This window comes from Lithobates pipiens, unplaced genomic scaffold (assembly GCF_037356315.1).
Source record: "Lithobates pipiens isolate NorthernLeopardFrog02 unplaced genomic scaffold, aLitPip1_a1.2 Scaffold_16, whole genome shotgun sequence".
NCBI lineage: Eukaryota > Metazoa > Chordata > Amphibia > Anura > Ranidae > Lithobates > Lithobates pipiens.
In genome coordinates this window covers 554,925,145-554,997,233 of record NW_027507748.1, presented here as the reverse complement: position 1 = coordinate 554,997,233, position 72,089 = coordinate 554,925,145, and the positions used below count along the sequence as shown (strand labels likewise).

General features: G+C 43.4%; 1 protein-coding gene across 1 annotated transcript; it reads left to right on the top strand.

Moving 5' to 3' along the window:
- Positions 1 to 18,039: 18,039 nt before the first annotated feature.
- Positions 18,040 to 60,825, top strand: LOC143983628 (retinol dehydrogenase 16-like). Its single transcript, XM_077483553.1, has 5 exons — positions 18,040 to 18,127; positions 31,090 to 31,423; positions 54,092 to 54,350; positions 58,394 to 58,557; positions 60,396 to 60,825. Exons 2-5 carry the CDS (start codon positions 31,108 to 31,110, stop codon positions 60,611 to 60,613), a joined length of 957 nt encoding a protein of 318 aa, XP_077339679.1. The 5' UTR covers positions 18,040 to 18,127; positions 31,090 to 31,107; the 3' UTR covers positions 60,614 to 60,825.
- The last annotated feature ends 11,264 nt before the right edge of the window (positions 60,826 to 72,089 follow it).

Here is a 72,089-nt window from a genome sequence, read left to right as displayed (position 1 = left end):
AATGGTAATTGGGGGCTTAGCACTGTCTTGCACAAAATGTACCAAAGAAATGGATTTTTTTTAAATGTGATTTGCCTGGGAGCAGTAAATGTAACCCCTTCATGATGAAGGTAAAACAAATCCTGACAGCTGAACATGATTTTGCAACTTTGAGCCCGGGTTCACGCGATTGCGGTGCGGGACACCATATATAATTCGCACAGGAATTACTACACGTTTCTGTGTGAATTACATGCGCTGTCTCTGGGGTGCGATTTGAGCTATGGATTTCTATGGGTCAAATCGCACGGAATTCGTAACAAACTGGTGCAGGATCCTTTTTTTTTGTCCACACCAGAATATGATTACATGGGTGTTCACACCCATGTAATACGGTTTTCTGCAAGTCCTGCTGCATTTTGCAAACCGATTGCAGGGTGTTGTCAACTTAACATACACTTCGCAATCGATTTGTATGGATGGGTTGCGATTTTAGATGTGGCACTGAATTTGCTGTGAATTCGCAGCACACCTAGTGTGAGCCCAGGCATAATTGTATGTTTATTGGTTTTGTTTTATTTTGTACTTGTAGCAAGGCCCAGAAACAATAGTGCGTGTTTTTGTTTTCCTTCCTAAAATACACTGACGTTAACTGATACTAATTTAAAAATGTTTTTTTTTTTTTTATTTTTTTTTTATATGATTGTACCTAAAAAAAAAAAAAACATTTACCCTGACCTAGACCAAATCCTGATATAGCTATTTTTTCTTTCTTCTTTTTTTTTTTTCTTTTTTTTACATGCGCTTTACATTTTTCTCCTCTAGCAAGGACACAGAGATAAAATGTATCTTTTTTTTCTCCATTCAAGAGGAGAAAAAAACAGAGGAGGGCTGTGCAGTGACTGATCAATGTGATATAGAAACAGAGGCTATCACAGAGGCTAGACAGCGGGTCTTGAGACCCATCACCCGATTAGCTAAAATAACAGGCGATCCTATTGGATGTCCAAGAGGAGGAGGGAGGAGACACACGGTGGAAGCCGACGTGGTGCAGAAGAGGAGGAGAGGTCACAGGAGCCACTGCCCCTGGCCTGCTGACACAGGAGTCGCTGCTCACTGTCTGCTGCCCACCCGTAACCTAGATGGGGGGAAGTGCTGGGCTGGATGACCCCAAAAAAAAAAAAAAACACCAGCCACCACAGATTTTAGTAGATGGTCATGCTAACTCCACTAGACGTCAAATCCTGTGAAACATAAATAGTTATAAAAAATTATGTACAAGTGGACCATATGAATCTCATATGTGTACAAAACACCACTGTGTACCAGTACTCACATACTTAAACTATTTCAATTAATAAACCAATGTCCATAAAAAAATCATATCCGATTTTTTTTCCAAAATTCTCCATCCAAAGGGTGAATATCAATGCTCTTGCACTTTCCTCAAGATGCTTACATCCAATTTCACTAATCCCGTGCTGAATCCTCCACCATCTAAATTTTTCACTCACCAAATTGATATATATTATGAGCTTAATCACCCAATCCACCCGGGATCCTGTATTTACTTATATGGGATGTCCCCTCTCGCTCAATTAGAAAATGAAAGAAATGCGCAACATGTTTATTCTTCAACACAAAACTCTGTTGGATATTAACCACTTCAATATTGGTCACTTTTACCCCCCTTCTTGTCCCGGACAATTTTCAACTTTTAGTGCTGTCGCACTTTGAATGACTATTGCGTGGTCATGCAAAACTGTACCCAAATCAAATTTTTATAATTTTTTTTGTTGATACAGATTGAGCTTTTTTTTGTGGTATTTAGTCACTACTGGGTATTTTTTTTTTTGCTAAACAAACAAAAAAAGACCAAAATTTTGGAAAAATAAATAAAAGTTTTTCTTGGTTTGTGTTATAAAAGTTTGCAAATACGTAATTTTTGTCCTTCCCTGATTTGCACTGATGAGGGTGCACCCATAGGCTCCACTGATGAGGAGGCACTAAAATGCAGCACTGATGGGCACTAATAGGCGGCATTGATATGTGGCACTGGTGGGCAATGACAGGCATTAGTGATGAGGCAGAACTCCTATGTGAGGAAAGCCGCTTATCAGATCTACAGTCCTCACACGTTGTCAGTGGGAGGAGAGGAATGCAGATAGCCGGCATTTTCTACTTACAGTGTGTGTGATCAGCTGTGATTGGACAAAGATAATCACATGGTAAAGAGCCTATGAGGTCTCTTTACGGAGATTGGTGTTGGTGTTGCTGTTGCGAGTGGCTGTTCTGAAGAAGGTCATATCACATCCACTCAGGACGGGAAAGGCCCCGCCCATCATTCTGCTATAGACCAGACGGAAAGGTGTTATAGCGGTTGTAAACTGCGGATCTTGTTAAAAAAAAAAAAACAGCTGCAAGCTAATAGCATAATGAAATACTCACCTTTGAACAAAGCCCTCCAGTGCTGTACTGTCGACGTTGAGAAGGCTGATATGTTACTCCGGTCTTTCTTCTGGTTTCTCACGCTCTGGTTATGTGATTGGCCGGAGCTGTGATGACGTCACTCCCGCGCATGAGCGCAAGAGCCCTTGGTTCCGGCACAAAGCTCTGATGTTCCAGCAAGGTATACCAAACCTTCAGAGCGCATGCGTCAGTGATTTCACTGACAATATGCAGGATGAATATCTCCTAAAGGTGCACATTTAGGAGATATTCATTTTACTTACGGGTAAGCCTTATTATAGGCTTACCTGTAGGTAAAAATGACCCAGCGGGGTTTACTACCACTTAAAAAATGTAAAGCAGCTAGCACATTACCATAATACATGGCATAATAAACATAGGAAAACAATAGTGCAGCGCTAAGATAATTAAAATAGTAAATGCAATACAATAGTGCAATGTAAATATATCAAACTATTATGGTGCTGCTGCATTGTAATAGATTGCTGTGCATATATCTATACTCAGTTGAACACAGTATTGTGAAAAGAAAAAAGGCACGCTCTCCATCGTGTAATCCTGATTAAAACACCAATTTAATGTGGTAAATGCACTTACAATTAAGCGATTACAACCAGGCACTTCATATCATATAAACAACTCATATTCCAGAATTCAACTTGGCCCTGGCAGGATCGCATATGCATAGTGGCGTGTGTTTGGTCTCTGCCCTACTGGTTTCGTCAAAGATAACATCATCAGGAGCACCTGCTTCTTTTAAAGTCACATAATGATTAATTTTTCTACTGTAATCCTGCCTGTGGTTGCTATAAGTATAATGACACGATTGCACAACATATGGTGACACTTTTAACCCCACCAAAGCTTATGTCAAGACCAAAACGGGTTAATTCATCTCTGACACATAGATTTATCACCTTTATCAAATCATGCTTAAAATACTATTGCATCTTATCAAAAATACTGATGAGTAAAGAAAACCTAAGAAATCAGTGAAAAAAAAATATTTACACAAATATACTGTAAGTATATTAGTGCAAACCCTTTAAAGACCTTGGGAAGATATGTATTTTCCTTTCAATTTCAAGGAATGTACCCTATAACATTTTCCTGAAATATGGTTAATGACTGCTTTCCTGTTCCAGGCTCATGCACTATTGTAGCATACTTTGCAAGTGTTCATCAGGATAACAAATAACTGTGCAGCCCATGGTCAAACTAAACAGACTTTCTCTTGTTTTTGAACTTTGCACATTAATTCTTTTTTTTTTTCCTCTAATGTTTCTTGGCAGCGCAGGAGAGGTAGGGATTTCCAAGTTTTAAATCTCCATGCCACGTATTTAACCCATTCCAGGGTTGTATTTGTAAATGCTTCTCTTATTTTGCAATGTGCATACTCTCTTAGCACTTATATAACACACCGATATAACACAACTCATACCAGCATACATGCTGCCACCCACCAGTTCTCTGTTTTGTAAGTGACTCAAACTAAGTGCAGAGATCAATGTTAATTTTATCCCTGTGGAAGGGTCACAACCTCTCTTTTAATGTTGTTTCAGTGTCCATATTAGAGAAAATTGCTGGCCATGTGACTTTTAATCATTTAAATCTCATTGGCTCCTACTGCTGTCAAATAAATCCTCTGAAGAAGGGGCGAAGGGGTAGACATTGGGGGACATTGGGGGCTGGTCTGAGATCTCTGACAAGGGGACCTCAGAAGAATGAGGCAAGCAGTGGCACTGTGCCAACCGTTGCAAAGAACAGGTAAGTATATACCATTTTATTTTAATAAAAAAAAAATTTGACTTTACAATAATTTTAAATTATTTTTAATAATTGTTTGGTTCTATCAAACATTGAGGTTGATGTAGTAAAACCAGAGAGTGAAAAATCTGGTGCAGCTGTGCATGGTAGCCAATCAGCTTATAACTTCAGCTTGTTCAATTAAAGAGGAGGGCCGGTTTAAAAAAAAATAATTAAAAGTCAGCAGCTGCAAACACTGTAGCTGCTGACTTTTAATAAGCACTTACCTGTCCAGGGCACCCGCGATGTCAGCCGCCCGAGGCCGACCCGTCCCTCGGCTCTCGGGTCCCGGCGCCGCCATTCTATGTAAGGGAAACAGGCAGTGGAGCCTTGCGCTTTGTGAATGGGATGCACTGTGTTCTGGGACACACAGTTCCCACAACACAGCGCGACCCATTACCCAGAAGACAACGCGGCGAGGAGAGAAGAAAGAAGATCTCCGCGGAGGAGGAAGAGGAAGATTAGGATGATGTGCCTAGCAACAGGCATTTCTGGTAAGTAAAAAAAAAAAAATTAATTAATTAATTTTTTTTGTTATGATTTTTTTCTAATTTTTCATTATTTTTTTTTCAGGGTGGCCCTCCACTTTAAGTTTTGACCAAAAAAAAACCCTGGAAGCTGGTTTCTATGCAAAGTTGTACCAGATTTTGCACTCTCTAGTTTTAGTGCATCAACCCCATATAGTGTTATATACTATATAGAATACAGCCGGGGCTAAAAGTTTTGAGAATGACACCAATAATAATTTTCACAGTCTGCTGCTTCAGTGTTTTTAAATATTTTTGTCAGATGTTACTATGGAATACTGAAATATAATTACAAGCATTTCAGAAGTGTCAAAGGCTTTTATTGACAATTACATTAAGTTTATGCAAAGAGTCAATATTTGCAGTGCTGATTTCTGCAAATCGCCCTGGCATGCTGTCAATCAACTTCTGGGCCACATCCTGACTGATGGCAGCCCATTCTTGCATAACCAATTCTTGGAGTTTGTCAGAATGTGTGGGTTTTTTTTTTCGTTAACCTGCCTCTTGAGGATTGACCACAAGTTCTTAAAGGGATTAAGGTCTGGGGAGTTTCCTGGCCATGGACCCAAAATTTTGATGTTTTGTTCCCCAAGCCACTTAGTTATCACTTTTGCATTATGGCAAGGTGCTCCATCCTGCTGAAAAAGGCATTGTTCCTCACCAAACTGTTCTTGGATGGCTGGGAGAAGTTGCTCTCGGAAGAAGTTTTTGTACCATTCTATTTTCATGGCTGTGGTCTTGGGCAAAATTGTGAGCGAGCCCACTCCCTTGGCTGAGAAGCAGCTCCACACATAAAAGGCTTCAGGATGCTTTACTGTTGGCATGACACAGGACTGATGGTAGCACTCATCTTTTCTTCTCCGGACAAGGTTTTTTCCGGATGCCCTAAACAACTGGAAAGAGGATCAGAGAAAATGACTTTACCCCAGTCCTTAGCAGTCCAATCCCTGTACCTTTTACAGAATATCTGTCTGTCCCTGATGTTTTTCCTGCAGATAAGTGGTTTCTTTGCTGCCCTTCTTGACATCAGGTTATCCTCCAAAAGTCTTCACCTCACTGTATGTGCAGATGCTCTCACACCTGTCTGCTGCCATTCCTGAGCAAGCCCTGCACTGATGGTGCCCCGATCCCACAGCTGAATCAACTATAGGAGACGGTCTCTGCTCTTGCTGGACTTTCTTGGGCGCCCTGAAGCCTTCTTCACAAATGCAGTGGAAAGGGTTTTTTTTTATGGGATTAAGATCATTTTCATGGCAAAGAGGGACTTTGCAATTCATCTGATCACTCTTCATAACATTCTGCCATCATAACAACTGAGGCAGCAGACTTTGTGAAAATTAATATTTGTGTCATTCTCAAAACTTTTGACCACAGCTGTACACTTCACATTTCTTTTTCTTCTTTTCCTTATATTTTCTGTCCCTGCAGCAACAAAAGACAATTGACAGAAAGTGTTAAATACTTATATCATAAGGATAACTAATAAATATACAGGTTTATTCAAAAGGTGGCTGCCGTATATTTTTTAATAGTTAATTTTAAGTAATAGAAGTATAATTCTTGCAGAACATTATAACTATAAATTACTTATTCTGAAGTTACTAGCATGGGCAATCATAAGCAGAAATAGGAAGTTTCCCCCTTTCCCGATGGTTAAAAAAAATTTGTATTGGCTGCATTGTCAGATATATGGATAGATATGGAAAACTGTTTTTCTCAAAATAAAGGCCTGTGTCATTGGGCTTTGGGCTTGTTTGACACCATTTAGAAACACTTTTGAGAATTCCTTAACTGGTCTGACCTCCTTCCAAATCATACTTACAGGATATGAGGGTGCAAAACCTAATAGAAGCTTACAAAGCTTGTCGACACAGGCCCTAAAGAGAAATGACCCGCCATATGTGCCCCATCTGGGTTTTCTTTGAAATGCTACAGGAATAGTGCCAGCAGTGCTTGGTATAATCAGGGAAAGGTAAATACATTGTATGAATGTTAGATATAAAAGGAAACCTGGCACAAATGTAACAAGAGGGCTTCCGCTGCTGACTCCAGCTTCTCAAATTGCTAGTTACCTGGCCTTTAAGGCTGATCCCTCTTTCCTTTTAATATTTTTTATTGCTGATCCAGAACAAGTATGCGGAAAAGGTCTGCTGATTTTCCCGTTTTCCATGCTTGTTCCAACTTAGAGGACAGTGGACCAGGATAATAACCAATCCACTAGCCTTTTAAGGAGGAGTTCTGTAATAGTAGTCTTTGTATTTTTTTTAAGACTTGTTAGCTTTAACAATGCAAGGACATGAAAGAATGAACAGCATCAAGACGTGCGGGCACTTGTTCTAGAGAAGACGGGTCTGAAATAGAAACGCAGATTTTAGTATAATTCTTAGATGACATAGAAATGCAGAAAAGTTAGTGAGCTAATCATGTGTAACTTAAGAAGAGGGTGGGGCCTAAAGCCCCGTGCACACGAGCAGAATGTCTGGAGACATTTGCTAGTACAAAAAATACCAGCTGACATTCTGTCCCTGTGTATGTCGGTCTGTCCAACAGAAGCCGATCGGCTTCTGTCGGACGCGCATGCTGAAAAAACAGCAGCTGACCAACATCCGATCAGCGCTTTCAGCTTTTAGTGTTCTGGCGGAGGGGGCTATTACCCTTTCAGAACACAACAGCTCAGTGGGGGAGATTGCTAGACTACCCTTGCATGGTTAGTACAGTGTCCCCGGCCAGAGCCATCAGTTTTTTTCATGCAACCCACGGGGTTGAACAAAAAGAAAACTGTAATGTGTACCCGGCTTTATGGTACATCAAAAGTTCAGGTGAGAAGTTGAATTTCAAGATAATGAAATTCTGGTCAAAGATCAAAAATGTCAAGAGTCAAGACACAAAGTTGATCAACGTTATTGGTCAAAACCAGACTTCAATGTATACTTACACCAAATATATACGGGTTAAGTTACTGCCACCTCAACTTTCCTCAAGATTACCTTGTTGATGTTGGTTTTTTTATTGCTATTTTTACCTTTTGTTTACAGTATCTCACAAAAGTGAGTACACCCATCACATTTTTGTAAATATTTTATTATATGTTTTCCTGTGACAACACTGAAGAAATTACATTTTGCTACAATGTAAAGTAGTGAGTGTACAGCTTGTATAACAGTGTACATTTGCTTCCCCTCAAAACAACTCAACACATAGCAATTAATGTCCTAAACCACTGGAAACAAAAGCGGGTACACCCTAAGTGAAAATGTCCAAACTGGGCCTAAAGTGTCAATATTTTGTGTGGCCACCATTATTTTCCAGCACTGCCTTAACCCTCTTGGGCATGGAGTCCACCAGAGCTTCACAGGTTGCCACTGGAGTCCTCTTCCACTCCTCCATGATGACATCACGGAGCTAGTGGATGTTAGAGACCTTGCACTCGTCCACCTTCCATTTGAGGATGCACCACAGATGCTTAATAGGGTTTAGGTCTGGAGACATGCTTGGCCAGTCCGTCACCTTTATGCTCAGCTTCTTTATCAAGGCAGTGGTCGTCTTGGAGATATGTTTGGGGTCGTTTTCATGTTGGAATACTGCCCTGTGGCCCAGTCTCCAAAGGGAGGGGATCATGCTCTGCTCCAGTATATCATAGTACATTTTGGCATTCATGGCTCCCTAAATGAACTGTAGCTCCCCAGTGCCGGAAGCACTCATGCAGCCAGAAACCATGACACATCCACCACCATGCTTGACTGTAGGCAAGACAAACTTTTCTTTGTACTCCTCACCTACTCCTGGTTGCCGCCACACACGCTTGACACCATCTGAACTGAATACGTTTATCTAAGTCTCATCAGACCACAGGACATGGTTTCAGTAATCCACGTCCTTAGTCTACTTGTCTTCAGCACACTGTTTGTGAGCTTTCACTTGCAGCATCACTCATATGTCTATTTCTTAAAGACAACCTCTGGATATGACGCTGAGCACGTGCACGCAACTTCTTTGGTTGACCATGGCGAGGCACATTCTGTGTAGTACCTGTCCTGTTAAACTGCTGTATGGGCTTGGCCACTGTGCTTCAGCTCAGTTTCAGGGTTTTGGCAATCTTCTTATAGCCTAGGCCATCTTTATGTAGAGCAACAGTTATTTTCAGATCCTCAGAGAGTTCTTTGCCATGAGGTGCCATGTTGAACTTCCAGTGACCAGTATAAGAGAGTGAGTGTCAGGTCACCTTGAGGCCAGGTGACAGGTGCACACCGTAGGGTTGGGGATGCACCGCAAGGCTGTGGACCCTACGGCTGACGGCTGCAGACGGGGGACAGATCCCACTGGGGTAAGAGCGTAAGATTCCCCGGGGCGCTGAGTCTAAGAGCCAGCTGGTGTTCACCAGAGCTTCGAGTGGTGAAGATGGTCTTGGCTGCAACTGGCTCCAGGTCGCGACCCCCAGGGTCCCCCAGCTCACACCCACAGTAGGTAACAGGAGGATAGGGATGGTGAGGGACAAAGCCAAGGTCGGGGCCACAAGCAGAACAGAATAGTCGGGTACACGCCAATAGGTCAGGGTCACAGGCAAGCAGGGATGGTCAGAACACGCCAAGGTCGGTAACGGAAATCAGAAGCAGAGCACACGACAGGAAACAGGAAGCTAATACACAAAGGTTGATCAGCAGGATAGGCTAGCAGTGCAAAGGTTAATATAGTGTAGTCTGATAGGGGCTAGGGTGGAGCCATTCCAGAGGAAGGAAATAAAAGCAGTCAGGTGAAGCTCGGCTGGTCTCTAGAAATGAACACATGCAGACAGGTAAGGAGAACAACTCTAATGCATAACCATGACAGTACCCCCCCCTCTTACGAGGCCTCCCCCTCCCCCGCCTGGGACCAGGTTTAGAGGGTTTAGAGGGGAACTTCAAATGAAACTTCCTCAACAGACGAGGTGCAAAGACCTCGGAAGCCGAAATCCACGACCTCTCCTCAGGACCAAAACCTTTCCAGTGCACGAGGTACTGGAGAATGCCTCTACAGAGTCGGGAATCCAAAATTTGGCTAACCTCGTACTCCTGATCATCTTCAGAGACCGGTGCTATGGTAGGGGAAGGACGAGAGAACTTATTGAGGACTAACGGCTTTAGAAGGGCAACATGGAAGGAGTTAGAGATTTTGAGGCTTTTGGGAATCTGGAGCTTGAAACAAACCGGATTCAGTTTAGAAATTATGGTGTATGGACCAATGAATCTTGGGGCAAATTTGAGGGAAGGAACCCGGAGTTTGATGTTCCTGGTGGAGAGCCAGACTTTGTCTCCTGGCTGAAAAGAGGGTGGCTTACGCCTGCGACGGTCAGCAAAACTCTTGAATTTGTTGGCAGCTTTCTGGAGGGAATCATGAACGTCAGCCCACATGGAATTGAATGATTCCTGAACAGTAGCCAAAGCTGGAATGTCAGAAGAACAAATCATAGGAAGGGGAAGCTGAGGATGTCTTCCATAAACAGTGAGGAAGGGTGTTTTCTGAGAACTGACGTTAACATGATTATTGTGGGAGAACTCAGCCCACGGTAATAGTGATGCCCAATCATCATGATGGGCAGAGACCAAGGTACGGAGAAAGACCTCTAACTCCTGATTAACTCTCTCAGTCTGGCCATTGGATTGGGGATGATAAGAAGAGGTAAAATCCAAGGTAATGTCGAGGGATTTGCAAAAGGCTCCCCAAAAACGAGAAGTAAATTGCACACCCCTGTCCGAGACGACATGCGAAGGAACACCATGAAGGCGGAAAATCTCTCGTACAAAAATGGGAACCAAGGCAGGGGCAGAAGGGAGACCAGGAAGAGGAACAAAATGAGCCATCTTGGAGAACCGATCGATTACTACCCAAATGGCCGTTTTATTCTCCGATAGTGGAAGATCAGTGATAAAATCCATGGCGATATGAGACCAGGGCTCCTTAGGAATGGGCAAGGGCATGAGAAGACCAGCAGGGGCTTGAGTGGAAGATTTAGACTGAGCACAGACGTGACAAGCCTTAACATAGTCTTTAACATCCGAGCGGAGATTAGGCCACCAGTAGTGACGACTGATAAGCAGGAAGGATCGGAGGAACCCAGCATGACCTGCCATCTTGGAATCCTGTCCCCAACGAAGGATCTTGGTTCTTAGCTCCGTGGGAACAAAGGTCTTACCAGGAGGAATCTTTGATTCCAGGGTGGTAGAATGGGCAACAATGCAAGAGGTAGGAATGATCGGCTCAGGATCAGGGTTGGACTCCTCGTCCAAGGTGTCAAATGACCTAGAGAGCGCATCAGCTCGACCGTTGCAGGAACCAGGTTTGTACGTAATCGTGAATTTAAAACGAGAAAAGAAGAGACTCCACCTGGCCTGTCTGGGGTTCAGACGTTTAGCATTCTGTAGGTACTGTAGATTCTTATGATCAGTAAAGATCGTTATGGAGTGAGGGGAACCTTCCAAGAGATGACGCCACTCCTCCAACGCCAATTTAATTGCGAGAAGTTCCCGATCACCAATGGCATAATTTCTCTCTGCCTGAGAATTTTTTTTGGAGAAGAACGCACATGGTTGACGTTTCTTCTCAGAGTCCTGAAGAAGCACAGCTCCCACCCCCATCGAAGAAGCGTCTACTTCAATAAAAAATGGGTCTTCAGGATTTGGTCTCGTCAAGAGGGGTCCAGAGACAAAGGCCTGTTTCAGATCGTGAAACGCAGAGACAGCCTCGGAAGACCAGTCTTTGGCATTAGCACCCTTCTTGGTCAAAGCGATAATAGGCGCAGCAATGGAAGAGTAATTCCTTATGAACTGCCTATAATAATTTGTGAAGCCAAGGAAGCGCTGTGTGGCCTTGAGGCTAGCAGGAAGGGGCCAGTTGGTAATGGCAGAGACCTTTCCGGGATCCATGCGAAGACCCTCACTAGAAACAAAACATCCCAGAAACAGAACCTCGGAACATTCAAAGGAACATTTCTCCATCTTGGCATAGAGATTGTTCTCTCTAAGGCGCTGAAGTACGGTGCGTACATGGTTTCTGTGAGCAGGCAGATTTTGGGAAAAGATGAGAATGTCATCCAGATAGATGACAACAAACTGGTACAGTAGATCCCTGAATATTTCGTTGACAAAGTTCTGGAACACAGCTGGAGCATTACACAAACCAAAAGGCATAACCAAGTACTCGTAATGCCCGTCCCTAGTGTTAAATGCGGTCTTCCATTCGTCACCTTCTCGTATTCGAATGAGATTGTATGCACCTCTGAGATCCAATTTAGTGAAAATGGAAGCCCCCTTCAACCTGTCAAATAGCTCAGATATTAGAGGTAAGGGGTAACGGTTTTTAATAGTCACAGCGTTTAAACCTCTATAGTCAATGCAGGGCCTGAGGGTGCCATCCTTTTTGGCAACGAAAAAGAACCCTGCTCCTGCAGGCGATGAAGATTTCCGGATGAAACCTCTCTCCAAATTCTCAGCGACATACTCAGACATGGCTTGGGTCTCTGGAATGGATAAAGGGTAGGTACGACCCCTGGGCAGGGTTGCTCCAGGGACAAGGTCAATAGCACAGTCAAAAGATCTGTGAGGAGGAAGTACCTCAGCAGACTTCTTACAGAACACATCCCGGAAATCGCTATAAGCCGCAGGAAGATCGGACGAGACAGATGTGGTAGCAATGGGAAGTTTCCTCTTGGGGGTCACTTTGGAAAGACAAGACGAGAAACACGAAGGACCCCAGGCCAGGATCTGCCCAGATACCCAGTCCACATGTGGCGAGTGGAGCTGCAGCCAAGGAAGACCCAATACAATGGGGGTAGAGGCCTTGGGTAGGATGAGGAAGGAGATCCACTCCTGGTGGAGTATCCCTACCGACATCCTAATAGGTAGCGTCTGGAAACGGATAGGACCCCCTGGGAGCACAGTGCCATCAATTGCCGAGACTACTAGTGGAGTAGCGAGGGGAGAAAGGGTAAGCTTCATAGAAGAGGCAGTTCTCCAGTCCATAGAATTGCCGGCAGCCCCGGAGTCCAGATATGCTAGGACTGATTGGGGAGAAGTGCCTACATGGAGGAACACCGGAAGAAGGAGACGAGAAGGTGATGTTTCTGGGTCCAATACTCCACCTTCCAAATGTATTAGACCCGAGCGTTTCCCGGACGGAGCGAGCAGGAGTCACGAAAATGACCCTTTCCCCCACAATAAAGACACAAGCCCAGAGTTCTGCGTCTAGCACGTTCTTCGGGGGTTAGCCTGGTCCGGCCCAGCTGCATGGGCTCCTCAGCAGACGGAGGATGCTCCACAGGGCGACGGGGAAAAAGCTCAGGCTGACTAGAACCTGGGGGGTGCTGGCGTCTTTTTTCTAAGGACCTCTCCTGGAAGCGAATGTCAATTTGATTACATAAGGAAATGACTTCGTCTAGACCGGCGGGGATAGCTCTTCCTGCTAATTCGTCCTTCACTCGGTCTGAGAGGCCATGTAAAAAGGTTGCGACCAGGGCCTCATTGTTCCAGCTCAATTCCGCTGTAAGGATACGGAACTGAAGTGCATATTGGCCCACTGAACCAGATTCTTGGCGAAGGCGTAAAAGGGCACTAGCCGCAGAAGAAACCCGAGCTGGCTCCTCAAAGATGTTACGAAAGAGCTTCAAGAAGTCGGACAGGCTGGAAACCACTGGATCATTTTTCTCCCACAGGGGGGCAGCCCAGGCTAAAGCTTCACCGGAGAGGAGGGAAATGATATAGGCTACCTTTGCCCGATCGGATAGAAAGTTTTGAGGCTGGAGCTCAAAATGAATGGTGCATTGGCTGAGGAAGCCCCTGCAGGCCTTGGAGTCCCCAGAGAAACGGGACGGAGCAGGCAGTACTAATGAATGCGTGGATGCGACTGGTGCGATAGGTGCAGTCGCAGACTGTACTTGAGGCTGCGGGTTTGGGGTTCCCAAGGAAGCCTGTAGCTGCTCGAAGCGAGAAGCCAGATCCTGGAGGAATCGCATCACCTGAGTCTGATTAGATTCCTGGGTCTCGAGTCTCCGCACTATGCCCTGCAATGGATCGACTGCAGGGAGCGGCACGTCAGCCGGGTCCATGGCTGATCAAACTGTCAGGTCACCTTGAGGCCAGGTGACAGGTGCACACCGTAGGGTTGGGGATGCACCGCAAGGCTGTGGACCCTACGGCTGACGGCTGCAGACGGGGGACAGATCCCACTGGGGTAAGAGCGTAAGATTCCCCGGGGCGCTGAGTCTAAGAGCCAGCTGGTGTTCACCAGAGCTTCGAGTGGTGAAGATGGTCTTGGCTGCAACTGGCTCCAGGTCGCGACCCCCAGGGTCCCCCAGCTCACACCCACAGTAGGTAACAGGAGGATAGGGATGGTGAGGGACAAAGCCAAGGTCGGGGCCACAAGCAGAACAGAATAGTCGGGTACACGCCAATAGGTCAGGGTCACAGGCAAGCAGGGATGGTCAGAACACGCCAAGGTCGGTAACGGAAATCAGAAGCAGAGCACACGACAGGAAACAGGAAGCTAATACACAAAGGTTGATCAGCAGGATAGGCTAGCAGTGCAAAGGTTAATATAGTGTAGTCTGATAGGGGCTAGGGTGGAGCCATTCCAGAGGAAGGAAATAAAAGCAATCAGGTGAAGCTCGGCTGGTCTCTAGAAATGAACACATGCAGACAGGTAAGGAGAACAACTCTAATGCATAACCATGACAGTGAGATAGATTAACACCAAATTAAACACATCTGCTCCCCATTCACACCTGAGACCTTGTAACATTAACAAGTCACATGACACCGTGGGAGGGAAAATGTCTAATTGGGCCCAATTTGGACATTTTGACTTAGAGGAGTACTCACCTTTGTTGCCAGAGGTTTAGACATTAATGGATGAGTGTTGACTTATTTTGAGGGGACAGCAAATTTACACTGTTATACAAGCTGTACACTGACTACTTTTACATTGTAGCAAAGTGTAATTTCTTCAGTGTTGTCTCATGAAAAGATATAATAAAATATTTACAAAAATGTGAGAAGTCTACTAATTTTTGTGAGATACTGTATGACTGATCACAATGCACTTAGTCCATATTCACTATTGTTACCGACGCATCTTAACAATTGTATACAGAGCAATTTTAATGCTACTGTCAATGTAATGCCGCATGCACACGATCGGACTTTTTGTCAGACTAGGTCAGACGGAATGAATCCATTGGATATTACGATCGTGTATGGGCTCAGAGGACTTTTTTTTCCCCAAAAGTCAGACGGACCTAGAAATAAAACATGTTTCAAATCTTTCCAACGGACTCGAGTCCGGTCGAAAAATCAGTTTGTCTGTATGCTAGTCCAATGGACGAAAACCAACGCTAGGGCAGCTATTGGCTACTGGCTATGAACTTCCTTATTCTAGTCTGGTCGTAACGTCATCACGTTCAAATTCGGCAGACTTTGATGTGCTTGTGTGTGTCCAAGTCCGTTCGTTCGAAAAGTCAGTCGGAACTCTGCCGAAAGTCCGTCTGGAAGACCGTTGGACCTAGTCCATCGAAAAGTCCGGTCGTGTGTATGCGGCATAAGATCTGTATCTTGAAAACTCAATAAAATTCTTGAGCAAGGAAAAAAGTCAAGATAGAGCTAGAGCTTAGATTCTAAAGATAGAGAGTATTTGGAGGAACAGAATACAAAATTATTGTATTAATACACTATTTTTTCCCTTAGCGTGACCTTAAGCAGCCAAGTAATTAACACTTGGTTGTTTTCTGTGCTCCTCAAGCCTATGTTACTGTATGTGTAAACTATTAATGGTTTTAATCAATTTAAGTCTAAACTTGTGGTTACTATAGTATATTAATGTCATCGAGAGATTATTTTATGGCTTCTACAATATGCCTTCAGAATAAGAGTGTTAAGTGATTTAAGGACATGTCACAAATTTTGGTTAAGTGCACGAGGGTAGATTATTTGTGTCTTTTCTATTAGCAGGATTTCTGTTGGGCAGATTTAAAGCCTGGTGCTTCCTTATTGATCCATTTTGACTTGATAAAAACTGACTTTTTATGGTGTCACTGCTAGGATAATTTCTACAGTTTCCACCTTCTTCAATGAGTTGTCTGTAATATGCAGTGGATATTTTAGATACGCAAAAGGAGGAGAGAGAAGCGCCAAGCCAAACCTTTAAATAGCGTAGAAATGTATTCAGTATATAGGTATAAAACAACACTAAAAATTTGCGTGAACAATGTTGGAGCACTTGCAGAGTGCTAGAGCAGGAGGGATGTCATGGTTATGCAATAGTTTGTCTGCTTACCTGTTCCCATGTGTTCATCTAGAGACCAGCCGACCCTCACCTGTCTGCTTTTGTAATCCATCCTCTGGCATGGCTCCACCCTAGCTCCTATATGAGTGCTCTATATTAACCTGTGCACTGCAGGCCAGCCCTGCTGATCAACCTTTGTGTGTTAGCTTCCTGTTACCTGCCGTGTGCTCTTCTGTTGTTCCGTTACCGACTTTGGTGTGTCCTTCACTATCCCTGTTTGCCTGTGTTTCTGACCTTTTGATGTGTCCCTGACTATTCCCGTCTGCTTGTGGCCCCGACCTTGGCTTTGTCCCTCACTATCCCTATCCTCCTGTTGCCTACTGTGGGTGTGAGCTGGGGGACACTGGGGGTCGCGACCTAGAGCCAGTTGCAGCCAAGTCCATCCTCACCACTAGAGGCGCTGGTGAACACCTGCTGGCTCTTAGACTCCGTGCCCCAGGGAATCTTACGCTCTAATCCCAGTGGGATCTGTTCCCCGTCTGCAGCAGTCAGCCGTAGGGTCCACAACCTTGCGGTGCACTCCTGATCCCTACGGTGTTCATCTGCCACCTCGCCTCAGGGTGACCTGACAAGGGAGCTTCCACATGCAGTTTCACAAGAGCACAGGCAGTGGGTGACGGCAGCGAGCTGTGGGATGCCTCCTGTGTCTTGCATGCTTCCCCCTCCTCTGTTGTTCCGTTCTGCTAGGAGTCCAATTGGAGAGCCTCTGCCTTCAGCCAATCAGGTAATTGGTATTAGACCCGCACTATCTGATTGGAGGAGAGGCTGTTCAGTGTTAGCAAAGCAAATACACACTTGACAAGAAGAAGGGCTGGGTGTGGGTATAGCAGAATATACGTGTACAGTTGTTTAGGATGTTTATTCAGTGTGAACATCACTTTTTTCACTGTGAATCACTTTAAAGCTGTTTAGGGGGAAAAAAATCCCTACAGCTTTAGTTGTATAACTTACCCGTGATGAAGTATGTCCCACATTGTGCATGCAGCTTGATCCTGGAGAAATCTTCACTGCAGGGATTACTGTCCTCTTCCCGTCTCTAAACCTTCGGTGTTTCGATGGTTAACCACTTTGTCAGAACAGCAATACAAATGGCCCAACAGGGTCATGCCCTATCCCACCTCCTCTCCCACTGAAAAAAAATCCTTTATTTGATTACACTGTCTGTAACATGATCTGTGAATGGGGGAGAGAATCCTATAACTAATGAATCTTCTCACCCAATAATACTCACCTTGGCCACCCTTCTCATTTGACTCTTTGTAGCCCTCAGGGATTGCCTGGTGCTTCAAGGTATGGGGGGTATTTGATCTCCCCCTTCCTCCCAGAGTGCATTGCTCAGGCTCAAGCCTGAGCGGCTGATCAACAGGCCCGAATGCCATCACAAGGAAGGGTAGGAAATCCTTAACCCTATTTTAAGCTTTGGCACCATCCAACATAGAGCTTACACAGGGTATGGCTTTCCAGTTTCAACAGAGGAATGAGGCAGGGGATTGCAAGGATTATCAGTGGGTGGGAGGATTGGTCTTTCGAAAGACTCTGTCAATTTGTCCAGGATAGGCAAAGTGACTGCAATTTGTGATTGACATGCAAATTTGTCCATGCTTGTCTCTCTTTCTTTGTTTCTTTCTTTCTTATTATTGCATTAAATGTAGAAATGTGTACCACAGCCCCTATAAAATGCTCTCACTTACTGCTGAGGAAGAAGGGCACTGTTTTCAATGTACAGACATGCATTTTGAGAAGCAGCAAAGCACAATATATTGCAAAAAATATAATGACAAACTATATGTACAATCCAGGTTTGTTTTAATACATTAACACATATATTGTTTTATGTGTAACCTTTTTATGTGTTGGCAGTAAGGAATATACAATACTTTCCCTTTTACCTATTAGTGTGCTTGGTGCCATGCCAATGAAAGACCTGTAAACCAGGATAGTTAATGTTTTGCAGGCTAAATTGAGGACATGAAAAGATGAACATATGTGAAGGTTTGTTTAATTGCACGTCTATCTATTAGGAGTTGACATAAAGCAAGGTAAGACTTACATTGTTCAACAATCAGTGACTAACATAATACTGTATTTTTTCATGGAGTTAATACAACTGCTAATAATGAAAATGCTACAGTATACTATGTGAGCTTAGATTTTCTGGATAAAACCTATGCATATAAACTTGTTTTCTAATTTGGGATAAGAAATTGTACCTTTTAGGTGCTTACTAATCATTAGATGGAGTGTCTGTATTCATTCATCGTTTTTTCTGCTTATTCCTTTTGCTTTCCTCTGGTGATCAGTAGCACACCTCCTGCCTCCACTCTGGATGAAGAAACACAGGGGCACATTTGGACAGCAGTATTGAAAGTCAGGGGGAGAGGAGTGTTAGATGGACTATCAGATTTCAACACACTAACAAATTGAAGCCAAACTGCAGCTAATACTTTATAATCAGTTACAGCTAAATATTTTTTCCTTATGGCATAAAGGTTATACATAAATAAAAGCTGATCATTTTGCACACCCATATCAGTGTTAAATTGTTTCTTATCCCTGTAACTGCAAGAGAGCTTGTTCTTTAGAAAAGCAAAACATTTACTAGCCAGATCACCAGATGAAAATAGAAGAAAGAAAGCCTAAAAAAAAGAAAACAAATGCAGCAATTGCATCTAAGAATTGGTAACCTGCAATGTAATGTTTGCTTTTTGAGTTTAATACTGCTTTAACCTCTTCCGGACCGTCTTCTGCACATTTACTGTGGCATGTCAGCCCGGCTGCGCAAAACTATGTAACTGTACGTCGCTTCATACAGCCTCTGATTGGCTGGAGGGGGAGCTAATCAGTGGGTCCAGCGGAAGCAATGTCCACCGGCCACCCGTGATCATTCTCCAGAGAGGTAGAATGGTGATCTGCCTATGTAAACAAGGCAGAACGCCTTTCTGATGGGAGAAGCAGGAAGCAGGATAAGCAGGAACACGGTTTCCTGTGTTCTCCCAGTCAGAACAATCCCCCACACAGTATGCAGCCCCTAGGGACACACTTAACCCTTTGCTCGCCCCTGGTGTTAAAACCTTCCTTGCCAGTGCCATTAATACAGTAAAAGTGTATATTTTTAGCACTGATCACTTTATTGGTGTCACTGGTGCCCGAAAAAGTGTCAAAAGTGGAAGGTGTCCGAGTTTGTTTGCCTCAATGTTGCGGTCCTGCTACAAATCGCTGATCACCGCCATTGCTAGTAAAAATATAAATAAATAAAAAAATCCATAAAAATATCCCATAGTTTGTAGACGCTATAACTTTTGCGCAAACCAATCAATATAACCTTATTGGGATTTTTTTTTTACCAAAAATATATAGCAGAATACATATTGGCCTAAATTGATGAGAAAATTCAAATACTTTTTTATTGGATGTGTATTATAGCAGAAAGTAAAAAAATTGATTATTTTTCTCTTCATATTTACCTGTATAATCTATTTCTTTTAGTACATCACGGGACACAGAGCAGCCATATACATTACTACCTGGGTTATGCACTACCTACAGGTGAATGGACACTGGTAGAATAACCAAAAACAGGAAGTGATCCCCTATATAACCCCTCACATGGAGGAAGTACTCCAGTTTTGTACCAAGCAATGAACTTCCAAAAAGAGAGGGGGGGAACTCTGTGTCCCTTGATGTACTCAAAGAAATTATTTTTACAGGTGGGTATGAAGAAAAAAATCAAATTTTCTTTCTCGTACATCACGGGACACAGAGCAGCCATCTACATTACTACCTGGGATGTCCTAGAGCAGTGATGGCGAACCTTGGCACCCCAGATGTTTTGGAACTACATTTCCCATGATGCTCAACTACACTGCAGAGTGCAAGAGCATCATGGGAAATGTAGTTCCAAAACATCTGGGGTGCCAAGGTTCGCCATCACTGTCCTAGAGCAATAGCCTTGAGGGGAGGGAGACACACTGTATGAAAACACCATAAGATTTATACAGCAGCCCACAAGACACTACAGCCAAAATCCGAGTCCTCTGCTGCCTTAACATCCACCTGATAAAATCTTGTGAACGTATGCATCGAAGACCAAGTAACAGCCTTGCAAATCTGCGCCACTGAAGCCTGATGGTGAAAAGCCCAGGAGCTTCCAACACCCCTGATAGAATAAGCTCTAACCCCAAAAGGAGAACTTTGCCTTGATTAACTGGTGAATCCAAAGTAAAATGGACGCCTTTGACCCTTCTTGTGGCCTTCCGGCAAAACAAAAAAGGCATTAGAACTTCTGATGCTTGCAGACCTTTGCAGGTAGACTCTGACAGCCTGCACCACATCCAAAAGGTGCAACTGCTTCTCTTATGGCGAGCCAGGCTGAGAGAAAAAAAAAGTCAGAACAATGCCCTGATTTTAATGAAATTCAGAAACTACCTTAGGCAAAAAAGATGCTTCTTACAGGAAAGGGCTGCCAATCCGGAGACCCTTCTAGCTTAATGAATTGCAAAAAGAAAAGCCAAATTCCATATGAAAACTGAACTTTGTTGATTGGTTCAAAAGGCTGCTCCTGTAGCACCAACAAAACCTAATTCAAATCCCAAGGGCAAAGAGATGATTTCATGGGAGGCAATAAGTGAGTCAGGCTGAAGAAAAGCATGGACCAAGGAATGTGAAGCCAAAGGCTTCTAGAAGTACACTGATAAACCTGAAACCTGCCCTTTAATTGTTGACAAGGCTAAACTTTTATCTAAGCCTGACTGAAGAAAAGAGAGAATTCTCTCTACCAAATATCTGCGAGGATGCCAACTTCTGGCCTCGCACCACACAGGTTAGCCTTCCAAACCCTGTGATAAAACTTCCTGGTGACCGCCTTTCTGGCATTCACCAACGTATTTACCACTGGTCCTGAGATACCACGATCTCCTAGCACCCTGATTTCATTAGGCACTCCATCAAATTCAGAGAGCATAAATTTGGGTGGAATATAGACCCCTGTGGCAGTAGATCGAGCCAGAGCAGAAGCATCTAAGGTAACCTCCAGTTACCTCCTCTTGTGATTCTAAGGCCTAGTCTGCCTTAAAGGGATCTACCTTTTATGGATTAAGTTTTTGATGTGAGACGGTTTATAGATCAGCCACTGGGGTCTTTTGGTGTTACTCCAGGGGTCAAGTCCTGGTGAAAAAAGTGTGGGAACTCCCACCCAAGATCCACTCCCCCACCAAAAAAAAAAAAAAATGATACGCTCATATGCATGAACACTTCAAAAGTGGTATTTTTCATCCAATTTTTGTATTGTGTGTATGAAGCTTAACTGTTAGTACATAAAAAAAAAAAACAATCCTCAATAAACATAAATACGGTAATTCTCTGAATAATCAGCATTCATTTAATTGTGCTTCCATGCAAATGTGAGCATCATGTTCTGATCTTTATTGGGGAATGTTATTTTGTATATAGAGTGTTTATGTGGTGAGTTTACACTTTTCATTGAACAGAGTTTGGATAACACAGGGTTAAAACGGAAAGGTCATAAATTAACTGCACTATATCTGGACAGAATGCTTAGGGAGATAGTGATGTGTTCCTGCTTAGGAGATGTATGTTAGCTTGGGGGGCTGCAAACTCTGCAGGGCTCCGACACACACTCACTGCTATTCCAACCCTTCACATATTTCCACATAAACTTCCCTCCTGGCATTAAACTTTTCCAGGTATTGTGCTCAGCTTACCACCCCAAACTGATGTTCCTCCCTCAGCTCACCTCTCTCCCTGCATGTCCTGTGAGCAGAATAGCTGATCTACCCATCAGCTAGACCTAGACCTGAGCTACCCTTCAGCTAGCTCTGATTGACAGGTAGATTGAAGCGGAGGCTGTCAGAGGGCCCCCTACTGGCAATGCCTGAATGGTCAGGTGTGTGGCACTATTGCGAGCTGTGTCAGCGGCTGCTGGTGTAGCAGCTGCCACACAGCTCGCATACTTCAAAGTCTTGCAGGACGCAGCTGCTAATGGGAACTGAGTTCCTGTTGTAGAAAAAGTACAGGAACTCCGTTCCCATGCGTTCCTGCAGGACTTGAGCCTTGTGTTACTCTAATACATACAGAAAATAACAGGCAGGCACTCCATTATACCTGTATTCGTGGTGGAATCTGCTTCTGCTACAATGTGATTCCATATATTTTCAGTACATTTCCCTCTTTTTCTGAGCATCACTGATCTACCCAGACACTGGTATTTTTGGCTAGCTCCTGTTGCTGATATTTGGGGGTTTCTGCCCTCCTCTGGGGAGTCTCGTTCCTTTGTGTCTCCTTCCCTTGTGATGTCCCCTGTGTGTTCTCCCTCCTGGTCGTTATCGTCCTCTTCCCTGCATCCAAAGTCATTCAGCATCCACTCAATCAGTACTGAAGAAGCAAGTATATTTTGTGAAACATTTTGCTGTTTGAGTATGGAGTAACATACTAGTGGAAATCTTGTAAACTACATTGAACTTTGACTTCGTTGGTGGGCTCCAATTTATTCTATGATACACTGCAACTTTTTTTTTCCCCATACTATAGGATTGGGTATCTGTTGACTCTTTGTAGATGGAGGGTGCATGTTTTAATTCCCCCATTTTTTATGTTTGTTGTATTTTAATGTATTGCCAATAACATTTATTCATTTTTTATATACAAACTGCCTCATGCTTTTCCTACAAAGTCTTTGTTTTGAGAAGCTCAGGTAGCTTCTCCCCATTTTTTGCTATAACTTCGATGTTGGCAAGGTGAGGGTTCTCCTTCCCTTATAGCAATTTTACTTCTGCTTCCTTCCTCCATTTCATTGGCTTCGCTTTTTGGTCATTTTTCTATGGCTTCTCAGAATGATGGTTCAAGTATGTTACATGTCTTAGTAGCATATTACAGCTTGTGGGGTTGTACCCCCTTTATCACCCAAGTGGATTTTCTAATTTCAGGCTGTTCAGTAGAATCCAGTGGGGAAGCTAACCTTTCTTTTGAGAGTTCCACGTTTTGTTCTGATTCCTGCATGGCCTCATTTTGGTCAGCTTCTCTTGCTGGTTCACTGGGCATTTTCACTTCACAGCTTTCAGCAATCATTCTTTTTTTTTTTTTTTTTTTACAAATCCAAGTTTATTGAATAAACACAATAGATTGACAATATCAGTACAGCATATGACAAGTGGGGTATTTACCCATCTGGGTCAATACAAGGTTAACAATGCAGAGAACAGGTAGGTCCTGATGGGCCTTGTGGTTACATAACAATGTAAAGTATTTTTCCACAAGAAACAAAACGAAAAAAAAAAAAGGAAAAAGGGTGTGGGGCACAAAGAGATAACCAGCAGACAAGTATCAAGTATAGAATGGGCAATAACCCTTTAGCTGTTCAGGCGGGGTTAGTATCTTCATGGGAATTTCAATTGGAGCAAGTTTAATCCTTAAGACCCGACTTGATCTGGTTGTGTGGAGAATTTCACTATCTGCCTACTTTGGTTGTACAGAGGATATAGTTTGCCTGCTCTGTGCTTGGAAGCTCAGGGTCTTTGGGATTTTTTGCTGCGTTAGGTAGAACAAGGACTTCGTAGTTGGGGAGGTTTCCTTATGAGGGAAGCCGAATGGGTTGTTAATCGACTGTGCGAGTGTAACCCGGGTAAAACTGCTACCTTTTAGGGATGGCACCTTGATTAATAGGTGAGTGGGGGCTGGACTCTAAGCCGGGCGTGGGGCAAATTCTAGTGGGGAATATGGGTTCTACTATGATCATGATGTGAGGGTATAAAAGGGTGGGAAGTGTAAAGGTATGGGCGGGGGTGTTGGGAGGGGTAAGTGAAGGCAGTGATGCTTCAGCAATCATTCTTTTTGATTATGGGCTCTCATCAAAATAAACTCTGTGGATTATTGTCTCTTTGTTGGTCTTGGGATAGAGGATTCTATATCCCAAACTTTGTTCGCTGTGGCCTACCAAAAGGTCCTCTGACTGTGTTCTCCAACTTGGATCTCTTCTTGTTTGGGATTTAAGTATATGCTTTACATGTGAACACTCCAATGTGCCCTATGTCACATTTCAAATGGGGTGCTTTCAACGGCTTTTGATGGTAGTCTGTTCTGAAGTGTGTTGCAGTCATGACTGCTTGCTTCTCCCCAGTACTTGTTAGGTGGATTGGCATCTGACAGCATGCAGCTGGTCATTTCTATAAGAGTGAGATTTTTTCTTTCAGCTACACTTTTCTTTCAGCTACACGGTTTTGTTTGGGAGTGTATGGTGTGGTTGTCTGGTGTCTTCAGGTATGATTCTATTTCCATACTCGTGTATTTCCCTCCTTTGTTCATGTATAATAATCCTGTTTTTTTTTTGTGAAATTTGTTGGTGGACATGGCTACAAACTCTTGAGGTTTTTTTTATGATGCTTCATTCTTGTGCTTCATCAGATAAGTTGTTGTATGCCTGGAATAATCGTCAATGAAAGTCAGTGGATATCTGTTCTCGCTTGATGTGGGAGCATTCATTGGTCCATAGATATTTGTGTGTATAGTGACATGAGGCAGTTGTTTTTTTTGTTTTTCTTTAATTTGAGTGGTCTATGGAAGTGGAATATGGGTGGTCTTTGCTTCTATACAACACTTACATTCTATGAGCATTTTGCAAGGCAGCATTGTCATATTTTCTGATAAACCTCCCTTTTGCTAATTTACTTAATGGCTTCTGAGTTTTGGTCTCCCAATCATCTGTGCATTAGGTGAATGCATTTATTCTGAGGATTTTGAGTGCCATTCTTTACTTGCTCACCTGCGGTGAGGAGTCCGTGGGTGTTCATTCAATCTATCTTTTTTTTTTTTAATAGGATTTTTATTGAAGATTTTTCAACATACAAACATAGTATAGACTGCAACAGCCAGTCTGGTAAAATCATACAAAGTAACATAGGTGTAACAAGGTACAAAAATGGCACAGTGGATTCCAGCTAGTTATGGCAAACAGAGTGGGGACACAGTCATGTATCACATAGTGTGTCCAGCTACAGTAGAAGTACATGTGTCATCATATCCATCTCTTCATGGGGGGATTTAACCCTGGTCACTAGCGTTCCTAAATTCCTGAGGGCAATCCGGTGAGGCTTACATTGTACCTATGGGAAAGGCATCCATTTACCAGTCATGGAGTTAGAACCTTAACGGGGTTGTACATGTCGCTGATGCATTAAAGGAATGTGTCGTTACAAGATGATACAAATATTTACCAATATCAATTAGGAAACTCACAGATCTGTCTCTCATTAGTTCTCTATACCAGGAGCATCGTCTAATGAATTTCGGATCACAAGGCTAGTCAGAATGGAAACATGGGGAGGAAGAGGATGAAATGGCTGTGGGAACGGGGAAAGGAAAGAGGATAAGTGGAGGAACTAATGGGGGGTTCCTGTCACCTCCGCACCCCAGACACCCCAGGGTAATATAGAGTCTTATATTCCGGGGTAGAGAGAAAATGAAACCAACACGCCCAAATTGAGGTGTATTTTTCAGGTTGATCATGTGCTTGATGTATTAAATTTTCAATTTTCGAGATTTTCCTGATTCTTTCCAACCATTCAGCAATGGATGGAGGTTCGGAAGTACGCTATTTTGTGGGAATACAAAGTTACGCTGCAGTCACCATGTGCATGGCGAGCGATTGGAAATATAAATGTTTGGGGATCGAGGGCAAATTTAGTAGGAATTGTGAGGGGAGGAAGGTTAGGTCAAAAGATGTTATCTGTTTAATCAATCTATGGACTTCTCCCCAAAACGGTTGTATTTGTGGACACGACCACCATATATGTAGGTAGGAGCCAACGCTGTCTGCACATCGCCAGCATTGGGGGGAAAGGTGTGTATTTATTCGCTCTAACTGGAGGGGGATTCTATACCATCGTGAAATTACCTTGTATGCATTTCCCTGCGTATGAACGTTAAGGGAACCCTTGTGCACCATTTTGTAAATGGTTTCCCAGTCCTCATCAGATAATGGTTGGGATATATCCGTTTCCCACTTATGTTTAATCCAATCACTTGGGGGGCGATGAGGAACACTATAAGAACGTATACGTAATCGAGATTAGGTGTCTTTGTGGTTCATGTAAAGAGCATAATTGCTCATAAGAGGTGAGGCGACATGCCTGTGTCTGAGGTGAGAGGAGGAAGTGCCAAATTTGGACGTACGTCCAGAAGGGGAACGGGATGTGGCAACTATAGATTCATATGAGCGCAAACGATGACCATCGTAGAAGTGACAGGCTTGTATGGTTTCATGGGGCCAGGCTTCAATCAGAACATTTTTACTCATGCCCGGGGTGAAGTCCGGATTTTGTCTCAAAGGTGTTAGAGGGCCTGGATTGGACGAAATAGCGTATTTCGTACAACATTCTCGAAATGCACATAGTGTGGGGTAAATTAAAGGGTGATCTTTCGCGAGAGGTGGGTTGTGTATGCCCGAGAGCCATGGGGATTGAGCAATGGGAGACGAGAGTAAAGAATTTTCCAACTGTACCCAATCTTTAGTCTTGAAATGTAAATTCCAGTCAAGGATTCTAGTGAGATGACATGCGAGGTGATATTTGCGGAAGGGTGGCAATCCTAAACCTCCTTCCAACTTGGGCATGGTGAGTTTTGCCTGACTTATTCTGGGAGTTAATTTTCCCCAAACAAACGACACACAAAGTCTACGAATTGACACAAAGAAAGACTTCGGGATGGCAATTGGAATTGCCTGAAGGAAGTATAGGATCCTCGGCAAGATATTCATCTTGATGATTGCAATTCGTCCAAACCAGGAAAAAAGGCCACCAGACCATTTGGTGAGGTCCCTGGTGATGGTTTGCAGAAGGGGTAAAAAGTTAGCGGTATACCAATCTTGAGCGGAAGTTGTTAATTGGATACCTAGGTATGTGAGGCTGTGGGTACTCCAGGTGAAGGGAAATTTTGATTTGCACTGTTCGCATAATTCCTTAAGGAGAGTGATATTAAGGGCGGTAGATTTCGCAAAGTTTATTTGGAGATTAGAAAGCAATTGGTAGTGTTGTAAAGTACGGAAAAGGGAGGGAATGGTGTTCAATGGATCGGAGAGAAACAGGAGGATGTTGTCAGCAAAGCACGCTGTTTTGTATTGACGGTGATGGATCGTGACTCCTTTTATGTTCTGGTCAGATTTGATGCAATTGAGAAGGGGCTCTAGTGTTAGTATGAATATAATCGAGGAAAGAGGACAACCCTGATGTGTTCCGTTTTTGATGGAGAAGGCGTTTGATAGGTGGCCATTTACTCTCACTCTCGCCGTGGGGGTGGAGTATAATGTGGAAATCAGGTTTAGCATCTGGGGCGGAAGGCCCAGTGTCTGGAGTGTCATGATCGTGAAGTCCCAGGCCACTCTATCAAATGCCTTCTGTGCGTCTAGGGACAAGAAAAATCCTTGTTGTTTCTGTGTTTGAAGCCAATGGTGTACGTTAAGGGCTTTAATGGTGTTATCCCATGCTTCCCTGCCCGGGATAAAACCCACTTGGTCCAAGCTGATCGTTTGGGGGAGTAGAGGAAGGAGTCGGTTGGCTAAAATTTTGGCGAACCATTTCAAATCAACATTAAGTAAGGATATCTGGCGGTAATTGGCCTCATTCGTCGGTTCTTTACCCGGTTTTGGGATGACTACTATGTGGGCTGATAACATGTCTCGTGGAGGAGTTTGGGGCGTAGTGCAAGAGTTGAAGGCTAATAGGAAATGTTCCGTGAGATGTTCTTGTAGAGTCTTATAATACCCTGTATCAATCCGTCTGGCCCGGGACTTTTGCCCCCCGTTTCAACGCTCTTGTTGCTTCTGCAGACGTCAGCGGCTCCTGAAGCCTATGGTAATCTCCATCTGAAATTTTTGCAGGAGTATGTTGGCGTAAAAACTCCAGAATCAGAGCCTTTCTGTCTGTCCCCAGCGGGGGACTGTCAGTGGGAGGCAGGTTATACAGTTTATCATAAAAGGTAACAAACTGGGCAGCTATGTCTGGATTCGATGTCAGTTTACGACCCGACGCATCCGTTAGCGAGTGTACTGTCATTGCCGATATTTTCCCCTGTAGGATTCTAGCTAGACCCTTACCAGCCTTGCTGCCATACTCATAAAAATATTTCTGTGAAAGAATGTACTTACGCTTGATTTGTTTGTTTAAGAGCTCTAGCAGTTCCTATCTAGCTTGGGTGAGGACGGCTAGGGACTGGAGGGCCTGCTTTTGCTTGTGTACCTTTTCAAGCTCTGAGATTTTGGTCATCAGTTCTTGAAAACGTTTTTGTCTATCTCTTCTGCGTTGAGCCATGACTGCTATAAGAGTGCCCTGGACTACACATTTATGAGCTTCCCAGTTTGTCAAAGGAGACGTATCAGAGGGTTTATTTTCTGAAAAGAACTGTTGGATGCGGGTTTTGAGTTTGTCCAGGGTAGGTAAGTCCGTGAGCAAGGAAGGGTCTAATCGCCAAATCGGTGTTCTGTCTGTCACGTCAGGAAGAGAGATGGACAAGGTTATTGGGTGATGATCGGAAAGGACTTGTGGACATATAGCAGTGTGATGAATAAGGTGTATGTCTTTTTAAATAAGGAATAAATAATCCAATCGTGAATATTTATTGTGTGGGGGGGAGAAGAAGGTATAGTCTTTGGTTACAGGGTTTAGGGTTCGCCATGTATCCTGTAACGTAAGGTTGAGCAGCTGAGACTTAACGGAACGGAGCGCCGCATAGGGTATGGAGGACTTCCCATTCGAGGTATCTAGAAGTGGGTTTAGCGGAATGTTGAAATCCCCACCGAGGACCAAGGTCCCTTCCACAAAGGGGATCAGGGTTTGGGTCACTGTTCGTAAAAAGGCTACTTGGCGGGAATTAGGGGCATAAACATTGGCCAAGGTAAATGTGTTACAACCCAACTGACCTTTCAGAAAAAGGAATCTGCCTTTGGGATCCACAAGTGTGTCCTGGAGCTGGAAATTACAATGCTTGGCAAATAGTATAGAAACTCCCTTAGATTTGGCCTCTGGGTTCATGGCGTGATACACAGTGGGGAAGTAGGGAGAATATAATTTCGGGATTGTGTCTGACCGAAAGTGCGTTTCCTGAATGAACAAAATGTCAGTTTTAGTCTTCTGCATTTGCAGGAGCAATTGGCGTCTCTTCTCTGGTGTGTTTAGCCCCCGTATATTAAGGGACGTGAGCGTAATTTTTGGTGTGTTGGTTTTTTTCTGCAGGATTGCCATCCTGCCTGCTCAGAGCCGGGTCAAGACGTGCAGATTTTGAGCTCTGAGCTGGGGTGCGAAGCTGACCAGGGGGAGGAAGGAAAAAACGGAGGGGTGAGAAAGTGACAGTAATGTGATCAGAGTACAAGGGAAGGGTTGTAGGACTATACAAATAGGAAGCAACCGACTATAGGGTCGCAACTACGCGCCCTTTACGGTATATATACAAAGTCGGTGTAAATTGGTGGAACTGTGCAGATGTGGTAAATTGTAGATTGAAAAGATATATGGGACAGTCCACCATGTGGGTGAACCTTGAGTAGAGTGATACATAAGCCGTCCGTCAGACTTTCGGCCCGTTAACGTGATAGAGGTATAGCATAGGAAACCATGGGAAGACTCTAGAAGGGAGTTTAGGGATTCCATTTGGGAGGACGGTTCCGTTAAGCAGACTATGCACTAAGGGGACGAATGTATATTCGGGATGGATGCATACGTGAGCCGTTCTAGGGTCAGAAACAAGCAATGGGACTCACCTGTCATCCGATTCCCAAGAACAGGAGAACGTGTGGGCTCTTAAGGGAAAGGGACCCAGTGTGGTTGCGATGGGACTCTCTCCCATTTTTTGTAAACAGTCAGAAGACACAATCTAACAGGGTCATCTTAAGCCGTGTTCTCAGACTGACTCCATTCAGCATGCAATTCATAACCTTAGACATGTATAACCAAACTTCAAATAACATTAGTATAAAAGAGGGGAAAAGCTCACAACTATACACTATTTTAACATTTAATGCAAGGGATGGCCAACACAAGGAGACTGTGGCCCCATTGCAGCCTCTGCTCACCTATGCCCCCATTGCAGCTTCGGCTCACCTGTGCCCCCATTGCAGCTTCGGCTCACCTGTGCCCCCATTGCAGCTTCGGCTCACTGTGCCCCCATTGCAGCTTCGGCTCACTGTGCCCCCATTGCAGCCTCGGCTCACTGTGCCCCCATTGCAGCCTCGGCCCACTGTGCCCCCATTGCAGCCTCGGCCCACTGTGCCCCCATTGCAGCCTCGGCTCACTGTGCCCCAATTGCATCCATTTTTTTTCCTCAGTTTAGGCCGATGCGTATTCTTCTACATATTTTTTGGTAAAAAAAAATCGCAATAAGCATGTGATTGGTTTGCACAAAAGTTATAGCATCTACAAAATAGGGGAAATAATGTTGTAGTCTTGTTTACATTAGCATCTCCCCGTTCTTCCTCTCCGTGAGACGATCCCAGGTATCCCCATGGACATCAAGGATCTCGCAGCAGGCGCACACGTGCTGGCACGGCGCCAAGTTCAAAGGGACGTACAGGTACGCCCATTTGCGCAGCCGTGCCATTCTGCCAACGTACATCGGCGTGCGTTGGTCGGGAACCTGTTAAAAGGATATTTTTGCAAGTTGATTAATATGACTGGATATAATAAAGTAGCTAATGGTGTTATCTCTGAAAAAAATAGGCACAGAGAGGAGTAAAAGAAGAATGATAGGCTCAACCCCTTTAAATTGTAATTTAATTTAGATTTGAATAAAAATGAATATATGCTCTGATTTCCTAATTCTAAATACAGCAATGTTATTATCAGTTCATGAACTATAGTTACAGTTAGTATAACAGGCTGAGTCTAACATTAGAATATAGGGTTTATAAGGTTCTCAATGCTGTGTATATATTAATGTACTTGGATACAATAATCCAAAATATTCCTATGCTTTGTGTGTGCCTTTCACGTCTTTTGTATTGCAGACAACTTCAGAATTCATCATGTTGCTCCCTCTGGTGGTTTTACTAGTAATGATCGTATTCCTGTACAGATTGCACAGACTGGGCTTCATCCTGGACAATCTTTCAGATAAATTTGTGCTCATAACTGGATGCGATTCTGGTTTTGGGAAACAGCTAGCAAGACAGCTGGACAGACGGGGAATGAGGGTTTTGGCCACTTGTTTGACTCAGAAAGGAGCAGAGGATCTTAAAAAGGAGGCATCTAGCCGGCTGCAAACAGTTATGCTGGATATCTCTAACACTCAGAGTGTCAGTTCTGTTGCTACATGGGTCTCAGATGTTGTTGGTGACAATGGTCAGTTTGTTATCATTTAAATGGCATATTTGTTCACTCTGTGTGTGACTGGTGGAATGCTCTCAGTTGTAAAGTTGTATAGATGATAATGTATGTAAACAAATTATACCTTTATGGTTACAGTAAGAGTCTTCAATGTACCTCTGATGTTCTATGAATTTCATCTTTTTCTGAATATATCCTCAGAATAGCCTTAAGCTGCGTACACACGTGGCGGACTGTCTGGCCAACTTAGTCTGTCAGACAATCCGACGGACAGTCCGTCATACTTTCGAATGAACGGACTTGCCCACACACGGCACTTTTTGAGCGGACTAATACGGCGGACTAAGTCCGCCATACTATCCGCCCTACTTTTGAAATGAACGGACTCGCCCACACACGCGGAGGAAAGTCCGCTCATTTCGAGCGCGTCTCCAGGTAGGCGGGGCCCGCGAAGGAGACGTCGCTGACCCCGCCGCCTGGTATGGACTTAAAGGGAAACCCCAACGCCGAAAAAAATCGGCGTGGGGGTCCCCCCAAGTCCACAACAGACCCTTGTCCGAGCACGCTACCCGGCCGCCCCCCCCTCCTGAGCCGTACCAGGCCGCGCACCTTGTCCTCATGTTGATGAGGACAAGGGCCTCTTCCCGACAACCCTGGCCGTTGGTTGTCGGGGTCTGCGGGCGGGGGGCTTATCGGAATCCGGGAGCCCCCTTTAATAAGGGGGCCCCCGGATACCGGCCCCCCACCCTATGTGAATGAGTATGGGGTACAATGTACCCCTACCCATTCACCTGTGAAAAAAAGTACAAAAAAAGCACAACACAGGGTTAAAATATTTTATTGCACAGCTCCGGGGGTCTTCCGTCTTCGGGGGTCTTCTCGCCGGACTCCTCCGCTATCTTCTTGTAGCTCTTTTGCTAGCGGAGGAGTCCGGCTTTCTTCCTCTCCGCCGGCCTCTTCTCCCGACTTCGGGGGTCTTGTCCCCCTCTTCTGTTCTTCTGCCCGGCCACCGCGCCTTCTTATAGCTCTTTTACAGGCGGTGGCCCGGTCTTCTGTCGCCGCCATCGCTGTCGCCGCCGCCTTCCGTTCTTCTTCTTCTTCTTCTTCTTCTTCTCCAGGAGATGTTGCCTCGACGCTCTCTCCGGCCGGAATGCCAGGGACGCGCTCCGCTGACACTTACAGTGGTGTGAAAAAGTGTTTGCCCCCTTCCTCATTTCCTGTTCCTTTGCATGTTTGTCACACTTAAGTGTTTCGGAACATCAAACCAATTTAAACAATAGTCAAGGACAACACAAGTAAACACAAAATGCAATTTGTAAATGAAGGTGTTTATTATTAAAGGTGAAAAAAAATCCAAACCATCATGGCCCTGTGTGAAAAAGTGATTGCCCCCCTTGTTAAAACATACTATAGCTGTGGTTGTTCACACCTGAGTTCAATTTCTCTAGCCACACCCAGGCCTGATTATTGCCACACCTGTTCACAATCAAGGCATCACTTAAATAGGAGCTGCTTGACACAGTAAGGTCCACCAGAAGATCCTTAAAAGCTACACATCATGCCGAGACCCAAAGAAATTCAGGAACAATTGAGAAAGAAAGTAATTGAGATCTATTAGTCTGGAAAGGGTTATAAAGCCATTTCCAAAGCTTTGGGAATCCAGCGAACCACAGTGAGAGCCATTATCCACAAATGGCGAAGACATGGAACAGTGGTGAACCTTCCCAGGAGTGGCCGGCCGCCCAAAATTACCCCAAGAGCGCAGCGACGACTCATCCAAGAGGTCACAAAAGACCCCACAACAACGTCCAAGGAACTGCAGGCCTCACTTGCCTCAGTTAAGGTCAGCATTCATGCCTCCACCATCAGGAAAAGACTGGGCAAAAATGGCCTGCATGGCAGAGTTCCAAGGAGAAAACCACTGCTGAGCAAAAAGAACATCAAAGCTCGTCTCAATTTCTCCACAACACATCTTGATGATCCCCAAGACTTTTGGGACAACATTCTGTGGACCGATGAGACAAAAGTGGAACTCTTTGGAAGGTGTGTGTCCAAGTATATCTGGCGTAGAAGGAACACTGCATTTCATAAAAAGAACATTATACCAACAGTAAAATATGGTGGTGGTAGTGTGATGGTCTGGGGCTGTTTTGCTGCTTCAGGACCTGGAAGACTTGCCGTGATAAAAGGAACTATGAATTCTGCTGTCTACCAAGAGATCCTGAAGGAGAATGTCCGACCATCTGTTCGTGTACTCAAGCTGAAACGAACTTGGGTTCTGCAGCAGGACAATGATCCTAAACACACCAGCAAGTCCACCACCGAATGGCTGAAGAAAAACAAAATGAAGACTTTGGAGTGGCCTAGCCAAAGTCCTGACCTGAATCCTATTGAGATGTTGTGGTATGACCTTAAAAAGGCCGTTCATGCTCGAAAACCCTCTAATGTAACGGAATTAGGACAATTCTGCAAAGATGAGTGGGCCAAAATTCCTCCAGGACGCTGTAAAAGCCTCATTGCACGTTATCGCAAACGCTTGGTTGCAGTTGTTGCTGCTAAGGGTGGCCCAACCAGTTATTAGGTTTAGGGGGCAATCACTTTTTCACACAGGGCCATGATGGTTTGGATTTTTTTTCACCTTTAATAATAAACACCTTCATTTACAAATTGCATTTTGTGTTTACTTGTGTTGTCCTTGACTATTGTTTAAATTGGTTTGATGTTCCGAAACACTTAAGTGTGACAAACATGCAAAGGAACAGGAAATGAGGAAGGGGGCAAACACTTTTTCACACCACTGTATATAGAGACAAGGGGCGGTGTCACATGGCTTTATGTCACATGGGTTGGTCACATGGGTTGATGTCACATGAGGACTATGACATCGTAAGGGGGCGGGGTCACCATGTGACCAACCCATGTGACATAAAGCCATGTGACACCGCCCCTTTGTCCCTATATAAGTGGCAGCGGAGCGCGTCCCTGGCATTCCGGCCGGAGAGAGCGTCGAGGCAACATCTCCTGGAGAAGAAGAAGAAGAAGAAGAACGGAAGGCGACGGCGGCGACAGAAGAACCGAAGAGGGGGACAAGACCCCCGAAGTCGGGAGAAGAGGCCGGCGGCGAGGAAGAAAGCCGGACTCCTCCGCTAGCAAAAGAGCTACAAGAAGATAGCGGAGGAGTCCGGCGAGAAGACCCCCAAAGACGGAAGACCCCCGGAGCTGTGCAATAAAATATTTTAACCCTGTGTTGTGTTTTTTTTGGTACTTTTATTTTACAGGTGAATGGGTAGGGGTACATTGTACCCCATACTCATTCACATAGGGTGGGGGGGCGGTATCCGGGGGCCCCCTTATTAAAGGGGGCTCCCGGATTCCGATAAGCCCCCCGCCCGCAGACCCCGACAACCAACGGCCAGGGTTGTCGGGAAGAGGCCCTTGTCCTCATCAACATGGGGACAAGGTGCTTTGGGGTGGGGGGGCCACGCGGCCCCCCTTCCCCAAGGCACCCCCCCATGTTGAGGGCACGCGGCCTGGTATGGCTCAGGAGGGGGGGCGCTCGCTCGCCCCCCTTTCCTGGCCGGCCGGGTAGCGTGCTCGGACAAGGGTCTGTTGTGGACTTGGGGGGGACCCCCACGCCGATTTTTTTCGGCGTTGGGGTTCCCCTTTAAGTCCATACCAGGCAGCGGGGCCAGCGACGTCTCCGTTGCGAGCCCCGCCTACCTGGATACCCGCTCGAAATGAGCGGACTTTTCTCCGGGCGGGAAAAGTCCGCTCATTTCAAAAGTATGGCGGACTGGCACACACACGGGCGGATTGTCCGCCGAAATGCGAGTCCAGCGGACAGTATTTCCAACATTCCGAAATACTTAGTCCGCCAGACTGCACGCTGAAAAAGTCCGCTGAAGCCCACACACGAGCGGACTGTCCGCTGAAATGTGTTTCGGCGTACCAAGTAGGCCAGACAGTCCGCCCGTGTGTACGCGGCTTTAGACATGCTTCCCCACCTTCCAATGTTCAGGTCTAGCAGTTGGTCATCTTGTACTAATTGCTGCATTGTGGGACGTGGAATATACAGTATCTCACAAAAGTGAGTACACACCTCACATTTTTGTAAATTGTTATTATATCTTTTCATGTGACAACACTGAAGAAATGACACTTTGCTACAATGTAAAGTAGTGAGTATGGGGGCGTGGCTGACGTGTTTGTCTACCTCTCCACCGAACATCCGTGCATCGATCCTGTGGAACACATTACTAGACCAAATCAGACCCATAAAATACAGCACCAGTACCTCGGGATTAGCACCGCATGATTGATCCCCCTCGGCCGCCGCTGTACCCATGGGCAACGTCAAATCAGCCACGAGTGACACAGGTAACATTCTGGACAGGTACATCCCACGTGCACTTTATGTTGCCATGATGATGGGTGTTTTTACACCGCTCTCTCAGGCCTCGCAAGACCACATTTTTGTTCTTTACCAACCCAAATGGCGGATAAAATGAAAATAGTGTCCTGAAATGTGAGAGGACTTGGCAACCCTGTGAAAAGACTGGCAGTCTTCAAATACCTCAAATCCACGGGGGCTAGCATAGTTTACCTACAAGAGGCTCACTTTTCACTAGATCCAACACCTAGCTTAGCCCTCAGGTATACTGTACCCAATTCCACTTCACCCATTCAGCTTATTCCAGGGGAGTGAGTGTCCTGATTCGTCTGGATACTCAGTTCCACTGCATCCCAAAACTTGTGGATCAGAAGGGTAGATAAGATATATTTTTATGCTGTGTAATGTCTCAGGTCTATCTTGTATACTAGCTGCAATATATATCCCGCCACCCTATTCATCCGGGGTCCTCAAACGCCTAACGAATTTCATGGCCCAGTTCCCTAATGTTCCACTCTTAGCAGTGGGAGATTATAATAATTATATGAATCATCAACAAGATAAATTACCTATTTTACCTAATCTACCCTTAAAGGGGTTGTAAAGGTAAACGTTTTTTCACCTTAATGCATTCTATGCATTAAGGTGAAAAAACATCTCACGCTGACGGTGCCCCCAGTCCCCCCGTATTACTTACCTGACCCCTCAAAAGTCCTGTGCTCGCCCCCGCCGTCCTCTTCGCCGCTCAGCCTGGCCGCTGATTGGCTGGAGTGGATGGATTGAAAGAAGTGCAGCCATTGGCTCGCGCTGCTGTCAATCACATCCAATGACGCAGTGCACCGGGGCGGGGCCGTGTGATACAGCGAGCGACTATAGCCGCCGGCTGTATCACGGGACGCGCCCGCAGGTGTTTCTCACCATGCAAGGGAGCTCACATGAATGTGAGAAGTACCTCCGGGAGGAAGCAGAGAGAGCCGCAGAGGGACCCCAGAAGAGCAGGTTCGGGGCCACTCTGTGCAAAACGAGCTGCACAGTGTAGGTAAGTATTACATGTTTGTTATTTAATTTTTTTATTTTACTTTACAATCCCTTTAAGTAAAGGGGGACAGACACCCTTCGCAAGCATACTTAAGGAACTTGGATTAATGGACTTATGGAGATTGGGACACCCCTTGGTGAAACAATACTCATGTTGTTCAGCCTCCTATGGGAGCCTATCCAGGATAGATTTAGGTCTGGGAAACAATCTCATAATTCTATTATTGGTGGACTCAGGGTACAACAATAGACATATATCTGACCATTCCTCACTGTGGGTACCGATATCACCACCCAACATGGTCAGACGTAAATGCTGGAAACTTAACCCCTTCTGGCTTTCACTGTTTCCTGAACCAGACCCCATGAGAGGGCAATCAGATCAAAACTAACACAAAAGCATGGGAAACCGAGGTCTCCAAGACACTTAAAGTTTCTGAGGATAAATACATTGCTAATCCCACGGAAGACACAAAGAGAGTTTGGTTAGGTGCACAATCTATGTCCAGACAACTGGCATTACAGTTGGCTAAAAACAATTTTTTTTTACTACAACAGGCACATTTTGAGGTGGGGGAGTCTACTGGGCACATGCTGGCTATTCTAGCGTGTATGCAGAGCTCCACTTCTGCAGTTTCGTCCATACGTGATGCGCAGGGTGTCACCCAAACACAGACTGACGCAGTAATGCAAATCTTTAGAGCAGTTTACATGGATAGACAATCACATCCAATCACTGTCCACATCCTGCCGCCTCAACCTCCGCAACATCTCCAAAATACGCCCCTTTCTAACCAATGACACAACAAAGCTCTTAATTCACTCGCTGGTCATCTCCCGTCTCAACTACTACAACTCCCTTCTCATTGGCTTGCCTCTACATAGTCTATCACCTCTTCAATCTATCATGAATGCCGCTGCCAGACTCATCCACCTTACCATTCGCTCTGTGTCTGCTACTCCTCTCTGTCAATCCCTCCACTGGCTTCCGCTCAGCCAAAGAATTAAATTCAAAATACTAACAACTACGTACAAAGCCATCCACAACTCTGCCCCCAGCTACATCACAAGCTTAGTCTCTAAATACCAACCTACTCGTTCTCTTCGTTCCTCTCAAGACCTCCTGCTCTCTAGCTCCCTCATCACCTCCTCCCATACTCGCCTCCAGGACTTTTCCAAAGCCTCTCCAATCCTATGGAATGCTCTACCCCAATATGTCCGCCTATCTCCTACTTTATTAGCTTTTAGACGATCCCTGAAAACACTTCTCTTCAAAAGAAGCCTACCCTACCCACACCTAACTGTATTTTCATTTTCTCCATCAGATCATCCCCCACAGTTATTACCTTTTGTTTCAACTTGACCCTCCCTTCTAGATTGTAAACTCTAACCAGCAGGGCCCTCTGATCCCTCCTGTATTGATTTGTATTGTAAGTGTACTGTCTGCCCTCATATTGTAATGTGCTGCGAAAACTGTTGGCGCTATATAAATCCTGAATAATAATAATAATAATGGATATCTATTCATCTAAAGTACAGCCTACAGAAAGGGAAATAGAGGACTTTTTAGGAAAATGTACACTACCTCATTTGTTGGCCTCGGACATGGCCTCACTTAATGCCCCACTAACAGTGGAAGAATTAGCCACGACAAACACATAATAACAAATCCCCAGGGGCTGATGGCCTTCTGTCTGAAGTCTATAAAAGATATGCAGACTCATTATTACTCACACTACTGAAGGTGTACAATGAGGCGCTGGAGAGGGGATCACTGCCCATTTCCATGAATGAGGCTATCATTATTTTACTGCTGAAGCCAGGCAAAGATGCTATATTACCTAACTCCTATAGGCCCATTTCTCTCCTTGCGACTGATGTCAAGCTGTTGGCCAGGGTGTTGGCTACTAGATTGGCACTAGTGATCCACAAGCTCATACACAGAGACTAGTCAGGGTTCATACCCACTAGGTCCATGGCTCAAAATATCAGGAAACTCTTTCTAAATTTACAGATCCCTACCACCAATACAGGAAATAGGGTAATCTTCTCGCTAGATGCAGTTATGGCTTACTTGTGGTAAGTGCTAGAACACATAGGGCTGGGTTAAACTGCTGTATGCCCAATCCTCGGCCAGGATTAGGGTAAACGGGGGAACTATCGGATCCCTTTCCATTGTTCCGGGGCACCAGACAGGGGTGCCCATTGTCAACCCTGCTGTTTGCTCTGGCCCTGGAACCTCTTGCATCGTGAATAAGGGGTGACAGTGACATAGTGGGATTTCAGCGTGCAGCAGGTACTGATGTTGTGTCGTTGTATGCTGATGACACGTTGCTCTATTTGGGCAACACACAGAACTTAAAGTGGTTGTAAACCCTTACAAACCACTTTGACCTACAGGTAAGCCTAGATTAAAGCTTACCTGTAGGTCCAAGCAATATTTCCTAAACCTATATGGTTTAGGAGATATTTGCCCGAAAACGGGCACCGCTGTCTACGGCGCACTGAGCGCGGCATTTCCAAAAATGGAGCTGCCGCGCGTGTCGACTCCCGTGCGCATGCGCGGGAGTGACGTCATCGCAGCTTCGCCGAATGACAGCGGCGGAGCTGCGAGATGCCACCAGCAAGATGGATGCGGCGGACTACAGGGGACAGCGGCAACTTCGCTGGCTCCTGTGTCAGGTAAGTGACAAATAATGGGCTACTATGCGATGCATAGTAGTCCATTATGCTTTGCCTTTGCAGGGAATGAAAGAGGAAGTAAACCCATCAGGGTTTACTTCCTCTTTAAGTCAAATTGGAGCAAGTCGGTGTTAATGCCACTAGACCCCATTACAACTCCCTTACCAGAGTGCGCGTCAATGGTAAAGGTAGTGTCCTCCTTTCGTTATTTAGGTATCCAAATATCCACGGATGTTTCTCAATACTTATCCCTTAATTTGCTTCCTCTGCTTGCTAAATTTTAGGATAAAGCTAATGCCTGGTGTAAACTGTCCTTATCCATAGTGGGGGGAATTAATCTCATAAAAATGGTGTGGCCACCCCAATTACTATACATTTTCAATAACTCCCCGGTCTGGATTCCTCGGCGGTGGTTTGATAGACATGTGCATTCAGTTTCGTTCCGAATCGAAATTCGGACGAATTTTCATTATTCGGACATTTGGATGCATCCGAATTACCAAATTACAATGCTAACGAATTCAAACAAAATTTGAATCAAATTCAAAAAATGACATTTTGCGACCCGACTTTGGGGCCATGTATCTCGGGGCCACTTATAGCTAGGAACCCCCCAAATTTGGTATGCAAACACAGTAGAACTAGCACTACAACAAAATCGGGTCACAAAATGTCATTCTCTGCTGCAGAAAAGTGCTTGATATTTTGCGACCCAACTTTGGGGCCCCATAACTGGGGGTCACTTGGAGCTAGAAACCCCAAATTTGGATATGTTGTAGTGCTAGTTCTACTGTGTTTGCATACCACATTTGGGGTTCCTAGCTATACGTGGCCCCGAGATACGGGTCGCAAAATTTCATTCTCTTCTGCAAAAAAGTAATATAAATGAAATAAGATGTGTGTGTTGTTTTGCACTGGTACACTGCAAGTATGAGAAGTTGATCTGACAGATGTATATAAGTAACTAACCATCTTCCAAAATTTCTAATTCAAATAGAAAAGATTAGAAAAAAAATATATAATTTAATAGAATAAAATAGAAAGAATATACAACCATCTTCTGAAATTCAAATTTCAAATAGAATAAATTTGAATTTCGAATAGTATGAATTCAAAATTTTTAATTAATTAATTTTAAATTTGGATAGAAAAGATTATAATAAAATAGAAAATAGACTAGAAAAACGATAGAACAGAACAGAATAGAATATATTATATTTTATTCTGTTCTGTTCTATTGTTTTTCTAGTCTATTCTTTTATATTCTATTAAAATCTTTTCTATTAAAATCAAAATCATTATATACTAAATTTGAATTTCGGAAGATGGTGGTTTTATAATATATATATATATTTCTTTCCGACATTTGAATTTCATATAGAATGAATTCGAATTTGAATAGAAAAGATTAGAATAGCAATAGAGAATAGACTAGAATAATAGAACAGAATAGAATATAGATACTGTCTATTTCATTTTCATTTTTTTTGCAGATTACCATTTGTTTTAATAAGATCTCCTGCAGACTATTAGCATCTATTTCATTTTTTTCATACTATTCGAAATTCAAATTTATTCTATTCAAATTTGAATTTCAGAAGATGGTTGTATATTCTTTCTATTTTATTCTATTAAATTATTATTTTTCTATTCTGTTCTAATATTTTTGATTTGAATTAGAAATTTTGGAAGATGGTTAGTTACTTATACTTACTTATATATATCTGTCACATCAACTTCTCATACTTGCAGTGTACCAGTGCAAAAAAAAAAACACACACATCTTATTTCATTTATATTTATGGTATCAATGAAGTTGTCAGCATGCCTGATTGAAGAAGTCACAGATGTCGATCGCAAGGCAAGTGCATATGCTGTATGTCATTGTCCACTTGCCAAAAGTTGTGTATTGTATTTGTCCACTTGCCACGTCACCTGCCACAAGTTGTGTATTGTCTACTTGCCACGACACCTGCCACGAGTGCCACATGACCTGACACGAGTGCCACGTGACCGGCCACGAGTGCCACGTGACTTGACACGAGTGCCACGTGACTTGACACGTGTGCCACGTCGGCCACGAGTGCCATGTGACCAAGTTGTGGATTGTCCACTTGCCACGTCACCTGCCACCAAGCGACCCCAGATATGGGCAATATGAAAGTACTTTTCTGCAGCAGAGAATGACATTTTGCGAGCCGAATTTGGGGCCACATATCTCGGGGTCACTTATAGCTAGAAACACCAAATGTGGTATGCAAACAAAATAGAACTAGCCCTACAACATATACAAATTTGGGGTGTCTAGCACCAAGTGACCCCGAGATACGTGGCCCCAAACTCGGATCACAAAATGCCAAGCACTTTTGTGCAGCAGAGAATTACATTTTGCGACCCGAATTTGGGGCCACATATCTCAGGGGCACTTAAAGCTAGAAACACCAAATTTGGTATGAAAACACAATAGAACTGGCACAATAACATATCCAAATTTGGGGTTTCTAGCACCAAGTGACCCCGAGATACATGGCCCTAAAATCGGGTCGCGAAATATTTTCCAATCCGGTTGAAATCGTTTTGAATGCGGCTGAAATAATTTCGAATCATGTTGAAATCATTTCAAATTTGGTAGAAATATTTTCGAATGTGACCAATTTTTCGAATTCAGCAGAAAACTAAACGAAATACGAAAACGAATTTAACAAATTTAACTAATATAACTAAACGAAATTAATTAATTAACAAATTAAAACGAAACAAACATTTTTTTTCCTTTTACACATGTCTATGGTTTGATAGGATTGACTCCCAGTTTAGGGAAATAATATGGCATAAAAAAACAGCAAGAATTAGCTTATCGACATTGTAATACAATAAGGAAGAAGGGGGACTGGCGGTACCTCAATCCAGAACCTATTACCTTGCCTCACAGTTACAACAGCTGGGAGGGTGGGGACTAACGGATGCATTGGATCCGATCCGCAGGCTCATCCATGTCACAGCCGGCGATGACACGACGGCTCTGACATGCCTGGAGACGGGTTATCCACACCTAGACCCTGGGGCTCCAACTATACTCCTCTTAAAAACACTATGGTCTTATATTAAAAGGCTGCTGGGCTTACGGGGTTACCTGTCTCATACTCCCTTATGGCGAAACATGAACCATAAAGAATTGTACAAACTCAAAGGTTTTGGGAACTGGGAAAGGATGGGCATAACATATATTGCACAATGATACAATGGGACTACCCTCAAATCATTCATGTTACAATGAGAATTCAATATACCTCGTACCAATTTCTACAAGTAATTACAACTGCGTCATGCAATCAAGACACACAGAGCTTAGATTGATAGACCACCCTCTGATACAAGGAATCCTAATGGAAAGTGAAAAGAAAGGTATGATATCCAGAGGTTACCACATGCTTCTTAACACAATCCAGGACCCAGCCAGTCTGCCATGCAGGCGCAAATGGGAGGGGGATGTAGGAGCCATGGATGGGGAGACGTGGAATCTTTGCCTCGCCTCTGCCCCCTGGACTCAGTATCCACCTCTCAAAAATTATCCCATTTATACTTGTTATATTGGGCATACAGGACACCGACACGTCTCCACCAATGGGGAGTATGTGACACACCTTTATGTTCAAAATGTCAGAGGGACAATGGCGACCTTCTACACATGCTTTGGAGGTGCCCCAAGCTCTTCCGATATTGGAAGGAAGTCCTTAAAACGATCTCTCAGGTATATGCTATTGCCATTCCTCCTGGATGTGGAGATGTTATCCCCCTTAATACACACGGCAATTCTTCACTTGTTCTAAATTGCTCGCAAACTGCACGGCTTTGAATGACTCCCAGGGTCCCCACTAGGCGTCAATGGGTTGAGCAGGTCAATAGAATGTTAATTAGAGAAAAACTGACATACCAGCACAGAAATGCACCCCGTAATTTGATACAATGTGGCGGGCCTGGCTGGAGGTAGCTGGATTAGCGCCACGTCAATTAGTGAAGGATAGACTTTTACAGGGCTAACAACTAGAAAAAATGGCTTCACAAAGGCTGGAATGTACACCTGCACAGTTAGGAAGCAAAATAGCATTCATAAAATGGGCAGGTTGGGTAGAATGTTGGAAAGGCTTGTCACCAGGAATCTGGGGACATGCAGAACCCATTCAAAATATTTAACTGTTTTACTTTTCTTTATGCAGAGCTTTTTGAAACCTTGAATGGATTTCTTCCTTTTATTCATTGTGCTTTTTTTCAGCATAATTGCACATTATCTGCAAGTTCTGTCACAGATTTGCTATATATGATTCAATGCTTGATCTAATAACATGTGCCAATAATTGCTTTTTCTATCACACTCTGTAATATCCTGTATGTTATGTACTTGACACAATGAACAATCAAAAGAAAAACTTGTGTACAGCTTGTATAACTGTGTAAATTCGCTGTCCCCTCAAAATAACTAAAAACACAGAGATTAATGCCTAAACTGCTGGCAACAAAAGTGAAAAGTGAAAATTTCCAAATTGGACCCAAAGTGTCAATATTTTGTGTGGCCACCATTATTTTCCAGCACTGCCTTAACCCTCTTGGGCATAGAGTTCAGCAGAGCTTCACAGGTTGCCACTGGAGTCCTCTTCCACTCCTCCATGTCGACATCACGGAGCTGGTGGATGTTAGAGACCTTGCGCTCCTCCACCTTTTGTTTGAGGATGCCCCACAGATGCTCAATAGGGTTTAGGTCTGGAGACATGCTTGGCCAGTCCATCACCTTAACCCTCAGATTCTTTAGCAAGGCCGTGGTCATCTTGGAGGTGTGTTTGGGGTCGTTATCAAGTTTGAATACTGCCCAGTCTCCGAAGGGAGGGGATCATGCTCTGCTTCAGTATGTCACAGTACATGTTGACATTCATGGTTCCCTCAATGAACTGTAGCTCCCCAGTGCTGGCAGCACTCGTGCAGCCCAGACCATGACACTCTCACCACTATGCTTGACTGTAGGCAAGACACGCTTGTCTTTGTACTCCTCACCTGGTTGCTGCCGCACATGCTTGACACCATCTGAACCAAATAAGTTTATCTTGGTTTCGTCAGACCACAGGACATGGTTCCAGTAATCCATGTCCTTAAGTCTGCTTGTCTTCAGCAAACTGTTTGAGGGCTTTTGAGTGCATCATCTTTAGAAGAGGCATCCGTCTAAGATGACAGCCATGCAGACCAATTTGATGATTGGTTGGTTGTTGTAGGAAGAATATCAACCCAGTATACAGCGGCCATCTTGGTGAACCCGATGCTCTCCTTCTGCATCCTCTACGACCGGTAAGCCACCCCTGGAGATCAGAACACTTTAGCCCGCCTGGCCATGACCCCCCCCCCCCAGTAATGGACAGATAATTTTCTTAAATTGGGCGCATGTGTAGCTTCTGAAAATGACAGAGGATTGAGCCCAGTGCTCCGTCCCCCGCTGCCTTCCCGCAACTGATTGATCTGAAGCTCTGCTAGCCCCGGGATTTACCTCCTCAGACTCTTGAAATGGGTGCGCACCCCATGGTCAAGATGGGAGACCAAAGACAGACCTACGCCCCAACACTTCAGCATCGGGCCCCCTCCACCATGGACCACTACGTACCTAGGTCCTCATCCGCAACCTCGAGTAGCCAGAATGTAGCGCCGGACCCTCCAGAATGCTCCAAGCCCGTGACAGGTACTCTCTTTGATACTGTTCCTACACATGTACGGGGGTCACCTCCCCCATTGATGGCTGACATACTTGATGCCAAACTACAAGCGTTACTCCAGGCCATTACACATAACATTGCCCAAGAGGTGGGTTAACTTGCAAAAAGAACTGAGGGGAGAAATAGGCCAATTGGGAGAACAAGGAGACACCCTAGAATCTAAATTTTACGAGCTTACACAGTATGTTCAAGTCCTTGAAGAGGACAATTCCACCATGAAACACTCAATCACACAGCTCCAAGCACAACAGGAGGACCTTGAAAATAGGGAACAGAACTTGTAAATCAGAGGTATTCCTGAAACAGTAGAAGACAGAGACCTCCGTTCCTATCTTTTAAGCTTGTTTAATGTGGTGGCCCCCAAGGTTCCTGACATTGACTGGCTCCTGGACAGAGCCCACAGATCCCTTGCCCCGAAACCCCCGAATGGAGCCAACCTGAGGGATGTGATTGTCAGATTTCACTAATACGACAGTAAAGAGGCACTCACTATCGCCACCCGCAACCAATCTAGGCTGGATTTTAAAGGATCCAAGAGCCAGATCTTTAGTGACCTCTCGCCTATCACCCTAGCCAGGCAAAGAAATCTACGCCCGTTGACACTTCATCTTCAGACCCACAAGGTCATGTAACGTTGGGAGTTCCCATTTTGCATCTCTGCATCTCGTGAAGGCATACAGTATACTCTGCGTGACCTCCATGAAAGTGACAACTTAATACATAACTTAGGCCTGCTGCCTCTCCCTGATGAATATCCTGTGCCACTTCCCACTACTCCTAAACCACCGATAGCTCCAGGCCGCATCTGGACCCTGGCGCGGCAGAAGCCATCTAAATCCAACTTCACACCCCAGAGGCACCCTTCCTCCCTCCAGATTCCCGACCTGAAGATACATACACTTGGCTACAACCTTGATTACCAATTTTATATGATTTTTTGATGTTCCTGTCTAGCCCATCTCTTTTCGAGTGGGCTTGTTCGCCCCCTTGCCCATGGGGTGTATTGCCTGTTGTTTTTATGGCACCCTGGTCTGAGAATTTGTTTGTTCCCACAGTTTTTAGTGTGGGGTCCTAGCCCTAATGCATCGGAAGTGAAGGGGGACCATCCCCTCCATTTTTGGCGGCCCTCACGCTCCCCTTCCCAGGACCTGGCTTAGACCTGGGTTTCCTAGAGGAGCTTGGCCTCCCAGGCTTCTTTTTGAATACAGCACAGTTTTTCTTTTTTCTCTTTTTTTTTTTTTCTTTGTTTTTTTTTCCACTTTTCATTTTTGTTTTCCTCGGGTCCTTTTTCCCTGACCTGCGGCTGCTACATTTTCTAGACTGGTTACTTTTCAGTTACAATGCTACTGTTATACTAACTGTTGTTATGTTCTCTTTTACTTACTATGGTGACCTTTGCACCATGGAATCTCTCATTTAATGTATATTTTGCAGCTTATCTTATGCTTATCCACCAGGTTGAAAGGTTATGGCGTTAAAATTCTTAACTTGTAATGTGAAAGGTTTAAACTCTGTTCCAAAGAGATGGTTGGCTTTGAAAGAGTTTAAAGATTCCAGAGCTGAAATGTAATTTTGGCTCAGGAGATTCACTTCCGTCAAGGGGGATCCCTTTAAATTGCTAGTAAACACTTCCCAATATCCTTCATGGCCTCTGACCCATCTGGGAGAGCAGGTGTAGTGATTTTAATTAGACGCTCCTGCCCTTTAAGAGTTAGATACTCTCATCTGGACCCCCAGGGCAGATTTATTATCCTGGACTGTTCGTTTCTCACTCAATGCTTCACTATAGTTAATGTCTATGCTCCTAATTCTGGTCAGGTCCAGTTCCTCACCAACATGTCTGATACACTAGACTCATTTTCACAACCCTTTCTGGTAATAGGTGGAGATTTCAATATGACCATGTCACCCAGTAAAGACAGACACGTATTATTCCCATCCACAACTTCATCTACATCTGACCGCCTCTCCAAATCTTTCTGCAAACTTATTAGAGCCAAAAATCTCCTGGACATTTGGAAGGTTAAACACCCCACACACAGACAATACACCTTCTATTCACACCCCCACAAACTTTACTCTAGATTGGACCATTTCTTCATCTCTTCCGCCCTTTTGACATCCACGGTCTCCTCTGAAATTAACCCTATAACCTGGTCAGATCACTCCTCTGTACACCTAGATATTTCTCCTTCCTCCTCCTCTCCCAGAACTTGTCATTAACACCTTAATGAGACCTTCCTTTGTATCCCTGAAACTAGAGACCTTTTGTCCAACGGCCTGGTTGAATACTTCCAGCTTAATGAGAATACGATCTCGGGGCCCTCCACCCTTTGGGAAGCCCATAAGGCCTTCCAGGGACATTGCATTGCTACTGGTTCTCGTCTGAAAAAAGACACAGCATTTCAATTCTCCTCTATCCTATCCAAACTCCATAAAGCTGAGAGCCTTTTGCTGTCTTCCCCCATGGTGGCTGGGCTCTGGGCCGTTACTTTCCTGCGACATCCTTTTGTGGTCCAAACAAAAATTCTATGAATATTCAAATAAACCCCACAGAATGCTAGTGAATAAGCTGAACCCCCGCCGCTTTCTCTCATCTCCAGATTTCCTCAGACAAACTTACGGTACTTCTACCTATTGCCCTATCACCATGTCCAAACTTTTTGGAGAATTTTACCTCAAATTATATAACTGTTTATAACTGTTCCTGTATCACTTTTGCTGTGGACTGTATTATGTGATCTTCAATTTGCAATAAAAATGCATAAGAAAATATCTTCTTTCCGGAGTGCGGCTGTCCAGAGTTTTTCAGTTTTCCTTCATAGGCTTTGTAACTGGCATACATGCCGGCAACAACACGAGATGCACCATAGATCTTATAGATTTATTGAACAGAATGAATTGTCCAGCTATAGTATTGAGCCTTGATGTGCAGAAAGCCTTTGATAGGCTCAGTTGGCCCTTTATGTTTGCCACACTCTCCAGGTATGGTTTAAGCTGCCCCTTTATGGCAGCACCACGTGCTTTATATTCCCAACCCTCCTCCCAAGTCCAACTGTCTTCATATTTATCCCCATCCTTTTCTCTGAGCAATGGTACCAGACAGGGATGCCCATTATCCCCTTTACTTTTTATCCTTTGTCTTGAACCCCTAACAGCAGCCATCCGCATCCACCCTGACATTCGGGGGGTTTCCTTGCGTCATAACGAATACAAATTATCATTGTTTGCAGACGATATTCTATTGACTCTGACCAGACCTCACACCTCTCTCCCAAGTTTACATGCATTGCTTAAATAATTTAGCTTCCTTTCAGGCTATAAAATTAACACAAGCAAAACAGAGGCCCTACCAATACTCATCCAACCTTCAGATCTTGTCAGCCTACAGCAAAACTACTGCTACCACTGGGGCTCAAACTCTCTTAAATACCTAGGGATACATCTAACCCCTTCATACTCAACACTCTATCAGGCCAATTTCCCCCCACTCTTCCGCGACATCGACCGACTCCTGCGACAATGGGACACTTATTCCATCTCTCTCTTGAGTCGCATCAATGTCCTGAAGATGTCCATTCTACCAAGACTCCTTTATCTATTTGAGACTTTGCCAATTACTGTCCCTATGTCACAGCTCAAAGCCACTCAGAGATCTTTCCTTAACTTTATCTGGCACTATAAGGCTCACTGAATAGCCAGCTCGGTGGTATTGGCCCCTAGATCTAGGGGTAGATTGGGGGCCCCAGACCTTATTAAATATTTCTTTGCCTCCCACTTCAAGCCGATTATCACTTGGTCTTCTCGATTGACATCCAGCATCTGGTCGGAGATTGAAATGAGTATCACTAGACCAGTCCACCCCTGTTCTATGATTTGGACAAACTTAGAGACCTCTATGACTCAACTCCAAAGCCTCTGTTTGCACCCAATGTTATTCAGTCTTTCCATATAGAAGAAGTGCTTGCGTCAATTCTCCCTCTCTTCTACATGTACGCCTCTATTAAATGCCTCAGCATTTATTTTACTCTTATCTCCAATTCAACACATTATTTTTCTTCTAAATCTCCTACCTTGACTTTAGATAAACTTACCTCATTTGAACTATTATGCTCTAAAGGCACATACCAAGCCCATCTTATTTCAGATATCTATAGATACCTGCATGAAACTTCTTCACTCACTGACACGTTTCACTCCTACATGCAGAAATGGTCCCAGATTATTAAGCGACCTATCCAACTCCCTCAGTGGCAGAAGATTTGGGAGACCACTCCTAAGTCTTCAAAGTGTGTGGAGCTGATGGAGATGGCCTATAAGATACTACTTTTTTGGTATAGGACCCTGGAGATCTTGAATACATACGATCCCAAAGCTTCCCAGGTATGCTGGAGGTGCCGGGGTGATGTCGGCTCCCATTTCGAGATCTTCTGGGAATGTCCCATGATTCAGCCTTTTTGGTCCTCCATCCAAACCCATCTACAAAAGCTCTTTGAAACCATTCTCCCTCTAGACCCTATCCAATATCTTTTGGGCCGTTCCTAGTATCTCTAGACATGCCCAAAAGTTAGCTGCCTTTTTTCTCCTGGCAGCAAAGAGGGCGATAACTCTGAGATGGTTGTCCTCCTCCCTTCCCACCCTTACACAGGTTCTGCAAATATTGGAACAAATTTGCAGGATGGAACACATGACTGCTATAGTCCATGATATACTTCCTCAATTTTCCAAGACTTGGGACTTGTGGGATCAGTCGAAGCTTAACCCAGGTGCCGTTTGACTATTCTCCCAGTAGTGCAGTACACTTTTAAACGTAGGTGCTAAATTGTCAGCTTGTTCTTTTGGTGATTCCATGGTGCTCCCTCCCTTTCTTCCCACTCCCCCCCCCAGGTGGGTTCCGCCTGGGGCATCCTGGTTCCTCAGTTTGGGCGCCCTGGGGACCCCACTGACACTGGATCCAGACAGCAACATTTCCTTTTATGTAAAATATTGTTTTTGTTTGTGCCGCATTCTCCCTGGGTCCCCCTCCCCCTTTCCACCCTCCCTGATCTATAAAGTTGAATTATTTTGCTCTTACGAATTCTGTAGCATTGTAGCAATAGGTCTATGGTTTTAGCATCTTTTCAATTAATATTCTTATAAGATGTACTACATGTTTGGCATCTATTCTCTGTTTTCTGTTTGTATCCTTTTTCTTGGAAAAATGTAATAAAAAATACAATTTAAGTTTATCTTGGTTTCATCAGACCACAGGACATGGTTCCAGTAATCCATGTTCTTAAGTCTGCTTGTCTTCAGAGAACTGTTTGCGGGCTTTCGTGTGCATCATCTTTAGAAGAGGCATCTGTCTAGGATGACAGCCATGCAGACCAATTTGATTGTCTTGGCCACCATGCTGCAGCCAATTTCAGGATCTTGGCAATCTTCTTATAGCCATCTTTATGTAGAGCAACAATTCTTTTTTTTTCCGATCCTCAGAGAGTTCTTTGCCATGAGGTGCCATGTTGAACTTCCGGTGACCAGTATGAGAGAGTGAGAATGAACACACCTACTCCCCATTCACACCTGAGACCTTGCAACACTAACAAATCACATGACACTGGGGAGGGAAAATGGCTAATCGGGCCTAATTTGGAAATTTTCACTTAACGGTGCTCTCACTTTTGTTGCCAGCAGTTTAGACATTAATGGCTGTGTGTAGAGTTATTTTGAGGGGACAGCAAATTTACATTGTTATACAAGCTGTACACTCGCTACTTTATATTGTAGCAAAGTGTCATTTCTTCAGTGTTGTCACATGAAAAGATATAATAAAATATTTACTAAAATGTGAGGGGTGTACTCACTTTTGTGAGATACTATATATACAGATATTTCCCCAAACCCAGAAACTGGCAATTTCTGAGAAGCTCTTGTAGAACTCATTATACACCCATAAAGTTATGATTTTTTACTTTACCAGGACCTGCAATATGATGGCATTTGAGAAGTTTTTTTCTATGTTGCAGGTTTACTTTTAAAAAATCCTATAGGTATATATATTTTTTTAAAACATACTGTACAGGTTCTGCTTACCTGCTCTTGGGTTCCTCACTGACGCCCTTGGCTTCCCCCACTGCTGAGTGCCCCCATAGCAGGTCGCTTGCTTTGGGGGCACTCATGCATGCTTGCTCCTGAGCTGAACTCTGTGTGTCTATTGACATACACAGTGTGGCTCAGCCCTGCCCCCTTCTCCCTCCTCACTGGCTGTGATTGGCTGCAGTGGGAGCCTATGGCTCCTGCTGCTGTGTCTGAGCCAGTGAGGATAGAGAATGAGAGATGATGCTGCTTCTCCAGTTATAAGCTGGTGTGGAGACTGAAGCCAGTCAACTATGCCTCCCTCTCATTGCATGAACAGGAATGCTTATGTGAGTTAAAACTGAATTCCAGGTATGCTTTTTTGAATAGTAACATTAGTCCAGCTTGGACCAATGTAAGTTTGCATATTCCATTACTGGCCAATCTCTGTAGATGCAGAGAATCACTGTAGTAGCCATTAAGTCGCCTCTACCATAGTGATCCTCACTGTCTTCCGGGTCCTGTGCCCAGTAGCTACCCTGCTGCATAGTAACCACAGGGGGTCCAAGCTTGATCAATGTAACTATGCAAAAAATATATACACTTTGAATTCAGCTTCATATATTCTTGTTTATTGCCTATGCTAGTCCAAAACACATTATCAAGTGGTTGGGTCGTGCTCTCATGCATTAACCATTCTACAATGTATTTGACCAATTATAAAATATAACATTGCATTTCTAAAATATTAAGCTGCATTCACACAAATTTTCATGCATTTTTATTTGAGTGTTTGCAACTATATTTGAGCATTTTTAGAAGAACATTACAAGCATTTTACAGAAATAATGGCACTGCAAGCATGCTGTGCATTTTACCATGTTTCTAAAAGCCAGGTTTCCCAACCATTCATAAATTTACAGAGTTTGTAAAAATCAGTCAATTTACAAGCTGTCTGTAAATTTCCATTATGGACAGTGGCAGCCCATAAAAAATATGGCCTTGTGCCAGGTTCAGGGTCAGATGGGTGCACTGTGATGCCACAGCACTGCTTGGTGAGGCAGCGTACTTTATGAATTATTGCGGGGGAGCAGGCAGGGACCCAGGAGTACCATTGGGACAGTCCTTAGTGGAGGAGAAGAGAACAGAGGTGGTGAATAGTGATGAGGATCAAAGCAGAGGAACGAGCCACCCAGAGGACCATGTCTGGCTGCCCTACATGCTCCTGATGGAGGAGGTCAAGTCACCCAGTCTATGAGAGGGGGGGGGGGGTCACAGAAGTAAGGGGCAAATGAATACCTTAAGGTAAGGAGGTGGTACTAATATAAGGTATTATTTTGCCCCTTACTTCAGTGACCTGTGGTCTGCGTTCCCGCCAGTTTTCCCCTTTACAACAGAGTCTGCAAGATTCCCCCTTACAGTGCAAGGGGGAACTCTGCAGACCCTGATGTAAGTGGATACGCTGAAGTAAAGGGGGACGCTGCAGATTCTGATGTAAGGGGGGCCCTGGCGACCAGAGACCACCTTACATTAGAGTGTAAATGGTAAAAAGTAACTGTGCCACAGAACTAAAAAAAAACAAAAAAAACAACCATAACAATATTAAAAGCCGCACAAAAAAATATATCTCCAAGGAGAAATGTTGTGCAAACCAGTAAAAAGTCTCTGATTCTATAGTGCTAAAATAAACAGTATTAACACTAAAAAAGTTCTTAGTTCATAATGGTGAAAAAGGTGATGGTAAACTTTAATGAACAAACTATTCTTATGCCAAAATCCTTATTGGGCCACCGCTGTGCTCCACACTAGTAGTGAATCCTGTCACCATTAATAAAGCCACTTACCAGATGGTAAAAAAGCAAATAGCCTTCATATGCTCCCAGCCACAGTCGTCAGACCTAGATAATGGACCCCCCACAGCAGCTTCCTCCCAGTAGATGTAAACCATTGGTCTCAATATTACATGTCGTTCGTAAACTGCATGGATCATATAAATCAAAAATAGGACCATAGCGTGATACCGTACTGGTAATGAATTTATTTGAAACATAAATGGTACTCACAATATTTTCAAAGGTGCAAAGACATTAGAACAAAACGCTGGCCGGCATTGAAAAAAGCCCTTCCTCCTTCCTAGACAACGCGGTGACGTCACTGCACGTCCTCCTAGGCACGTTACGTCATCAAACAGATATCCCCGTTAAGAACGTCTGTTCTGTAATATTTTTGAAAATATTATAAATTAGTTTTCCATTGAAATCAGTATGCTTCTGTGAGAAAATAATGGGCCTCTAACCCAACCTACAAATACAAACTTTGAACTTCAAAGGGAATATTTACTTAAAGGAATGCTAAAGTTTCCATTGCTTTTTACCTGATCAAAACAATCAAAAGACTTGCAAAGCTAAAATTCACTTACGTTGGCCATACACGTATAGATTCTCTCATTCAGCTTCTTCCAGGATAAACAAGAGATATTTATCCATTTCTCCATCCATGTGAAACAGCATGTATAGAGGAATCCCTGCTACCAACTATTGTATTATTCAGCTGTCAATACCCCAGCTCAACTGATGACTCCTACTGAATTTAAGACATGACCACCTTTTACTGTAATCTTCAAACAACCCCCTGGACTCTTGGACCCTGAGTTATTATAACCCACCATTGAATGTTACATACAGTATGTCCCCTTTTGCCTGATAAGATGTACGTTTTAAATTATTTCACAACATTCCTAAAAAATTTTTTTTTTTTCCTTTACAGGTCTGTGGGGGTTAGTGAATAATGCAGGAACAGGGATGCCTGGTGCACCTAATGAATGGTTGACAAAAGAGGACTTTGAAAGAGTTATTAATGTAAATTTGCTGGGTCCTGTCGATGTAACCCTTAGGTTATTGCCATTAATCAGGAAATCCAAAGGGCGTATTGTTAATATGTCCAGCATAGTGGGAAGGGTGACTATCTGTGGAGGTGGATATTGCATTTCTAAATATGGAGTTGAAGCATTTTCAGACAGTCTGAGGTGAGAGAGATGATTATTACCATAAACCTTAGCCCACGGGTCTTTCCTGTAACATGTGTGGCATGTTTAAAATATTTATTACTTAGGTCTTTTCATATACGTGTGAAATGCATTCCACTCCTAATGCTGAGCATAACACACTTATACTAGACTTACCAAATACGGATCATATTTTCCTACCATTATGTATGTAGATTTTTCTGTTAATGGTGTGGTTTCCAGCAATCAGATGAGTGAAAGATAGCTTCTTATTGAGTTCTGTGGCTTAGTGCACTTTTCGAATCACCCTGTACTGAGTCAAGAATACATGGCTGTAAAATATATTTTGAATAACAGACAAAACTGATGTATAAAATCTAAATGCTGAATTCAGAATAAGTTAAAGTATAACTAAAGGAAAAACTTTTTTTGTTTAGTTTATTTATGGAGTGCAGGGAGACTACGCTAGTCTGTGTGCCCCCATTAAGGAGATTCATCCTCTGTATTTGTCCTGTTTACCATTACTGAAAGTGAAGGTAAAGGAAAATCCTACATGTTTGGTTGTAATAGAGGAGAAATCTTCCGATGGGGGCACTAGTTCTGGTGGCCGGGGTTCTGATTTTCAGGGATTTCCTCTCACTTCCTGTTTGTCCCATTTTGGAGATGAAAAAAAAAATCTGGCAGGGGTTATAATCCTCCCTTGCTCTATACAAAATGGAAAAAAAAGTTTTGCCTATAGTTCTACTTTAATGGTGAATTTCCACATTTCTTGATAACTGAAATTAGGGTTTTCCCACATATTAGCCTGTATTATATCCTGCATCTATTATCACAACAGTGACCTTTAAAGAATAACTTCACTTTAGTGGGATAAAAAATATTTTAGCATATACAACTGCTAAACGAGCCATATTATAATTATATATTTAATAATGTTATTAAAAATTACCTTTTATTTTCTATCCACAGCATTGTCATTTTCTGCAAAATTGCAATATGTCAACCCGGAGGCCTTCTGTGCAGAGTTGGTGTACGGAATGCCCCCAGAAATGTCATTTCCTGCTTCTGTGATTGGCTCGTTGATTTTCCCAGAAGTCTGCACTATGTTACAAATCAGATTTTAGGCACCCTCTGCAACAAACATTTCACATTTGGTTTAATACTCCCAAAGGATTAATAGCTTCTTAAGGGATGCTGACACTGCGACTTTCCTCATTAAAACACCACAAGTACATCTGATTTAATAATGAAAAAGTCACTCCCATTCACATTCACTTTGCACATACTGTAGACAAACAGCTTTTTCTTCAGTGCAGAAAAACATAGAAATCTGCAACAAAGTCTGTTAAAATCCATACAATGTACATAGATCACCCAGAAAAGAATGTTTTTCTTTTACCTCAACAAAAGTGGAGTTACTCTTTAAGCTTGTGCTACTGACAGATTTACCCATGTGTTGTGCAATCACCTTGTTTTAAGTGCAGCTATGGAGATTGTCAACAAGCGTTTAAAAGAGAAGTATGGGTTTCTCATTGCTCATTGGAGCTCTGACATGTAGAGGGGGCGGAGAAGCCACCTCAGGCTCTCAGCGGCTCGCTGAGTTGCTGAGACAGGTGTCAGTCCAGGCACCTGGTGGATCCAGACTTTATTGTCGCAATGATGTGGTGCCTGGACTGATATCCGTGATATCAGCAGAGAGCGGACTTCAGTCAGGCGAGCTTTGTCATAGACTTCTATGACAAAGCTCGCTTGAAGCACCTTTAGATTTACTTTGTTTTTAAGAAATTGCAAGTATGAGATATCAACACACACACAGGACATTTGCCAAGCTTCAAAAAAGCATCTTCGAAAGCACCACCACCGAAGCATGATAAAAGCACCACCGAAGCATCAAAAACACATGTTGAAGTGGTAGGCGCTTTAATGTGTGTTGAAGCAAGTGTAAATGAGTTCTTACTCTGTTATTATCTGTATCAAAATACAAGAAAAATAACAGTTAAAAAAAAAAAGAAAAAAAAATTCTGATCAACAAGATCAATTACCAGATTTTGTGTGGTCACTCCCTCCACTGGCCAGAACAGAAATGTGTAATTCCATAATTTCAGCTTATCTAGTTGGACGAACAAGGTATGATCTTCTCCCTCGTTGTCCAGACCAGAAAAGTAGAATTCTATTATTGCTCCTTCACTAGTGAACAAGTGATGGAGATAGCAAAGAAGTGACCTGCATTAACCACTTCAATACCGGGCCATAGTCAAATGACGGCCACAGATGGGATCTCCCATCCTGGGTGGACATCATATGACTGTCTTGGTGCCCGCAGCACGTCGATCGTGGATGAGCTGTGTCCCTCGGACACAGCCCATCCCCGATCTGTGGGATTTTCCTCCCCATCAACCCCCCGATACATGTGACCGGCCGTGTCCAATCACAGCTGGTCACATGTACTGTGCCCTTATAGGGCTTGTGCACGCGCCTAGGGCGCGTGCAGAGTGCCGATCGGGGATGCGGCTTGTCACCCTGACACAGCCCAACCCCAATCACAGTAAAGAGCCAATGAAATTGGCTCTTTACCATGTGACCGGCTGTGTCCAATCACAGCCGGTCACAGAATGTAAACAAACCGCGGGAACGAGATGTTACCAGGTTCTCCTCCTCACACACTGATCGTGTGTGAGGAGGAGATTGCGGTAACATCTCGTTACTGCTCAGTGTACACCAACACATACTGATTACTCCCCCAATAAACCTGTCACCTGTCACCACCCATCAAAGTACCTGTCACCACCCATCAAAGTACCTGTCATCACCCATCACAGCCCATCTGAGTACCTGAGTACCTGTCAGCCCATCTGAGTACCTGAGTACCTGTCAGCCCATCTGAGTACCCGAGTACCTGTCAGCCCATCTGAGTACCCGAGTACCTGAGTCTACTTTTCAAAAAGGGGTCATTTGGGGGGTATTTGTACTTTCCTGACATTTCAGAGCCTCAAGAAATGAGATAGGCCGTCAGTGCATCAGGTGTGATCAGATGTGATCAATTTTCAATGATTTGCACCATAGCTTGTAGACACTATAACTTTCAAGGAGACTAAATATCCACTAATTTGGTTTATTTTTACCAAAGAGATGTAGCCGTATACATTTTGGCCAAAAATTATGAACAAAAATGACTTATTTGGAAAATGTTATCATAGTAACTAAAAAAAAAGTTTTTTTTTTTTCAAAATTTTCACTCTTTTTTCACTTATGCCGCAAAAAATAAAAAACCCTGTGGTGATTAAATACCACCAAAAGAAATCTCTATTTGTATGAAAAAAATTATAAAAATTTTGTTTGGGTACAGTGTTGCATGACTGAGTAACTGGCATTCAAAGTGTGAGAGTGCTGAAAGCTAAAAATTGGTCTGGTAAGGAAGCTGTATAAATGCCCTGTATTGAAGTGGTTAAGGAAAGTAACTGCTGCACTTTGGTAATTTTGTTGCTGATGATGTGTTGCCATTTTGACATCAGCCTTATAATTCTCTACCACCGATTAGCCATATCTTGGTAAAAAAAGAGTATAAGTAATACTATCTGAGCTATATATATATATATATATATATATATATATATATATATATATATATATATATATATATATATATATAAAACGAACTAGAATCAAAAAGATGAGTCAACATTAAATGCAGATTTTTGTTATTACATTATAACATGAATAAGTGAAAAAAATAATATAATTCAATTAATTGCTCACTATGACCCCCAAAAACGTTACTTTTAATCTAATTTTAATCAAGGTTCTCATAATTTCCCATAGTCCCCATCTAACAGATTGAACAAGGCTTTTTAAAGCGCCTCTTTGTGAAGCTGCACACTCTTGTCCCTCCAATATACAACCTGCAAATATCCTAACATGTAGCAAATGAGGATAGAACAGAGATTATGGAATGTGTCTAAGGACCACAGGGAGGTTGTTCTAAAAGTAATATTATGTCATTCATATTGATGATTGGGTCACGTTCCTATAGTTTTACATCCCTTAATATTTGTATATTCTAACAGGCGCGAGCTAAGACCCTTTGGAGTAAAAGTTTCCATTATAGAGCCTGGCTATTTTAAGACTGGACTGAATGAAATGCAGTACATGAAAAACATTCTGAGCAATATTTGGAAAAACCTCCATCCAGAAATCCATTATAGCTATGGAGAGAACTATTTCAAACATTGTAAGTTATATTTCTATAGCTCAGCATCCTGTCGATTTATAATTCAGTTTATTATTAGACATTGGTTGTCAGGGAAAAATGTAAGCTGCCATTACTGACATCTGAAAATGTTCAACACTCAGTGATTTACTGACCCTAAATGTTTGCGGGGAAGGTCAGTCTGTTTAACTTTACAACTTGCAACTTTAAAGGTGAACAATTGTGCTAGGCTTGCACAGTAATTGGCACTAGCAGATACAGTAGCTTTTTAGGTAGAGCCAGTACAACTGCTACCATCATCTGCTGCAGCTGGCTTTGAAGCTGACAGCTCCTTAGAGTGGAGTACAATGTAGTGGTCTGCTGAGTATGGTGTACCTACCTCTTCTAACACAACCTAATTTACCTGTTGAATAAACTTACCTTCCTACTGTGTATTTCACAGTATGTGATAATTACTGTACATTTACTGTAAAATCTTTTTAAAGAAAACTGGGTCATATTTTAAAATACATTTTAGCTTCTTCTTGAACAAGTTTGTATTTTTTCTTTGGTTGAAGCTCCATGTATAACTGTACTTTTTTAACCCATACACAAAATTAGATGATGAAAAGGTATATGTGTTGTACATAGCAGATTCTACCTCCACTTAACATTTCCTGAAAAGATTTGCATGAAAAAATCAACTTGAAAGCTTAATAGTAAACAGTTTTCTGACAGTACTGTATATCTTGTTCCGGAAATTTTAGAGACAGCACACTAATATCCTCGTATTGATTAGTGGTTCCAAATTAATACCTACTACAGTAAGGAACAGACACAAAAGGCACTCAGCATCTTTCCAAAATAGCTGTTCTGTTTATTCAGTGCAATTGAAGTTTTATATATACATGATTAAGTAGGTATCACAATAATATTACAATTGTACTTTTATTGTCACAAGGGGCATAACATAAGCAGGCCAAATTCTAACAAGGACTTGAAAGGATGCAACATGTATTGAAAACATTATAATTGCCATGTGCACAATGAGTAGAGTGTGCAATACATAGGCAAACCATACACAATTAGAATATAGTTTTATACCAAATTTACAAATTTCCTTTACAATAGCCACTCTTTTTTGATCAATATGTTACATTTCAATCACTAACCATCCCAGATAGCAAGGATAACATGCCATAAATTTGTGGCAGTGTTGAATTGTTAGTCTGTTAATTCCGATTTTCACTGGCAGAGCACTTGACGCACAAGTATTAGTTGACACTTTTCCAATTTGATGCAAATTTGCATGGCAAGTCTCTAGCAAGACCAAAATGCAGTAGTGAGTCTACAGCAAGAGCTCTGAAAGTCTACAGCATGAAAATTCAGCCACAGTGACCCCTGTGATGGGATGACTATTGCACAACATAACTGAACCAGCAGACTTACAGAATGTTTGCAAAGAAAGTTGATCTGGAGTCATGCAATGCGGACTTGTTGCAATTGTGCAACAAACTTGTGAAGCCTGACTAGAAATAGCTTAGCAAATCATTTTCAAACTTGCAGCTCAATTTCTTGCTATCTGGGATACCTTCTATCACCCTCAACCTGGAACCTGCACATGTTTAGGTGTTTCCAAAGTGGTTCCAAATGAATAACTACTGCAGTATGGAACAGTTATATGGAAAGATCATGAGTTTATCTTTTCTGTTTGTTCCTTACTGCAGTAGTTATTAATTTGGAACAACTAATCAGTATGAGAATTGGATTTGCTTATCTATAAAACTTCCAAAACAACCTTTAATAATAGTAAAATAATTTATAGCTAGACTATGTTCTACAACATATTAACAGTACTGGTATCTTTGTTTTTTCTACAGATGTGGCTGATATGGAGAAGACATTTTTATCCCTCTGCAATACAGACCTAACTCCTGTAACAAACTGCATGGAGCATGCACTGACTGCTGTCCACCCCAAAACACGCTACTCAGCAGGCTGGGATGCCAAGCTCTTCTTTATACCACTCTCCTATGTCCCAACTGTACTATCTGACTACCTGCTTACTCGAACAGCTCCCACACCAGCTCATCATTAACTTGTTTAACCACTTCAATACTAGGCACTTTCCTGTCCAGGACAATTTTCAGCTTTCAGTGTGGTCACATTTTGAATTACAATTGCGTGGTCCTGCAAAACTGTACCCATATGAGATTTTTATTATTTTTTTTTCACACAAATAGAGCTTTCTTTTGGTGGTATTTAGTCACCACTGGATCTTTTATTTTTTGCAAAATAAAGGAAAAAAGACTGATGTTTTTTCCTGTTAAAAATGTTTGCAAATAAATAATTTTTCTTTATAAATTTAGGCCTGCTACATTTCTTTGGTAAAAATAACCCAAATCAGTGTATATTATTTAGCCTGTAGGAAAGTCCACAAACTATGGTATATACTTTGTATAGTGTATGTAAGTATGTACAGTGTCAGTTTAAAAACAAGACTGTAAAGGCAGAAAAAGGGGGCGTGACCGAATGCAGGTGTGAGTTAGTGAGGAGCGTCCTCTCACCTCCCTGTCTCCTTCACACACTGGCGCCTAGGAGACATCCGGGATCTGTATGGCGGTGTCGGTGCTGCTGTAGCTGCGGCTGGGGGAGAGTTAAAGCTGGGCGGTGGGTTGGAGCGAGCTGAGCGCCGGCCGGGTTCGGCAGCAGGTGTGGGGGACGTGCGGATGAACCCCGTTTGGCGAGGCTCGGTGAAGCCGTGAGCCATGAGACTGGGCTGCTGCGCTGTGGTGAGAGGATTGAGAGATGACAATTAACCTTCCTCTCCCCCTTGGATGGTGAATCAGCCGGCTGCCTGCGCAGAGGAAGAGAGGAACTGTAATCTTACTTTATTTCTCCTTATTCTAATGCTCTCTGGCGGTAACTAGGAACAAGGAGGGTATGTGAGAGATCACCCCCGTCACCGCTAAAAAGGGCATGAATGCTCTCCTCCCAGTTCCTTTCAGTAATCAGACAGCACTTTAAACTTCGCAGCACAGGACGATAAGATCTGGACATTTCCTCTACTGAAAATATATCACTCTGGACGGGTGACAAATATTTAAACTTTGTTTTTTAAAAGGGAAAAAACTGTTCCTATATCTTCTCCCTCTTATTTGGGGGGGTGAACAGAAGGGGGAAAGGAAAAAAAAAAGAAAGGAGAGGCGGGTTGGAAGGACTGTGTTATTGCTTAAACTACCCCCACCTTTCCCCCTCTCATAATCCTGTCTGCTGATCCAATAGATTTAAGAGGAATGACTGAAATAGATATACATTTTGTATTCTCTCCCTCTTTTCTTTTTTCCCTCATCATCGTTATATTTTGGTCTTTTACACTATGCCATCACAACGCACCACAAAGGCAAGCCAAGCCGCAAGTCAAGCAACCCTAGCGGCAGCAAAACTTGAGAAATATGCCCATAACCCAGGCCAGGCGTCAAGGCAGACACCCCCAAAAGAAAGAAAGAGAGTAAAAAGTATGATATTTCCCCTTGGAAAGGATGCAGCAAAGAGCACTACCTGAATATGTTTTCTTGGGGTTTAATTTGTTTTTGTTTTTTTGGGGGGCAGGTTTTGTTTTAGGAGGTGGGAGGAATAGGAGGGGGGGTTATAAGAGTGATTCAAATTATATTGACAATTTTTCAAACAAGGTGTGAATGGGCAGGTCACAGTAGAAGGCCCCTGGCCAAACCTAGTGAGGTAACGGGAGATGGATATGTGGGTGAAGGAAGTGTTGTCAAGTTGACACGGTATGTAGGGCACAGTAAGTATGTAAGGTGTAAGGAAGAATGTAAAATTCACTTTCAGGATAGAAAAATATCCACAACTTGGGATTGATTATTAAGAACACTAAAATACCACAAGAAAAAAATAGGATATGAAAAGGGTACCCAAAAATGAGTAGAAGATTAGTGTACAAATTTACTAATTTAAAGAAAGAAGAAATGCTTCCTCAATAATGATTAGAGAAACACTGGTTAATAGAAAGAGCACTGTTTTATGTTCTTGGAATGTAAGGGGATTGGGAGACCCGGGGAAAAAAGCTGCAGTTCTGTCGATGGTTAAAACCTACGGGGCTACTATTCTATGTCAACAGGAGACACATTTGTCTCCTCATCTCAGTTGGGATGAGGTGAATTTGCTTTACAGTTCCACTCAGTTTATACATCTTTTTGCAGAGGAGTGAGCATTCTGATCAAATCAGGGGCTACGTTTAATTGCACACAAAGTAGGATTGATGACCAGGGGCAGTATGTATTCTTACATTGCAAGATGGAAAATATATCATTCTTGCTAGCTAATGTTTACATACCCCCTCCTTTTGACATGGCGATTCTGCTTGACTTAGTGGAGTTTGTGTTGGATAAGCCGGGACTCCCCATTCTGGTGGTAGGAGATTTTAATATGGTTATTGACCATATATTAGATAGGCTCCCCTATGGGACTATTATTATATTATTATTATTATTATTATACAGGTTTTATATATCGCCAACAGTTTGCTCAGCGCTTTACAACATGAGGGCAGACATTACAGTTACATTACAATTTGGTACAAGAGGAATCAGAGGGCCCTGCTCGTTAGAGCTTACAATCTAAAAAGGAAGGGTCAATTGATACAAAAGGTAATAGCTGTGGGGAGATGAGCTGATGGAGGAAGTAAAACAGTGTTAGTTAGAAGCAGGATAGGCTTCTTTGAAGAGAAGAGTTTTCAGGGATTGTCTAAAGATGGGTAGATTAGGGAACAGTCGGACAGATTGGGGTAGGAAGTTCCAAAGGATGGGAGAAGCTTTGGCGAAATGCTGGAGGCGAGCATGGGAGGAGGTGATAAGGGAGCTAGAGAGCAGGAGGTCTTGGGATGACCGAAGAGAGTGGCTTGGTTGGTATTTTGGGACTAGGTTAGTGACGTAACTAGGGGTAGAGTTATGGATGGCTTTGTAAATTATTGTTAGTACTTTGAATTTTATTTGTTGGGTGAATGGAAGCCAGTGGAGGGATTGGCAGAGAGGGGTGGAGGACACTGAATGGCTGGTAAGGTGGATGAGTCTGGCAGTGGCATTCATTATGGACTGAAGGGGGGATAGTCTATGTAAAGGTAATCCAATGAGGAGGGAGTTGCAGTAGTCGAGGCGAGAGATGACCAGGGAGTGAATTAGAAGCTTGGTGGTGTCATTAGTTAAAAAGGAGCGTATTCTGGAAATGTTGCGGAGGCTAAGGCGGCATGATTTGGACAGGGCTTGTATGTGGGCCTAAAAGGACATTTTGGAGTCTAAGGTGGAAGCCAGTGGAGGGATTGGCAGAGAGGGGTGAAGGACACTGAATGGCTGGTAAGGTGGATGAGTCTGGCAGTGGCATTCATTATGGACTAAAGTGGGGATAGTCTATGTAAAGGTAATCCAATGAGGAGCGAGTTGCAGTAGTCGAGGCGAGAGATGACCAGGGAGTGAATTAGAAGCTTGGTGGTGTCATTAGTTAAAAAGGAGCGTATTCTGGAAATGTTGCGGAGGCTAAGGCGGCATGATTTGGACAGGGCTTGTATGTGGGCCTAAAAGGACATTTTGGAGTCTAAGGTTACCCCTAGCACCCTGGCATGTGGGGACGGACTGATAGATGTGCCATTGATCTTGACAGAGAAGTCAGGCGAAGGGGCACGTGGGGGAGGAAATATTAAGAGCTCGGTTTTAGATAGATTAAGTTTGAGGAAGTGGTGTGACATCCAGGGTGATACGTCTGTTAGTAGATCAGTGATGCGTGAGGAGATTGATGGGGTGAGCTGAGGGGCAGAGAGATAGATTTGGGTGTCATCAGCATATAAAAGGTAATGAATGCCATGGGAAGCTATCAGCTGGCCCAGGGAGGATGTGTAGATCGAGAATAGTAGAGGTCCAAGGACAGAACCTTGGGGGACCCCAACGGAAAGGGGAGTTGGAGAAGAGGAAGTGGAGTTGTAAGTGACACTGAATGTCAGGTCACCTTGAGGCGAGGTGACAGGTGCACACCGTAGGGATCCGGAGTGCACCGCAAGGTTGTGGACCCTACGGCTGACTGCTGCAGACGGGGACAGATCCCACTGGGGATAGAGAGTGAGATTCCCTGGGGCGCGGAGTCTAAGAGCCAGTAGGTGTTCACCAGAGCCTCCAGTGGTGAGGATGGACTTGGCTGCAACTGGCTCCAGGTCGCGACCCCCAGGGTCCCCCAGCTCACACCCACAGTAGGCCACAGGAGGATAGGGATGGTGAGGGACAAAGCCAAGGTCGGGGCCACAAGCAGACAAGGATAGTGGGGTACACGCCAAAAGGTCAGGGTCACAGGCAAGCAGGGATAGTCAAGACAAGCCAAAGACGGTAACGGAAACCAGTAGCAGAGCACACGGCAGGAAACAGGAAGCTAACACACAAGGGATACACAATGGTTGATCAGCACTGAGGCCTGCAGTGCACAGGTTTATATAGGGCTCCCTGATAGGGCCTGGGGTGGAGCCATGCTTAGAGGAGAGGTTATAAAAACCACCAGGTGGAAGTAGCTGGCTTCTTAGTCTGAAGACATGAGGGAAGGTAAGCAAACACAGGAAGATCACTGCATAACCATGACACTGAAGGTGCGATGAGATAGGTAAGATTCAAACCAACGGAGAGTGCAGCCATGGAGACCAAGCAAATTGAGTTTTTTGAGGAGGAGGGGGTGGTCAACTGTATCAAAGGCAGCAGAAAGGTCCAAGAGTAAGAGTATGGAATAATGACTGTTGGTTTTGGCTGTTAGTAAGTCGTTTGTGAGTTTTAGGAGGGACGTTCAAGGAGTTTGGAGGCAAAAGGGAGTAAAGAGATGGGTCTTAATTTGTTAAGATTGGTGGGGTCTGAGGCCTTTTTTGGTATGGGAGTGACTAGTGCATGTTTTAGAGGGTTGGGGAAGATGCCAGTAGAGATTGAGAGGTTAAAGATATGAGTTAAGGATTGTAGGATTGAGTCAGATGGTGACCGTAGTATTTGAGAAGGAACAGGGTCCAAGGGGCAGGAGGTTAGGTGGGCATTAGAAAAAGTTTAGTGATTTCCTCTATAGTAGCCGGGTTAAAAGAGGAAAGTATTGATTGTGCAGGAGGACAAGGAGCGTAAGGTGAGGGAGATGTCTGTACAACGGAGATCTCAAGACGAATCATCTCAATCTTATTTTTGAAGTGATAAGCAATCTCCAGGGCAGTGAGTATGTTAGTGGATGGGGGTAATGGAGGACGAAGTAGAGTGGTAAAGGTAGAAAAGAGTTGATGGGGACTGCATGAGAGGGTGTTAATGAGAGTGATAAAGTAGGTCTGTTTGGTAGTGTGCAGGCAGGAATGGTATTTTTGGAGGGCAGATTTATATTGGCTGAAATCTTGCTGTGACTTAGTTTTATGTCACAGGCGCTCAAGAGCACAGCTAAGTTTTTTGAGGCTTCTGGTATTGTCTGTCTGCCAGGGTTGTAGCGGTCGGGGCCTGATTCTGTGCGTAATGAGGGGGGCGAAGGTATCCAGGGTGGATGACAGTGAACTGTTGTAGACAGAAGTAGCCAAGTTGGGGCAGGACAGGGATGAGATTTTATCGTAGCAGGAGTGTTAAGATTAACAGGGGATGTTGAAGTCACCAAGAATGATTTTTGGAATTTCAGAGGAGAGAAAGTAGGGTAGCCAGGCGGAGAAGTCGTCAAGGAATTTGATACCGGTCCAGGGGGCCGATAGATCACAGAAATACTCAATGAAGCTGGAGAAAATAAATGTACATAAATACAGTGAGCTTCAAATGAAGAGAGGGACAGAGAGAGGGGTGGATGAAGAACCTGAAAAGTGCTTTGAGGGGATAGGAGAATTCCAACACCACCTCCTTTCCGTCCACTAGGCCTGGGAGAGTGAGTCTACAGGAGGCCACCATAGGAGAGAGAAGCAGGAGAAGGAAGGTCAGATTCTTGAATCCAGGTCTCAGTAATTGCAAGTAGGTTCAGGGAGTTAGTGATAAATAGGTTATGGACGGTTGTGAGTTTGTTACAAACAGAGCAGGCATTCCAAAGGGCACAGGAGAAGGGGAGGCTAGCTCTAGGCTTAAGAGGAATAGAAATGAGATTGTGTGGATTACGGCTGCTATCAGAGGATGGGTTGTGCTGGGTATGTTGGCTGAAGGTAAATGATATTGGTTTAGGATTTGGGGAAATATCTCCAGAAGTTAGGAGAAGAAGAAGGGTGAGAGAGGTGATATGGGAGTGCGCCTTATGTGGGGGGACACATCCCAGTGGCCTGCAGGCTTTATTGGTATATGGGTTTAGAATTAGCAGGAGCTGATGAGTGCAGTGATAAGGTGAAGAGAGGAGTGAGAGTGATATATATAAGCTGTGGGGGGGAGAAGGTGGGTGAAGGAGTGAGAATTTAAACAGAGAGGATGCCACTGTGAGAAGGAAAAGTAGGGAGTGCATGATACAAAATGGTGAGATTGAGAGGAAGCATGAATGAGAGAAGAAAAAGTTTGGAGAATCAGGTCACCTGTAGTCTGTTTAGTGTTCTGCAAAAGTCTGTTGTGTATTTTTGCTTTGTGCAATTGCTGAAGTGCTGAGCAGAAGTGCAATTTCTAATCCAATATGAATACTTTATCCAAGATGATAGTTGCCAATGCAATCCCTGCCTGTGCAAACCCCTGCCTGGGACTACGCGGGAAGGGTCATCTGATGGCCGACTATCTCGCTTTATGGGAGAAATGGGCCTGAAAGATATTTGGAGACTAAGGAATCCGGGTCTCCAGAGCTATTCCTGCTTCTCCGGCACCCACTCCACATTATCAAGAATCGATATGATGCTAGTTAATGATGAAGCAATTAGTATGACAAATAACCCTAGGTATATACCAAGAGGTCTCTCGGTCTCTCAGACCACTAACCAATGTTGGTTTCATTGGAGATTGGGGCAAGAGGGAATTACCGGGAATGGAGAATAAACCCTTCCCTAAGGGCCCTAAGAGAATGTATAGATATGATTACTGGCACGGCTAATCCAGGGGTAGTCTGGGATACAATTAAGGCCTATCTTAGGGGATTGCTGATACAGAAAATCTCGAAAATTAAAAAACAATCAAAGGAAGGGGAAGAAGTGGCAGCAGGGAAATTAGCATCCTTAGAGGAAAGATATATAAATGACCCAACAACCGTGAATTACAGGGTATGGATGGAGGCACCTACCAACTAGTATTATTAGGCAGAGAGGAGAATAAACGTGTTTTCCAAAAGCAAATAGCTTATGGGGAAGGGGAAAGTGTCGGTAGGATGTTGGCCCATATAGTGAGATCCAGTTCGCCATCATCGGTTGTTCCAATGATTAACATTGGAGAGGGTAAGACATCTACCTACACACCAGAGATAGTGTACAGATTTAGAACCTACTATGAGAACCTATATAGGGCCAACCAGGAGGGTAATGAGGAAGAAATGGACATTTTTTTCCAGAACCTGGCAGTCCCCTGCCTCTCCAAGGAGGACAGGGCTGACTTAGATCGCCCTGTCACCCTGGAGGAGATACAGAGGACCGGTCGGGAAATGGAGGGGCGGAAGTCCCCGTGGCCGGATGGTCTTTCTATTGAAATCTATCGACAGTAGGGGGGAGTACTGCTCCCCGAACTCCTGAAAGTCTTGAACTACTCGTGGTAAAGGGAGAGCTCCCCCCATCCATGCTGGAGTCTACTATCATAATAATCCCTAAAGAGAATAAAGATCCGCTTAGTCCCGCTTCATACAGACCCATTTCATTACTCAATTCCGACACCAAGGCTCTAGCAAAGGTCTTGGCGGCCAGACTAAAAGGCGTCATACAGAAATTGGTTCATCCTGATCAATTGGGATTTATACCCGGAAGGTCTACTAGCATAAATATCAGACGGTTATTTTTAAATATTTAAATTCCCACAGATGAGGATGGTCATAGGGCAGTTCTCTCCCTAGATGCCGCCAAGGCCTTTGATACCCTTGAGTGAAAATTTCTCTGGAGAACCATGATGGAATTCCAGATCGGACCAAATTTTATTGGATCACCTGGGGCAAGGGTAAAAGTGAATAACGAACATTCAGCTAGGTTTCGGTTGTTGAAGGGGGCGAGACAGGGGTTTCCCTTGTCTCCCCTTCTCTTTGCCCTCACTATTGAGCCTCCCCAGGGATAACGGGATTTAAATGAGGAGAAGATGAAGAAAAGGTAATTTTATTTGCAGATGATCTCCTTCTGTTACTTAGAGACACACAAGACTTGCTGAGGGAGACCATGGGTAAAATTAAATATTATGGGCATCTCTCAGGCTTGAGGATAAATTGGGAGAAATCGACCCTTCTGCCTATAGAATTAAATACCGAGGTATAAATATTTCTAGAGACCCTAAACAATTTATTTTGAATAATATAGCTCCACTGGTAAAAAAATTCAAAGGTAAAATTAAAACTTGGAAAAAATTGCGTCAGGACGCTGCAATTTAATTAAAATGATATTCTTGCCACAACTGTTGTACGTTCTCCATAACTCCCCAGTATGGATTCAAAAAACATGGTTCCAAAAATTGATAGTTTATTTAGAGAACTAATTTGGAGAGGGGGCCCATCCCGTATCAGCCTTAATACACTACAACTCTCAAATAAAGAGGGAGGGGTAGCTCTACCAAATTGTTTTAGTTATTTTTTGGTGGCCCAGCTCCAACATATGGGGGATGCGAAAAGGAGAGAGAAGATTGAGAGAGAAAGATCCTTATTGGTAGCTAGCCACATAATTCCTTGGTGGAGGCATTGGAGGTGGGGACAATTTTGAGGGGACCCCCTACTCTTGACCTGATGGCAAGAGTATGGGAAGTGGCAAAAGAAATCTTGGGATACAGAGGATTTACAGAGTATTCCTCCCTATGGAATAATAATAGGTTAAGTGAGGTGCAGAAATTAGGTCCGATTAGAGAATGGAATAAGCGGGTTTTAAGGTTTATTGCTCAGATTTATCAGGATGGAATGTTGAGATAATTTCAGGAGTTGAAGGATCAATTTCTGCTTCCCAAGAGATCTTTTTTCAGGTACTTGCAGGTAAGACATGACCTGATAGATCAGTTTAAAGGGGAGATAATAGAATGGAGTAACATTCCAGTGCTACAGAATATCATCAAGGCTAAATCGAGAAAGGGTCTAATATCTAAAACCTATAGGAATTTACAGAAAGGGAACTGGGGAGAACTACGAACAAGGTCCTATATGGAGAAATGGGAAAAAGATGTAGGTCAAATAACGGATTCGCAGTGGGAAAGGATCTTGGAACTTGCTCTGTGGGTATCACTCTCCCCACCTCAGAAGATGTCAAATTTGTTTTTATGATATAGAGTTTATTATACGCCTCAAAAACTGTTTTGATTTGGTCGGAGACAAGATATGTGTCCAAGATGTGGCAGAATGGGGGGGGGGGATCTTATCCACATGTTTTGGAGATGCCCCAAACTATTTAGTTACTGGAGGGAGGTGGTGGATACTATTGTCCAGGTGTTTGGAGTGTATATGGATGTGAACCCCATTTTGTGTCTCCTGGGGTGGATAGAGGGTGAGGGGAGACCCAAGGATACCTACCTAGCAATTCTTAGATGCCTCTTCCAGGCCAGGAAACTTATTGCCCAGCTGTGGCAGTCGCCAGCCCCTCCACTCAGTAGGGAATGGAAACAGAATATGGAGATGGTAGTAATTAGGGAAAGGACACAATACATCAAGCGGGGTAGCCTCAACAAGTTTGAGGGGATTTGGAAAATGTGGAATGAAAAAAGTAAAAGTGGAAGAACAAAGATACAGGATTACGGATAAGTACCCTGTTGACGTGGCACTCGTGGCCGGCCACGTGGCACTTGTGGCAGGTGTTGTGGCAAGTGGGCAATACACAACTTGTGGCAGGTGACGTGGCAAGTGGACAAATACAATACACAACTTTTGGCGAGTGGGACAATGACATACAGCATATGCACTTGCCTTGCGATCGACATCTGTGACTTCTTCAATCAGGCATGCTGACAACTTCATTGATACCATAAATATAAATGAAATAAGATGTGTGTGTTTTTTTTGCATTGGTACACTGCAGGTATACCATAGATAGTATCTATATTCTATTCTGTTCTATTGTTCTAGTCTATTCTCTATTTCTATTCTAATCTTTTCTATTCAAATTCGAATTCATTCTATACGAAATTCAAATGTCGGAAATATATAACCAGCTTCCGAAATTCGAATTTAGTATATAATGATTTCGATTTTAATAGAAAAGATTTTAATAGAATATAGAAGAATAGACTAGAAAAACAATAGAACAGAACAGAATAAAATATAATATATTCTATTCTGTTCTGTTCTATCATTTTTCTAGTCTATTTTCTATTTTATTATAATCTTTTCTATCCAAATTTAAAATTAATTAATTAAATTATTTGAATTCATACTATTCGAAATTCAAATTTATTCTATTTGAAATTTGAATTTCAGAAGATGGTTGTATATTCTTTCTATTTTATTCTATTAAATTATATTTTTTTCTAATCTTTTCTATTTGAATTAGAAATTTTGGAAGATGGTTACTTACTTATATACATCTGTCACATCAACTTCTCATACTTGCAGTGTACCAGTGCAAAAAAAATCACACATCTTATTTCATTTATATTACTTTTCTGCAGAAGAGAATTTGAATTAGTTAGCATTGTAATTCAGTAATTCGGATGCATCCAAATGTCCGAATAATAAAAATTTGTCTGAATTTCGATTCAGAACGAAATGATATGCACATGACTAACACACACAGTATCTCACAAAAGTGAGTACACCCCTAACATTTTTGTAAATATTTAATTATATCTTTTCATGTACAACACTGAAGAAATTACACTTTGCTACAATGTAAAGTAGTTAGTGTACAGCTTGTATAACAGTGTAAGTTTGCTGTCCCCTCAAAATAACTCAACACACAGCCATTAATGTCTAAACAGCTGGAAACAAATTGAGTACACCCTTAAATGAAAATGTCCAAATTGGGTCTAATTAGCCATTTTCCCTCACCGGTGTCACGAGACTCGTTAGTGGTACAAGGTCTCAGGTGTGAATGGGGAGCAGGTGTGTTAAATTTGGTGTGATCTCTCTCATACTGGTCACTGGAAGTTCAACATGGTACCTCTTGGCAAAGAACTCTCTGAGGATCTGAAAAAAAGAATTGTTGCTCTATATAAAGATGGCCTAGGCTATAAGAAGATTGCCAAGAACAAGAAACTGAGCTGCAGCATGGTGGCCAAGACCATACAATGTTTTAACAGAACAGGCTCCACTCAGAACAGGCCTTGCCATGGTCGACCTAAGAAGTGAGTGCATGTGCTCAGCATCATATCCAGAGGTTGTCTTGTGGAAATAGACAAATTAGTGCTGCCAGCATTGCTGCAGAAGTTGAAAGGCTGGGGGGGGGGGGGGTCAACCTGTCAGTGCTCAGACTATACTCCGCACACTGCATCAAATTGATCTGCATGACTGTTGTCCCAGAAGGA

Excerpts from the sequence above, each read along its gene's own strand:
- LOC143983628 (XM_077483553.1), top strand. The coding sequence starts at position 31,108 with ATGTTGCTCCCTCTGGTGGTTTTACTAGTAATGATCGTATTCCTGTAC. Across the intron at positions 31,424-54,091 it reads AGATGTTGTTGGTGACAATG|GTCTGTGGGGGTTAGTGAAT; the intron begins GTCAGTTTGTTA and ends TTTCCTTTACAG. Across the intron at positions 54,351-58,393 it reads GCATTTTCAGACAGTCTGAG|GCGCGAGCTAAGACCCTTTG; the intron begins GTGAGAGAGATG and ends ATATTCTAACAG.